This window comes from Azolla caroliniana, unplaced genomic scaffold (assembly GCF_043228905.1).
Source record: "Azolla caroliniana isolate FFs.n. ecotype wild unplaced genomic scaffold, voAzoCaro1.0.p SCAF_2, whole genome shotgun sequence".
In the NCBI taxonomy this organism is placed as follows: domain Eukaryota; kingdom Viridiplantae; phylum Streptophyta; class Polypodiopsida; order Salviniales; family Salviniaceae; genus Azolla; species Azolla caroliniana.
The window spans coordinates 16,384,866-16,456,954 of NW_028230437.1; the positions used below are offsets into that span (position 1 = coordinate 16,384,866).

Sequence of the window (72,089 nt, forward strand, 5' to 3'; positions counted from 1 at the left end):
GAATATCCACGCAAATGAATTGTGGATCCTGCTAACTCATGACACTTATGCTCAACTACACATAATACATCTCATTCTTTATTTAACAAAGTTTGCCATAATATATACTTCTTATGAGAAGAACATGCCCCTCTCACATTCCATGTTACCACTTTCATTCAATCAACAATGTTATGGGTGCACTTGCTCCTTCAGAGCAACGGATGTCATGAAACTAGTCAAAGCATGTTCCAATGTTGCATATGGATTTTCATACACCACATCCTTAAGGCCATCTACAGAAATCTTTTTTTTAGGTTCTCCCGTTTGACGAAAACCTCGAGAATTCGATGAATTTACAACCCATCCCAATGAATCAAATTGAAGGTGAAGGGGTAATCCCTTATCCCTAAATTGTCTTTGCCAATGAACTTTTCGAGGACCCTCCCTAGTTCCTGAATTACCTTTCCAAGTAGTCTCATGAGTAGTGGGAAAACTATTATGTTGCATATTCATTGGTTTCCCCTTTGACTTGCCCTTTACCTGATGCCAATCTTTTTCAACAACAACATCACTACTAGTTCTATATAATGGTTTTTTCCCCTTACATATAACCACCAAACTTTGTTTTTCCATATCCATAGATTGAGCTCCCTTATTCTTAGGGCCCAAACCTTGAAGTGAAACCTCTTTAAAACCCGTTCTAGATTATGTTCCTTCATCCATAACAACCACAAGATCTGACACACCAACATCTCTCACAACTCCTTCCTTACCATTCCCTTCATTAGGAACCTCTACAGTTGAAGGACAATGACGATGACATTCCGCCATAAAGTGACCCCATTCACCACCTCCAAAACAATGACCTGCAAATGTCTCCCACTTCAATTTAAAACAAACTCTTTTCATACCAAGTGTGTTCATACGCACCCATCCTGCCCTCTTACGACTTGTATCCCATAACACATAAAATCTAAACTTATTTGTAGCATTTGCATGTGGAGATACCAACAATTTACCCATTTGACTCATCAACTCTGGTAAAAGTGGCCATAAAAAGCATGATTACAATCCATTGTTACCCAAACAAGGCATTCTTGTTTTAACAAAGCATGATAGTCCACAATGGGGGACCATTGAATTACATGCACCAATCGTTTATCAAAAAACACAAGAACGTTAGCCAACAATGGACTTCGATGTTCTGGTGAACGAAACACTACATCATAAAACCCTCGTGGTCCTGCATATATATTTTCAACACAATTTGGTGACACGATTGTGTTCAACCATTGTTTAATCCAATTAATGTATGGGAGTTTCCCGGTAAAAAACAATATAACCGCACGATCATAGAATACATCAAAAGATTGCAACACTGCCTTAGCATCAACTTCCACATCATGCACATCCTCATCAATGCATTCTTTCGCTGCATCATTTTCTTCCACAATATCAAACAACAAGCTATTGGCAATTCCCCATAAATTATCCCAATTACAATGATCCTTGTCAACCTCATTTACATGTATTACTTCGGCATATGTCGCGTTTTTCTCATAAATTTCCTCAATACCCTTAAACCTCTTAAAGCGTCCAATGTCTTCCCTTTCACAATTACATTCAACTATCACATTACTCTGTTTTGTGTCCATATCGATGTCCCCCACAATTTGAGAGGAATTCATGTTCATATCCATTATTCTTGATGTGATAGCGATCCGGGATAAAAAAACAATTTTCCATGAATAAGAAAGATAACCGTAACTCACCCAATTGAAGAGGTCGAAGACGATGAATACAATAGAAGACCTGTACTGTGTGTTGAGTAAGAGAATGCCAACAACACAAGATTCCTTATTTCTATCACAGCTTCTCGCATAGACCACCAAATTTAACGTCCTATATCTCGCACTGCGCTAATCGAGAGCTTTCTAACGCATATCTTTATACTCAATTCCGTTATTGATAGAGAACACAACAATAAAAACAATTTCGCTTCTTCGTCCCCCCCCCCCCCCCCCCCTCTTTCTCTCTCTCTCTTTGGTAAAAGCACACAATTATATTAATTGTCTGCAAAATCCACTTAGTTACAACACTTCTTAGTTTCCTCTACCTATCATATGCATATGTAGGGAGAGGGACGTTTTGAAATGCTATTAAAAAACTTGTATATGCATTTGAGGAAATGATCCCCACATGCTCCAACATCCAAAAATTCCACATGAGAATACCTTTAAGCTTCTTTATATAGGCTTTCACCCCATGTCTATTATCAAACATGAAAGCATTATGCATATTCCAATTGTGTTGTAGACCCCAATAACGTAAAAATTGGAACAATATCTCCATCTCATCATTTGATCCATTTTGAACATATTGAGAAAAAACCCATTGTTGAGGTCTCAAACAACAACGGGTTAAAACTTGTCAAATGTCCGATAAGTAGTTCCAAATGGTACACGTTATAGGACATTTAATGAACCTATGTGTATTATCCTCCAATGGAATAGTGCAAAAGAAACAAGTGCCAAACTCTAGTCCTCGTCTCTTTAAGGCTGAACCTAATGGGAGCCCACCAATCATGACGCTCCATATGAATACCTTTGCACAAAATGGTAGATGGGAATGCCAACCACGTTGTAATATTTTCCACCAACTTGCATCTAACTTACATACATTCCACAACTTCGCTGCTTTAGGAGATAGCCAAGATAATGATGCCATCACATGATCATACAATATATTTGTAGTGACTTATAACAAGCATGTACCATCTTATAACCACCAATCCACCCAAGGTGCAAAATTTGTTTTCAATGGCAAAGATCCTTGCAACAATGGTATATATTGTAATTTCTCCCAAATAAATCCATAATTTGGGAGAATACATAACAATAGTTTGGCATCTTCAAAATCCGACAACCTTTGAGATTCATTATCAACCACATCTTCCAAATGTACAATCCCCAATCGAAATAAACGATTGAATTGAGATCTCAACTTCTCTTTCCCATGCCAAAACAACACTCAAGAAGAAACAAGCAATTCATTTTGTAATGAATTACAATATTCTCAATCACTTGATGGTCCCCATTCAAAAAGAGATAATGCATCTTGTCACGATCTTACTAAATGTTGTCCACATACAGAATGTCAAATCTTTAGAGGAATACTTCCATTTAGTAGTGACCACCATGATGCTTGAATCTTTGTTTTCCCATGCACCTATCCTTCATGCTCAAAAAAATATTGCATCATAGATATCCTTGTTGACATATATCTTGTAATAATGCAAATCTACGAGCCATCAAATGCCTTTCCAAATCCCATATTGTTGCACCACCTAACATTTTAGGAGTAGCCAAATGGTCCCATGAAATCCATGTAACTCCCATCATTTCTCCCTTCCGCCACAACATGAACCGAATAGGTTGTAACATGCTTTGTAATGCCTTCTTAGTCCAAGGAAGTAAAGGCAAAAAATATAATAACATGGGTATCAAGATACATTGCACCACTTTGAGTCGTACATGAAAGGGCCATAATTGAGACTTCCAATACATAAATTTGTCCCTCAATTTACATACAATCCAATCAATCAATTGAACATTTGTAACATCAATGCCCAATGGATAACCCAAATGTCAATAAATTGAACCTCGTGTAATCACTGACCCTCGCCATCCCAAACATTCCAAATCACTCTCCATACAAGAAATAAGGTGAGACTTCCTCCAATTTATATAGGGAAAAGTACCATGATACCCCTGGAAGTTCGTCTATTTACCAGAATACCCCTAGAAGTTCCAAATTTACCAAACAAATGCACTTTATAAAGTATTTATATACACTCAAATCTTTGGTAAATAGGGCTAGTTCGGGTCCATTTCTTTCATCTTTGGTAAATAGGGCTTGTAGATTTGAGTGTATAATTACTTTATAAAATGAAATTTTTTGGACATAGGGGTAGTTTGGTAAATTTGGAACTTCCAAGGGCATTATGGTAAATAGATGAACTTCCAAGGGTATCCGGGTACTTTTCGCATTTATATACAACCCTAAAGCCAAAGCAAATTGATCCCAAACTTCCATACTCCTTTTAAAATTTTTTTTTGAGGCTTGTAAAAACATAAAAGAATCATCTACCAATGCTTGTGCCACCAATTGTTTGTGAGAAGGAAGATGCAAACCCACAACATCACCATTGGCCACAAGATTTGACAACATTACTAACAAAGGATGTGTAATAATAGCAAATAACAATGGGCTTAGTGGACATCCTTGCCGTACGGATCTAGCAAGAAACACTTTCGGAGTGACTCCGCCATTAAACATCACATGGGAGGTTGCATTTTGCCCTAGCAAAAAGATAAGTCGACACATACGAGGATCAAACCCCATATTATACATCACACCTAATAGGAAAGACCAATTAACATGATCATATGCTTTTTCCAAATCTAATTGCACCATAACCATTTCTTGATGTGTATGTCGAGCATAATCGGTAGCCATTTGAACATTCAAAACATTATGCTATATATTTCTACCTATAATAAAACCATATTGAGATGGATGAATAAGTTGAGGTAAGAACTTCTAAAGTCTGTTGGATAATATCTTTACAAACACATTGTACAACCCTCCCATCGATGAAATAGGCCTCCATTGATGAAATGACTCCGGAGATGGTACCTTTGGTATCAATTTGATTAATTAAGCTCACCGTCCAGCTCTCAGGCATGAAACCAGAATCCCAACATTGTTGAAACATTTATATGAATGGACTCTTAAGCATGCTAACATACTTCTTAAAAAATTCATTTGTAACACCATCCCAGTTAGGGCTTTTACCATTTGGAAGGTGTAACAATACCTTTTCCACCTTAGCTTCTTCAAAATCAGCATCCAATTCTTGAAAAATATTTGTATTCATGGCACTCCCAATTACATTATAAAACTCTTGTCGTGCTTTCAAGACATCCTCATTAATCAACTCTGGCCCAATCAAATTCTTAAAAGGGAAAAGTACCAGGATACCCCTGGAAGTTCTTCTATTTACCAGAATGCCCCTGGAAGTTCCAAATTTACCAAACTACCCCTATGTCTAAAAAATTACACTTTATAAAGTAATTATACACTCAAATCTTTGGTAAATAGGGCTAGTTCGGGTCCATTTCTTCCATCTTTGGTAAATAGGGCTTGTAGATTTGAGTGTATAATTACTTTATAAAGTGTAATTTTTTGGACATAGGGGTAGTTTGGTAAATTTGGAACTTCCAGGGGCATTCTGGTAAATAGACGAACTTCCAAGGGTATCCTGGTACTTTTCCCTTCTTAAAATGAGTAATACATAACTCAATAACCTTGACTGGGTCTACAACAATGTCATCCCCTATCTTAATTTGTACCACATTTGAACGAGCATATGGTGGTCTTAATCCTTGAAAAAAACATATGAGATTGTGATTGATTATCTATAAATCACTCCTTTAATTGACGTAGTCTTGTCTGTTGATAACTTTGACAAGACATATTCTTCACAATGTCCTGTACTTGAACTTGAACATCCAAAAGCTCTTCATCATGTGGATTATTCATCAATAGTACATTGCATTCGTAAGAATATATGAAAACTTATCAATCAATTTCTTACGTCTTTTAGCATTAGTCATACCATACATACGATGAATATCATTGATGTTTTGTAGTGTTGTATCCCATGCATGCCATCCTTTTGAAATAACTTGTTCTGAAAACATGCCAAAAATGTGTTGCATATAGACATCAAATAAGGAATGTAATAATAAAGAAGCATTAAACCTCAAAGGAAATCATTGAAGCAATGTTTTGTACATATCTACCCCATGTTTGTTAAACTCAAAACATGTGGGAAAATGATCTGATGTCACAACCTCTTGCATAATTGACATATTAAGCATCTCTGGCAAAAAGGACTCATCATGCATAAACTCCATGTTTTCTTATATTGCATAGACTGAAATATAAACCCAACCTCATCTTGATGCAACCATTTCCATACATCCAACTTCAAAACCTCTGATGCCAATTTGTCCCAAACTACTTGCTCAGGAGAATCCATCAATGAGAATCATGAAGTAGATTGTGAAGCATCAACACACATATTAAAATTCTTTGTTGTCGATGATCCTCCTTCTTTCATACCGGAGTCAGATCCGCTCCGATCTGACTCATCATTACCGGTTTCATAATCCGGCATCTTCTTCTTCCCCTTTTCTTTGTGCGTGAATCGTCTCCTCGATTCCTTGCGCGGGGAGAGGACGACAGAGTCTTCACTACTCGCCAGTTCTTCTTTTGACTGGTCGGATTGACCCAGTCTCTCGTTCGGCCCACTCAACCAAAACGATTCCAGACTCTCTTCTTGAGTCCCGGATTCATCATCTTCTAATTGGACCGGTTCAGGTTCACTAGCCTCATCCTCCGGTATTGGCTCGGGGTCGGAAGTCGGAGCCGGTAAGGCATACCATGATGCCGTCTCATCAAACTCAACATCCCGGCTAACTTGAACTTGCTTTGTCCGGGGGTTGTAACATTTATACCCCTTTTGCTCATGCGAGTAACCGACTAGGATGCATTTCTCCGACTTTGCATCCAACTTCCTCCGCTTCTCATCTAGTACATGCACATATGCAATGCTACTGAATATCCGAAGGTGTCGCAAATTCGGCTTGTGCCCGAAATATAGCTCATGCGCGGACAACTTGTCACCGATCCGGTTTTGGATGTAGACGGCCGTCCGGACCACCTTCACCCAGTAGAAATGGGGCATGCTCTTCTCCTTCAGCATCGCCCTTTCCGCGTTGATAAGCGACCGGTTCTTCCTCTTGGCTACACCGTTCTGTTCCGGTGTGTATTTGCAGTTGAACTCTCGCCAAATTCCTGTTTGTTGCATATAACTGTTGAATTGGCCGGAAAAATATTCTTTTCCGCCATCCGACCGTAGGCACTTGATCTTCCTCTCCGATTCCCGCTCCACCATGCTCTGGAGGTTCCGGAAACAGTCGAAGACTTCACTCTTCCGCTCAATGAGGTAGATCCATGTGTGCCGGCTGTAGTCGTCGATGAAGGAGACGAAATATCGACTCCCGCCAAGACTCACGTTTTGTGCCGGTTCCCATACATCCGAATGAATAAGGTCGAGCTTGTTACGGCTACGATTTCGTCCGGTGGGGAATGGAAGCCGGTGTTGCTTCCCGAGTTGGCAGGCTTCACATATTTGGGTCTTCCGTCCACTGAACTTCAGCAAACCAAAAACAACTTGTTTCGTTTGCAGGTCTTCAAGCCTCCGGTAATTGACGTGACCGATCCGCTTGTGCCACAGGTCAATGTCCGATTCGACCTTCTGTCCTTTGGCGAACAAAGCGGTGCCGACGTCATTGGTGTTGAGGATGAACATCCTCCCGTCTCTGCGCCCTTGCGCAATGATTTGGCCCTTTTCCTTGATGAAGCACCCAAGGTGCGTAAACCGCACCTGCATCCCCTGGTCAACGATTTGACCGACTGACACCAGGTTCTTTGTGATATTCGGAATGTGTAATACGTTCATCAGCTTCCCCCTCTATCCGATGTGGCTCAAAGGGACTTCTCCGACATGCACGATTGGGTGCAGAGTGTCGTCTCCGGTTTCGACAACTTCCGGTTGTTCCGGTTTCTCCAGGAAGGAGAACCACTCTTTGTGGTTTGTCATGTGATTCAACGCACCGGAATCAACATACCATACTTCCTCTAATTTGGAAGTGGTCTTCTTCATTGAATTTGCCTCGTGCTTCATCACCAAGGCTAGCCCCTTACCGGTCTTCCTGGTTCCGGATCCTTTCGATCCTTGCGCGTAGTGCGAGCTTTGTCGGTTTTCCCGACCGGTTTTGCCGTATCCAGATCTGTCCGAATCGGCGCGCTTCTTCCAGCAATCGCTTTCTCAATGGCCCTTTTTACCACAGTACCAAGATTCCGTGGTGGATTTATCTTGTCGTCCTCCGGTGCCGCCTTGACTCCCCCTGCTTGTGGAAGTCCCGGAACTACTATCAGCACGTTCTCTGTGCCTTCTTTCCTGCTCTTGCCGGCTGCCTCCAGTGCGTGCCGACCCACCTCGTCCCCCACGCCCACGGGGCTTATCCGCGTCCGTGTACAACATCCGGCTGTCCGATTGAGTGGTCCTGGACCCACTCGCGTGGTTTTCTTCGACCATCAACATTGATTGCAAGTCGAAGAAGGTCGGTGGTATGGGCAAATTGTTGTTTGGATTGGCCCATACCTTTGCGCTAGACCACCAAGGAAGATTTGTACCATTTCATCTTCGTCCACCGTCACGTTGATGAACCCGAGCGCGTCGCAAATCTCCTTTATTTTGGTGGTGTAGTCCGTAACCAACATATCTCTTTGTCGAATGTTGTTCAGCTCTTGCCAGAGTTGCAACTTACGGGCTATGGTACTTGCGGCGAAAATCTTACGCAGATTTTCCCAGGCCTCCTTTGGCGTCTTTGCATCCCTGATGTAGCCAAGCATCTGGTCGTGCACACAGGACGCGAGGCAGTATAATACTCGGCTTGCTTCTTGCTCCCATACTGGGATTCCTTGTGTCCAGGCTCTAGTGCTACCTCATTCGTTCCTTCTAGGAAACTCCAATACCCATGCCCCAGTAGGTACTGGTGCATTTTGTATGACCAGGACGCGTAGTTGCTCCGGTCGAGCTTCTCTGTAGGAAGTGAACTTGCCATAACTCTTTCCATTTATTTTTTCCCGTCTATTGTTCTATTCTCACAACCTGTAGGGTTTTTCTCGTGAAAGCAAATGTCAGCTGCAGAGGTCTTCAACCCTCGTGCTCTGATACCATGAAAAAGATTATGTGCGGAAGCAATAGAAAACGAACACAGAAAACACGCAGGTTTAATGGAAAGCTTTACAGTACACGGGAGAGATAGAGAAAGAGCAGAACAACTTAATTCTATTACGAAACAATAATAGTTCTCTGTACATGAAGCGTGCTCAACAACACTATTTATACAAGTCCTGAGAGGACTGACAGAAGTATTGCGTACTTCAATGCTCACTCGAGCGTCTGGCACTGACTACGAGACTATTAACTCCCTAGTAGTCTAGCTGCTACTAGGCTTCCAGTTACTGATGGATCCAGCTAACCGGCTCCCCAGCTCACCGGCTCACTTGCTCACCGGGTCACCGATCCGGCTCATCCTTCCGGATGCCAATCCGGATCCGGTTGAGCTTGCCGCCCAACAATTTGACTATTGAAGAAGTGGTCGACGATATGAAGCTGTCTCTCTGGAGAGTAATGGAAGGCATTAAGGAGGAATAGCTTTTGGTGTCTGTTTTGTCAAGGGTCGTGGCGAAAGAATTAAGCCTTGAAGAAATGGTCACTGAGTTCAATAAATAAGTCTTCTCAAATAGCTAATTGAAACAAATATGGTTTTATATAAAGTTCTAATCTCTATTTGTGATTTCACAGTCATATGGTGTATATAAAGATCCAAGAAGTTATGATGAAACAACTTGGATGTATAACTTGGGAACAAGTGACCGAGGATTACCCTCTAACTTCTTCATATAAGGTTATCCGAGTATTTTATTGCATTCAAGGATTGGGTTAGTATTGGTCTTTTTAATAAAGTTTTCTTTCTATGTAGAGGTTGTGTAATAATATTTGATGTCTTATTGCCTCTATTAGAAACCGTGTCGTGGCAAGAAACCAGGAGAAGTCAAGGATATACACGATTTCCCAACATCCTTGCACATCTCGAGAGAGTTAGAAAAGAAAAGGATCGTCGCTTGGTCAAGGTGTACGAAATTGAAGAAGATGGCTCTTTCAAAAAAATTGGCCACAAGAAAGACATTACCAAAGATCTTTACTACAATGTGATTTGTGGCGATGTCCTTGACATGATCCAGAAAGTGCCAAAGAAAGAATATACGCTAATGATTGTAGATATTCCATACGGATTTCGAATGGCAGGGTCATCATACGACAATGAACCTTTAGGTTCAAACAATTAAAGAAAATGGTCAAGGATTTTGCCGAGCTGATGACTGCATCCTTGTGGAGGATAGTTGTGTTTCATAGTATGGACCAAGCGTACTTGGTAGCTCAAGCTTTGAGATCTCGTTGCCATGGCATCGAGAACCTTCTTTGGTAAGGATTATTTATAAGTCTCATTCACTATCCTTCCTTTCTTAATTGATTGAATCTATTCTTAACTCGATACAATATTTGTTATAGGATAAAAACCAACGTCAATAGAGGGCCAACATTTTATTTCGTAAATGCCATTGAGTACATTACGGTTGGCTACTTTGATGAAATAAAGAAACAAAGAATCAAGGAGCATTCTAATGAAGTTGGAGGTTTAAATCTGCTAGTATATCCAGCAGTGACATGGAAATTGCGACATGTCACCACGATAGAACGGGGACTTGTCAACCCATACCAAAAACCTCAACGACTTATGATGCGCCTAATCGAAATGTTCGCTATAGAAGGAGATTGGATGTTAGACCTGTTTTCTGGCATAGGTATTCCTCGAACTAGGATTATGTTGTTGAGATAATCAATACTGATTCTTTTTTGTTTGAAAACTAATTCTTCTTGTCGCGTTCTTCATAGGGACAACGTTGTCGTGCCTTTCGGCTCCGGATCGTTACGTGAGTCAGGTGGGAACCGCCGAGGTTTTTGACTAGGAGGAAGAGGAATACAAATTAAGGCTAGTTATGAATAGTGGAAAGAGAAGTAAGATAACAATCTCGTGAATCCCACGAGTTTAGTGTATTTAAAACAATATTTAGATTATAAGAGTAATTTTTATGGCAAAATTCGTGAATCCCACGAATATATTAGATTGATCAATCCTTGTATATTAATCAACAACCTTATACATATTTCTCCCCTCCTTATATAAAGATGGAAGAGGCTAAGCATGGCTTCATGCTTTTTCACAAAAAGTGTCCATGCACACTAAATGTGCATGTGATGCTTTTTCATTTCCTAAATATAGGGCTCATGCACGCTAGATGTGCATGAGTCACTTTTAATGTCACGTGTAAATAAAATATTCACACTCTAAAGAATACATGATTTTTACCTTTTAATAAAGGTATGTGTAAATAAAGGTCTTATACGTATTAAATCTATATGTATAACACTAAAGATAAGTTATTACAATGGTAAAGTTGGGGTTTATCTACGTGGAGGTGCAGGGTTTGAATCTTGCCTTATGCATGTGATAAATGTTTTGATATATTATTTATTTATGTATATGTATCTAAAATCGGATATATTATTTTATGGTTTTCACGTAGTGTGTGGAATACACTACGACAACGTTTGCATGTGCATTGAAGCTCTTTCGAAACACTGTTGCATTGGAGAAGGACGAGGAGCAGGTTATATTTATAAATATGAGGATTAAGGCCTTGTGGGAATGCCCAGACCAAGACAAGGAGGTCGGTGTAAAGCACATCGCTGATACCAAAAGGTTGCAACCTGCTTCACGAGAGCCTATTCCTCCGTCAGCCGGTGAACCGGGGGATCTAATTGAGCTTGATGATGAGCTTATGGAAGATCTTACGGTGGCTCGGCTAACAGGGGAAGACAATGCACTTATAGCTGAAGAGACTTCTATAAGGGATGAAGAAGATAATGACGTTGACGATTTGATTGCTATGTGATAGACTCTTTTGTTGATGAAGTGTAATACTTGGTTTGTTGATTTATGACATTGGTTTCATCGCATGTATTGCTGACTGTAAATATGGAGAAACATGAATTAGTTTACGTTAACGTTGATATCGGTAAACTTTAACTATACATAATATGCTCGTAAAATTGTCGCCATGACTGCCCATATCGTTAATTGGGATCAATTGTCAAGACCGTCATACCGTGTCTAATATGTATTGTTACAGTCCATATATTATGGATCTTTGTCTTCTATTGCTACCTATAATGTGTAGTGTGTTCTTAATTATCAAACTATGATGTTTGTCTTCCATTGGTGGTTACATTGTGTAGTGTGTTGATAATGGTCAATGCCACGTTGTCCCATTAGTTGCACCACCTTGGAGCACACCTCTCAGCAATATCCACATGTTTTTATACGCTTGTAGCTCCACTAGCGTTATCATTCGGAGTTTGATCCCATGTTCATCACCTATAGAATAGATTAGATCAACTTTAAATACAAGTATTAAAAGCCTTAATAGTTTAATTATTTCAATCACATTATCCTAAAGTTCACTATCTTACATTGTCCACAATTATATACATACAAGTATGGGTCAAAGTGTAAATTATAACTCATTTTATTAGTATGGTTACAAGTACGCCTCATATTTTTGCAAAACTTACCAAAAAAATATAAGTCTTTAACTGAGTGGTTGCCATGTCTTGCACTAGTGTGATATTGAGCCATTGTTGAACTTTATTATAATATAATGGCATTAACTTATCAACACATCCAAAATTAATTGAATTTCTAATGTTCTCCACTCGGAGACCTATCATGTTTTTTTAATTTTGCAAATTCTAATCAAGTTGTCGAACATGTGATACTAGTGCATCCAATTTTTGTAGAGAGGGTATATTTGGATATTTTCAAGAAGAATCTACAAGTGGAACGCATGATCCTTCCTCTTGTGAATGTGAACGTGTTTTTTGTAGTTAAGTGCAACATGTGTAGTATAATGTGTGAAGCGTCCACATTTGTACCATGTCATGATATATTGGCGTTGCAAAAAGGCCTCATTTACAGAGGAATCTAATGATGTATCATGAAGCAAGTGTCGCATCCCATTTACCAAACCATTTTTCTATATCTTCCATCCAACAGGAACACAAAATTTTGCTTTTATGCGTCTTTTGGATCTTTTTGATTGCTTCCCATACAATTCTAGGAAGTCGATGTGAGGGAATTTTTTGAACCTTACACATGTATTCAACAACCCTTTCCATGGCCGTGATCTCAATGGGAAGTGATCCCATCTCAAGGAGGAGGGTGTAGGGCGTTTGTTTCTTAACTTGTAGAAACTTTGTAAGAAAATGTTTTTGGACATTTTCAAACTCTTTCCACACATAGAGAGAGAGAGAGAGCCCAGATGGATGTAGCTCAGTTGGTAAGGTTGGCCAATAGAGACCAGGTGGTCATGGGTTCAACCCCTACATTCTATAGTGGCATCTAGTGAATTAAGAGATATATAAGAAGTATATAATAGAGAGGTGAGGAAGTTGGGTTTTGAACCCAGAACGCAGTGCTTGTAGTGCTAACAACTTACCACTAGGGTAAGGTAATTATAATAGAGAGAGAGATACGCGATGACGTTCCAAGAATAGTGTTGAAACATGTTTCTGATGTAACTTTGTCCTTAGAACTCTGTTTTTTATGATTTTTGGCTCGTCGTGAAGCTCGTTTAGAGGGCTTTCCAAGGATTTTTTGGACGTTACGTCACGTTATGGTTACAAGAAGCTACAAGTAAAATTGTCATCGTCTCAAGTTAGTTCTCTCAATCTCTATTAGGATGGCTGACACAACAACAGGAAGTGAGTTGATGATTCTTGATGGATGTGGTAGTGATGATGGTTGTGAAAATTACAAAAGGCAAAAGTGTATTGATTCTACAGAACATGACAAAACATCATATGCTGCTATTCTTGGTGGGAAAGATGTTATTGGAGATGATTATGATATTGACAATCGTTGTGATTTTGTTACGGCTTTGCTTTCTGATTTTATGGAAAAAAATGAGAAAGATGCTAAAAATTGTGTGGAGGAGGATGTTGTTGAGGTGGTAGGAATCGATGCACCCAATAATGCTAATCAACACATTGAGTTATGGTCTTCAATGTATCCACAACTATTAGTGGGCCGTGTTGGTTTGTTAATGAATCCAAACCGGCCAAGAAGGGCCTCAAACCGGGTAACGGTGGGTTACGCCGGTCAACCCGTCAGAAGGAACCTGTTAAGCGGTACGGGTACAATGAGTACATGGCGCATCACTATGCGTACATGACCAAGGTGGCGGAAGTGCGTGAGCCGGAGAGCTACGCAGAAGCGGCAAGGGACGCAAATTGGCGTGCCGCTATGGAGGAAGAGATGTGGGCACTTGATGCCAACGATACATGGGACCTGGTTGACCCTCCCCGTCACTGTAAACCGATCGGATGCAAGTGGGTGTACAAGGTAAAGTACAACGCTGATGGTTCAGTTAACCGGTACAAGGCCCGGTTAGTGGCCCACGGAATCGACTATGGCGAGACCTTCGCTCCGGTAGCGAAGATGACGACGGTTCGTGTGGTGCTAGCGGTTGTTGCGGCAAGGGGGTGGCATCTTCACCAAATGGACGTGAAGAATGCATTTCTTCACAACGATCTTGAAGAAGAGGTCTTTATGACCCAATCCCTTGGTTTCCAGTCGAGGGTATGCCGGCTGAACAAGTCACTTTATGGCCTAAAGCAAGCCCCCCGAGCTTGGAATGCGAAGATCACGCACCGGTTGCATAAGATGGGGTTTTCAGCCTCCAAGTCTAACTCTTCGTTGTTCATCCCGCAAGGTTCGGACGGTCCGGTATGCATCTTGTTGTATGTTGATGATCTAGTCATCACCGAACCCAGACTCGATGAAATCAGCCGAGTTAAGTCCCAGTTGTCAGACGCATTTGAGATGAAGGACCTGGGGGACCTTCACTACTTCCTTGGGATCGAGGTGATCCGAACCCCCGATGGCATATTGCTCACTCAGAGACACTACGTGTTGAATATGTTGTACAAGTTCGGCATGACAGAATGCCGCCCTATTTCAACACCCCTGGACCGGAACCACAAGCTCTATCCCAACTCTAGACTGGCCTACGATAAGAAACGGTTCCGACAAATTGTCGGAAGCCTTATATATTTGACCATCACCCAACCCGACATCAGCTATCCGGTCGGTGTGATTAGCCAATTCATGCAGAAGCCGACCGTAGAGCATCTTCAGTGCGCGCACCGAATACTGCGGTATGTGAGCGGCACGAAGGACCGAGGACTATTATACCAACGAGGTATGACCAAAGAGCTAGTCGGTTACACGAATGCCGATTGGGCCAGCGATGCATCAGATCGTCGTTCAACTTCCGGCTATATGTTTTCCCTTGGTAGTGCGGTTGTTGCGTGGAGCAGCAAAAAGCAGCCAACATTGGCTCTGTCGAGCACTGAGGCTGAATACCGGGCCGCTACCGTTGCCACCTGTGAAGTCATTTGGCTTAGGCGACTACTGCAAGACCTGCGAATCAAGGTGCCGACCCCGATCCTAATCTACTGCAACAACATAACCAGCATGCAGCTCGCCAAGAACCCCGTATTCCATGCTCGCACAAAGCACATCGAAGTGCACTACCACTTCGTGCGTGAGCGTGTCCTGAGCGGTGAAGTCGAACTTCGGTATGTTCATACGGATCGGCAAGTTGCCAACATCTTCACCAAACCGCTCGGATCGGACAAGTTGCAGCACTTCACCAAAATTCTTGGTGTTCAACATCTCGACGTGCCACACTTGAGGGGGAGAATGGGCAAAGACACCACCGGAACGGGCAAAGGCAAAGAGATTGTCGATTGCGCCGGTGAGGGAAGAACCGACAAGGGGAGAGACAGTAAGAAGAAAGGAATCGAGTCGACAAAGGAAGTTGACACATCCAAACAAGTCGGAACAAGTGGCAGCGGAGGCAGAGTCAAGAAGGACAGAGCCGACCAGAAGAAGAAGGCCAAGACTCGGACATGGTCTGATGTGGTGAAGAGCCTGGAACCGGAAGACGAATTGGAGACAGCCGATTCGGTTCTACAGAAGGATTCGGAAGAACCGGATCAATTCAAGGCCAAGAGGACGAGAAGGCAGCAAAAGTCGACGCCAACACGAAGGGATCGGCGAATCAGCAAAAGCCGAAGTCACAACAACGAGGGAGCTGAATTGGGCCTATTGAGCAAACAAGCTGACCAAGAAAGTCGAGGTGCGCAGGAACATAAGGGTCGCTGCAAACAGGATCGGACCGGACGAGGAGTGCGAGCAAGGCGAAGTGACGCCAGAAGGAGCCAGGTGGAAGGATCGGCCGCCATAGAGACTGACACTATGATCTGACCTCAAATTGAGCTTGAGGGGGAGTGTTGAGCGGCAAGCTCAACTGGATCTGGATCGGCTGAATAAGCATGAACCGGATTGGCATCCGGAAGGATGAGCCGGATCGGTGACCCGGTGAGCAAGTGAGTCGGTGAGCTGGGGAGCCGGTTAGCTGGATCCATCAATAACCGGAAGCCTAGTAGCAACTAGACTACTAGGGAGTTAATAGTCTCGTAGTCAGTGCCAGACGCTCGAGTGAGCATTGAAGTACGAGGTACTTCTGTCGGTCCTCTCAGGACTTGTATAAATAGTGTTGTTGAGCTCGCTTCATGTACAGAGAACTATTATTGTTTCGTAATAGAATTAAGTTGTTCTGCTCTTTCTCTGTCTCTCCCGCGTACTGTAAAGCTTTCCATTAAACCTGCGTGTTTTCTGTGTTCGTTTTCTATTGCTTCCGCACATAATCTTTTTCAAATCAATTTTCTCCACCGCGTGTGACTTTAATTCAAGTTGGGGGTCTACCTTACATTTCTTTTGTCTTTGACGCTTGACCTCCTTATTCTCCCACATCGAAAAAATGTGGTCTTGTAGGTCCCACACTTCTCCATCTCTAAAGGCAAGTTGAAACCATGACTCATATTTACAAAGAACATCTGACTTAACATTATCATCCACCACAATGCCAACCTCATGAAGGCATTGACGTCGTAAGCCAGGGTGTAGCTTTACACCGAACTTTTGTTTGACGTCCAGGTATTCATGGTGGAAGAACCTTATCCGTTCGATGGATGACATTTTCTGCCTATAGTTGTTGTCATTGTTGTGGTCCCATGCCAAGAGCTTTGCCTCTTTAATTGTGAGGCCCACGTATATTTTGCACTCGGCATATTTGAAGAAGAAAGTGGTTGGGTGCTCTCTAACAAGTTGCCAACGTGCTTCAGTCGAAAGTGATCCACCAATTACAAAGTAATTGTATTGATCAATTGTGGAACATCCTTCGGGATCCACCATTACAATAAAAGGCACAACTGTAGCATGTGGATTTATTTTCATTTTTTTCTTGAGATTTTGAACATGCATTCGGTGAGGCTCTCTGATCTCAAGTGGTCTTCGTCCTGTTTTCACATCTATTAGTGGCCTATGAATGTGTGTTATAGGCAAATTGAAGACTTGCCCTTTTCTCACTAGTTTCCGTTGCATTAACTCTCTACAAATCTTATCCTAGTCAGATGACAAGACACCGGATGCTAGCTCAGCACCTGGCGTCGCCCTAGTTTCCTCATCTTCAATTGAGCTTGATGATTCAAAGCCTGACATTTTTGTCATCTTCTTTTTTTCCGGTCTCGATTGCACCTTTGAGGCCTTTTTTGGGGCCTTTACCGGGGATTGTGAGGCATCCCTTAGAGTTATGTGGCCTTGTATATATAGTCTCAAGGTTACAATTAGATTTTGTGAACTCTCAAGATCGAGTTTAAAAGATTCAGGCCCACAACACTTCTTGACAAGCCAATCTTCCGAGAGGTACACTTTACGTACTCCCTTAGAGCAGTCTATCATGACAAGAATGTTGATGGAATCAGAATCTTCATAGTCAAATCGTAAAATACGGCCATACATAAAAGGAGTGTCTTTTTCAAGGAGATTGTCGCCCTTCTTCTTTGTAGTATACAACATGACTTTCTTCTTCGAATCGACGTACTACATACACCATTTGTTGTCAGTTAGGTCACAGTCAGGAAGGTCCTCACCACCAGGAGCTGCTAACATCTTTTTCTGGCAAACTTCATCAGATGGTTGAGATTTAGTCTCCGCATTGAAGAGACGCTTCTTTCCTCTCTTCACGTTCTAGGTAACTACTTGTTTTTGGGTCTCTACTGGAGAGCCCTGATATCGGAGCTTGATTTTCTTAACAAAATTACCAGATTTAGGCTACCTAGCAAAATTACCATAGGAAGACTAAGACTAACACTGGCAGTGACTTGTGTCAGTCCCTTTATTTCAATTAATGTTAGAGGTAAAAATCATAGTCCTTTATTGTAGATGTAAATTTGTTACAACCTGTTTAACTCGGAAAACTATAATTCTAAAGAATTTTTCTAGGACATATTTCATATCCGACCGTAGGTAAGGTCACATTGATATCATAACCCTAATTTGTGTGATATTTTCTAGTGTTTTAATCAACTTTACATCAAGTTCCCTATTTCAGCAATGGTGCTAAATGTTACAAAATCAAGCAATTTTTAAAATAAAAAACTTAATTTGCCATCTAAATTGGTGTCTGGACACACATATGCCAATAATTTTTCGAAAACACACTATTTTGATATGGCGTATCGAGTTTCTGTTTAAAGTAGGGGTTTTTTAATACTCAATACGCCGTATCGAGTTCTTGTTTAAAAGTCTCTATTATCAACATGACCTTGATACAATGTATCGAGTTCTTGATCCGAGGGAGTCTTTTAAAGTAGGGGTTTTCAACAGCGTATCGAGTTCCTTTTTAAAGAAGGGGTTTTCAACAGGAACTCGATACGTCGTATCGAGTTCCTGTTGAAAACCCCTACTTTAAACAGGAACTCGATATGTCGTATCGAGTTCTAGAGTAAAGTGTGTGTTTGCAACACGAACTCGATACGTTGTATCGAGTTCCTGTTTAAAAGACTCCCTCGGATCAAGAACTCGATATATCGTATCGAGGTCCTGTTGATAATAGAGGCTTTTAAATAGGAACTCGATACGTCGTATCGAGTTCCTGTTTGAATCAGAGTTATGATGTCTATATAGATGGCTGAAAAATTAATAAATATAAGAGGGTCCGTACAATGGTGTTGCTTACCTGGAATCTGTGTGGTCAAGCTTCTTCAAAGACATGATTTTTGGGTTGGGTGCTGACAGTGAGATCGACGATTGTTGTTGCATTTGTGTAGCTTTGCGTGCTCTGGGCTCCATGTGCTCTTAGTGCTCGTGTAACGCGTGTGAGATCTACAAATGAGGAGGTCTTCCTATTTATAGGGCTTGACTACTATGGTTAAAGAAACTATGGTAAGTCTAACCATAGTTGGTTACCTACAAGTTAGTTAGTTAGACCTAAAAGACTTTAGTACACTTTGTTAAATACTCAAACCAACATATTTATGATTCTCTTATGTTTTTGATTGAATGTGATGATCATGAATAAAAAAATGATTGAATAGTCTAATCAGCATATTTATCACTCTCTAATGTTCATTGTTAAATATGATTATCATGAATGAACCAATGATTGAATACTCAAACCAACATATTTATGACTCTCTAATGTTTCTTATTAAATATGATGGCCATGAATGAACCAATGATTTAAAATTTAAACCAACATTTATATGACTCTCTAATTATTGTAAATATATACTATATGTATATAAAAATTGAATGTATATATACTATATGTATACTATGTACTTAATGTTTTTTATTTAATACACATTATGGGAGTACCAAGTTGATTTACACGTGGGGAATAACAATTTTAAATTATTGTTACTTCATTATAGGATTAATAAGGTATAAAATATAATTTATGAACATTATACTGACTAGTGTATATATTTATTAATATAATTAATAAAATTATTACATAAATAAAAATATCTTTCTTTATTGAGGGAGCATACGTTTATAGAGGGGCTTATCATTTGTTTCAATCTCTTATATTAGCCTAAGCACATAACTTGGATAGCTCTGTGTTGACCTTAAGCCATGAGTGAAGACTCACCGTTTTCGATTGAAGAATATTGGTTGTCATCAAACTCATCGTTTTCGACGAAAGAGTATTATCTGTCGACAGACTCGTTGTTTTCTATCGAAGAATATTGTATGTCGACAGACTCACCATTTTCCATTGAAGAATATTGTTTGAGCTCATCTTCTCCTAAAACTCATGTGAATAATGACTCATATGAAGAGTTCTCTATTGAAGAATCGATATTAATTAAGATACGGACAATGAAGGTAATGCCAATGAAACATCGAAGATCATGGGCAAGCAACCTAACAACAAAGAAATTGATTGTAACGTGGTTACCCCAATTTCTAGGCAAGAAGAGAAATCGGGAAGCCCCATGCATATTAGAAGAATCCCACGTAGAATTCGTTTGGCCAGATTTAACTTGGTGACATCAAATAAGCAACTTGGATTTGATGTCAACAAAACATGTTGTGGTCGTGGTTGTATGTCAATGATTGGAAAATCAAAGTTGAGAGAATTAAGGCGTTATTATTTTTCGATGATTGGTGATGACCAAGACACTTACCTCAGCTCACATATGCAACTAGTGTTTGACAAATCTTCGGGGATCAAAGTATCATTCGAGTATTATATCTTCCATGCGCAACAGATACATAGAGTTGCATTCAAATTTGCACTATGTGTTAGTAACATGCAGCAACATAGAGTGCAACAACGTCTTCTTAGCGGGGATCAGATGCTGAATTGTAAAGAGGTTCCAAGTATGAAAGGTGCAATTGGAAGACATGTTATTGGTTGGATGAAAAGTTGCTTTCAGTTAAATTGTGAAGTAATGCCCACTACAAGTAGGATGCGCCTCTCTAGTAATTACACACGTCAGGAAGTTTATGATGTCTATCGATCAAATATGGTGGACTCAAGTAATAAATATGTCACATACAACCAATTCACAAGATTGTAGAGAGCATGGTTTTCAAATGTTATTATTCTACATAAAGTACGCATGGGGTATTGCTCAATTTGTGCAAATCTTAAAAGTTTGGCTAAAGGTGCAAAGACATCAATGGAAAAGGATATGAGTAAGAAGTTACTACAGGAGCATCGTGAGGCACAATCGTTAGAACGAAAGAAGGCGATGCATCATAGAGAGAAGTGTTTGAAGAGGCCCGAACAATACATGTGCTTAATGATCGATGACATGGACCAAAAGAAGACGTGCTTGCCGCATATGCGGAGGCTCCCCAAAGATGAGTGCCTTGTTCAAATGCACTTGGTGGGATGCTTGGCTTATTATAAGTCAGTTGGACCTCACGTCTTTATTACATACCCCAATGTTCACAATGACCCTAACCTAACAGTTACAGTGATTCACCGAGTTTTGATGTCTTGGGGCCAACCTTTCCCCCTTGTTCTATACATTCAATTGGACAATACTGCTAAAGAGAACAAAAATTCAACTGTGTTTGGCTATCTAAGTATGTTGGTCAACCAAGGATTGTTTAGAAAAGTGAAAGTTAATTTTCTTTTGGTTGGGCACACACATGATCATATAGATAAGATGTTTAGCACATTCTCTAGGCAGTTGTCTCGGCATGATGCTTTCACATTACCAAAACTATTTGATGTCATTTGTGATGCATATACACCATGCCCAAAAGTGTTACACTTGAAGGAGATATATGACTTTAAGATATATATATACCATATGGGGGTGTTGGGAATGTTAAAGTGCTCGCCCAATTAAACAATATAAGCTTCAATCACATTTTTATGATAAAGAAAAACGAAATAAGTGGTTCTACGCTTTTGTATGCCAAACAATATTCAACTTCTACAAAAAGGGAACTTGAAGGTGGTTGCCAATTCTTACTTTGTATGCCGAGTACAATAGTCCATGGAGCTAAACATGCCAATTGAGAAGAAAGGACAGTAGCATATTGACTTGGTATCGGAACAAAAACACTTATGGCTCCAAGCCTTAACAGATAAAAGAAAGCATATTGAGGCCGCAAAGAAATATGCCGCACAACAAGACACGTCATGGTCGGATGTATTTTTTAGTGATCAAAAAGGAATTATTGACAATTGTGTATCTAGTGATAATGGACCTTGGAAACGCCATTCACATGGTCGCTACAACATGATCTTGTAAATAATACTCCGGAACAACCGGCAAATGCGATTAATGACAATTTGGTCCATCCACAACAAAGAGACATTTATGTGGGACCAAGGATCACCAAAGCAGCTGAAGTTAGATGGCAAGGCAATTTGCAAGAGCTCACGGCGGGGATGTTGATTGCAACACCTGCTGATGACAACTCACATGGCCACCAATTTTGGATTGGTAAAATTTTAGAAGTGCTAATGCATGAAAAAGAAAACATGATCAAGTCTATCAAAGTGCATTGGTACAACACTAGAAGTGAAAATGCTTTTATGGGTAAGTATACATTGGAGATGATTGAATGCCCAACGACAAGGGGAGGTAGGAAGAGGAAGCGAAACATTTGTAACACCTCGACCCTTGATATCTCTGATGTGGATATCATCGTGTATGACTTCACGCTTACAAAAGTTAGATGTTTAAGGAAGTCAGCAATAGATATAATAAAAGAAAAATTACCAGGTCTACAAGGTGGCTTGAGTCGAAGGCAAACGAGATTTGCTGCATATAATCTAGAATCACACCATTTAGTTTATGATGAAGATAATGCATTGATTGGTACATCCAAGGATGACAAGGAAGAATCCTCATTGTATATTAGTTATAGTAGTGATTCTCCATAAAGGAGTGATCATGAATGTATTTTTGGCTATTAAGTGTAACTAACTTCCATTTGTAACAAATCGAGTGATATAAAAGCATGTGTTTTGAATTCATTTGATTCCTATGAATATCGCTTCTTATAAAAAACATTGGTTGTAAAGTTTGTGAAATAAATTAAACCACCCTAAACGTTTTGAAATTCCTCTTTTTTTATTTATTTTAAAATCACGAAAATGGTGGATTTTCAACCTTTTTCATAGTATATTTGAGAATGTATGATATTGGTATCAATGTGTTTTGTAATATCACTGAAAAGTACTAAAATCAAACGGAATATTCCTTATCCTTCCATTTATGCGCGATCCTTCCACTTGTGAACGCGAACGTGTTAAAACCATATTCTTTGCGGAACAGGGAAATCGTACACATCGATACATGTTAGAGCCCATACCGTCATCTATCATTCAAACCATTGCTTCCATGCGACTTAGCTCACATGCATTGCGATGTGAGACAAGGCAGTGGGGCACAAGTGATGAGAGTGGTCGGTATGCACACTTTGCCCTAAACAAGTTCGCGAGTGTTGAGAGACAAGCTCAACATTCGGTGTGTAATCGAGTGCGTAAAATAGTTACGCACAACATGGCCGTAACGGTGCAGACACCAAGAGGCCGTAAGTATGGTATTCCTCGTAAGGAATAATTTTAGGGAGTTAGTGTAGTAGGCTCATTTATGAGCAGTCAAGTATTGTCAATACTTGTGTCAGCCCGATTTAAGGGCATGTATAAGAAGTGCTCACTGAGCACGAAATATGTATAGAGTGTTATTATTTTTGAAATAGAACTGAGTTGTCTGCTCTCTCTCTCTCTCTGTCTCTCCCTCTCCATCTCTGCGTTTTCTATGTTTTACCAAACTGTGTACTCTGTGTTTCGCATACGCTTCCGCACACATATTCTTTTATATGGTATCAGAGCACAAGGGTTGAAGTCCTCTGTAGCCGACAGAAAAGCTTGCGACTGAGACATAGTTGAGTTGTTATTCTTGGTTTTCGGAAAAGATAAGACAGCAACATGGACAGAGGAATGGGAAGCTCGCTACCGACTGAGAAGCTTGAGAGGAGCAACTACGCATCTTGGTCGTACAAGATGCACCAGTACCTGCTTGTTCATGGCTACTGGAGTTATGTCGAAGGAGATAATGATACATAACCCGAATCGACACACAGGGATTTTTCGGCTTGGGAACAGGCGGCAAACAGAGTTCGGGATGCCAAGACGCCAAAGGACGCATGGGCGAATCTCAAGAAGATTTTCGCCGCCAGCACCACAGCCAAGAAGCTTCAACTCAGGCAGGAGTTGAGCAATGTTCGACAACGAGATATGTCGGTGGCTGATTACCCCTCCAAGATCAAAGAAATATGTGACTCTCTCGCCTCGGTCAACGTGAACGTCGAGGAAGATGAAATGGTGCAGTATTGGTGGGTTAGCGTCAAAGTTCGGAGCATTCCGAACTGCGGTCTATACGAGGGAGAATACGCCTTCGTTCTTCGAGCTTCAGTCAATGTTGCTTGTGGAAGAAAATCACGTGGCTGCGTCAACGAGTACGCACGTCGACGGCAAGATGTTGTACACGGAAGGAGATAGGCCCCTTGGTCATGGCGGACGAGGCGGATCGGTGCATAATGGAGGCGGCCGAAAAGAGCAAAATGGACAGAAGGCCGCGACAGAATGTTGGTACTGTGGCAAGAAAGGCCACAAGGAGAGTGAGTGCTGGAAAAAGAAAGCCAATTCGGACAAAGCCGGATCGAGCGGAAGAGACGCAGGAAGGCGTCAAAAGTCGCACTACCTTGAGGACTCCGAACGAGCTGGAAATGGATCGGGCCCTACCTTCATAATGAAGCACAAGGCCAATTCAATGGTCGTGAACACCTCGAAATCGAGTGAGGTGTGGTATGTTGATTTCGAAGCATCAAATCATATGATGAGTTGCAAGGAATGGTTCTCATACTTGGAGAAGCCGGAAAAGCAAGGGATAGTTGAAACAGGATACCATCAAACATGTCGGTGAAGTTCCCCTCAGCCATGTAGGGCAGAAAGGGAAACTCTTGAACGTGCTACACATCTCGACAATAACAAAGAACCTGGTGTCAGTCGGTCAGATCGTCAACCAAGGGATGCAGGTTCGATTCACGCATCAAGGGTGCTTCATAGAAGAGGAGGGATAAGTAATCGCGCAAGGGCACCGTGAAGGGAAGATGTTTATCCTCGAAACCAACAATGTGGGCATTGTTGGGATATGTCCCTCCAGTGGGAGGAAGATCCGATCGTCCAGAAAGCCAACAATCGAGGAGCCGAATTGATGAGGGACTCAGCCTCGGCCGAAACCAGAATCGTGTAAATAGCCAACTCGTGAAGGTCATGGCTATTATCGTGGCTACTATCCAACTGGAAGCTCCTAAACAGAAAGGTCTGACAATGCGTCAATGTAAGTGTCCTTCAACATGTGGCGAACAACACAAATGCCCACGAGATGTGGCAGAAGTTGTCGGGTCTGTACGAGAGGAAGAACGTGCTAAACAGAACCTCGCTAATGAGAAAAATCGTACGGCTGAAATACAGAGACGGTGAGAGTATCGTCGAACACATCAGCACTTTCATGGGGTATGTAAATCAACTTGATGCGACCAAGTTTCCCCTAGATGATGCAATGCAGACCATCCTGCTCATGTGCACACTACCGGAAAGCTAGGAGAACCTGGTGGTTACTCTTAGCACCTCCTCCCAAGAAGAGAACTTGTCTTTATAGACGGTGAAGACAAGCATCCTAAACGAGGAGGCAAGGAGGAAAGACAAAGGATTCCTGTCCCAAACGGAGTCGAATCTGACTCAACATATGGACAGAGGAAGGGACCGGCGAAGAAGAAGTCCGCAGCGAACAGACAAATCCCATGCCAGATCGAAGTCCAGAGGTAAGCCTGTGTGCTTCTATTGTGGAAAACCTGGACACTTCCAGAAGGACTGTCGACACATGAAGAAAGACAAGAGTGTCAGAAATAATGTCGAACCCCGGAAGATTCCGGATGAAAAGAACACTTCGGCCATTGCTACGCGCAATGAGGAACTTCTGTTCATTTGTGAGCAGACAAGTGCAAATCTTGCGAGTGAAGAATGCATTTTGGTGATCGACTCCGGCGCCTCATTTCACATAACTCCGTTGAGACAGTACTTCTCAACTTACATAGTCGGGGACCATGGCTATGTAAAGATGGGTGATAGTGGAGAGTGCAAGATAACTGGAGTCGGAAGTGTCTGCTTGACGACGTCGACAGGGTGTCGACTAATGTTGAAGGATGTTCGACATGTACCCAATATTAGATTAAATCTGATATCGACTAGAACGCTTGATGACGAAGGCTAGAGTGGTAGTTTTCAGAATGGCAAGTGGAAGTTCTGCCGAGGAAATCTCATAGTTCCCCAAGCACAGAAAGAAGGCACATTGTACATGATGCATGCCCGACTGTGCAAATCGGAAGTAAATGTGGCAGTTGACTCGGCAAGGGAGATATGGCATAAGAGGCTAGGCCACATGAGTGAGAAGGGAATGCACCTGTTAGCCGACCAGAAACTTCTACCAGAAGTCAAGGGAGTACACCTAGAGAAGTGTGTCGACTGCTTAGCTGGAAAGCAGAACAGGATGGCATTCCACACGAGACCACCGAGGAGAAGAGAAGTTGCATTGGAACTAGTGCACACGGATGTGTGCTATGTGGATGCCCCATCGCATCGAGGTGGACAGTACTTTGTGACATTCATTGACGACCATAGTCGGAAGACATGGGCCTTCGTACTGAAGTCGAAGGATCAAGTACTGTCGGTTTTCAAGGAGTTCCACGCAAGAACCGAAAGAGAGTCGGGTCGGAAACTGAAGGTTGTTCGAATCGACAACGGTGGCGAATACAAAGGGCAGTTCGAAGAATACTGCAAGTGCCAAGGTATTCGAATTGAATACACAGTGCCAAAGACCCACAGTTGAACGGGCTTGCAGAGAGGATGAATCGAACGATCATGGAGAGAGTAAGGAGCATGCTCTCTCATGCGAAACTATCGAAATCCTATTGGGATGAGGCGATGTACACAGTTGTCTATCTGATCAACAGGTCTCCCTCGGTACCATTAAAGGGTAATGTCCCATAGAGGGTGTGCACAGGTAAGGATGTCCCTTATCAACATCTGAAGGTGTTTGGATGTTTGGCATATATGGATGTACCAAAGGATCAGAGGTCAAAGCTCGACAACAAGTCGAAAGCATGCATATTCATGGGATACTCGGAAGATGAGTTCGGCTACAGGTTGTGGGACTTATTCAACAAGAAGGTAGTGAGAAGTCGAGATGTAGTCTTTCTAGAAGACAAGACAATTGAAGACTAGAAGCAACAGAAGTCGGAGCCGACTCCCTAGTCAACCTCGACTACCATCAACTTAAGGCCAAGTGAGTCGTCACCGACAACTGTAAGGAGACAGTTGGCCGACAGAGCCTAATCCGAGTCGGTCGACTCAGAAAGACCGATAGACTATGAGTCGGAGTCTGCAGATCTGCTAAAATCAATTGAGGAATATGAGTTGGAGTTGTCCAACCTAGAAATGTTGATTGATGAGCAGAATCCCGAGCAAAGAGAAGAGTTGGCAGAGACGTTCGGAAAAGAGCCAACAGCGAGTGGACGAAGGTACCCACTTAGAGAAAGGAAGGCACCAATTACATATGCCAGTCAATACATCCTCTTGACTGATGAGAATGAACCAGAGTGCTATGAAGAAGTCATTGCCAACGAGAGCAGAGGAAAATGGCTGAACGCGATGCAAGAGTAGATGGAATCCTTGCATGCGAATTACACCTACGACCTAGTAGAGCTGCCAAAAGGTAAGAGAGCACTCAGGAATAAATGGGTCTACAAGGTGAAGACTGGAGAAGTCGACAGCAAGCCCAGGTATAAAGCCCGCGTAGTTGTGAAGGGTTTCCAATAGAGGAAGGGCGTCGACTTTGATGAAATATTCGCACCAATCGTGAAGATGACATCGATTCGAACTGTTCTGAGCATAGCGGCCAGCATGGATCTGGAGATCGAACAGTTGGATGTCAAAACCGCATTTTTGCACGGGGAGCTGGAAGAAGAAATCTACATGCAGCAACCCGAAGGCTTTGAGGAAAAAGGGAAAGAGAACCTGATGTGTCGATTGAGGAAAAGCTTGTACGGATTAAAACAAGTTCCACGCCAATGGTACAAGAAATTCGAGTCCTTCATGATGGAACATCGGTTCCAAAAAACACAGGCCGATCACTGTGTGTTCGTAAAAAGGTACGAGGAAGGAGATTTCTTGATTCTCTTGCTATATGTTGATGATATGTTGATTGTCGACCAAGATGCAAGGAAGATTGGAAGCTTGAAGAAAGCTCTCGAAAAATCATTTGCCATGAAAGACCTTGGACCGTCAAAGCAAATCCTAGGAATGCACATAACCCGAGACAGAGCTCAAAGGTGCTATGGTTGTCACAACAGAAGTATGTGACGAAGATCCTAGAGAGGTTCAACGTGTCGAATGCAAAGCCGGTCGACTCAATGTTGCCGACAAATTGCAGACTAAATGTGAAGCAGTGTCCGAAAGGGCAGAAGGAAAAGGCTAAGATGAAGAAGGTACCATATGCCTCGGTTGTCGGCAGTCTAATGTATGCTATGGTCTGTACGAGACCGGACATAGCATTTGTTGTGGGAGCAGTAAGCCGATATATGAGTAATCCATGGAGAGAACATTAGGCAGCAGTGAAGTGGATACTCAGGGACTTAAAGGGCACCTCAGGTGTGTGCCTAAGGTATGCTGTCAGAAAACCTGTGCTGGAAGGTTTTACCGATTCGGACATGTCTGGAGATAGAGACTCAAGGCGATCCACGTCAGGGTACGTGATGACCTATGCAGGGGGAGCAGTAGCGTGGCAGTCACGACTGCAGAAGTCTATAGCCTTGTCGACTACAGAGGCAGAGTATATGGCAGCGATAGAAGCCGGAAAAGAGCTGATCTGGATGAGAAATTTCTCACTGAACTAGACATGAAGCAAAAGGAGTTATTACTTCATTGTGACAGCCAAAGCGCCATACATTTAGCCAAGAATGCGGCATACCACTCCCGGACCAAGCACATACAGAGAAGGTATCACTGGTTACGGGAGAGAATCGAAGAAGGAGAATTTGCTCTTGAGAAGATCCATACTGACGACAATGGATCTGACATGCTAACGAAGAACCTACCTATGGACAGACTCAGAGTCTGTCGAGAGAATACAGGACTGACAGATTTCCTCCCACAGGAGTGAAGGGGGAGTTTGTTGGGATATGTCCCTCCAGTGGGAGGAAGATCCAACTGTCCGAAAAGCTAACAATCGAGGAGCCGACCGGAATTGTGTAAATAGCCAACTTGGGAGACTTTACTTGTAGATAGTCTAAGTGTGCGTTCCATGAGGGCTACGTATGTAAATAACCAGAAAGTTACGTTGTCGTAGTGTATTCCGCACACTACGTGAAAACCATAAAATAATATATCCGATTTTAGATACATATAAATAAATAAATAATATATCAAAACATTTATCACGTGCATAAGGCAAGATTCGAACCTTGCACCTCCACATAGATAAACCCCAACTTTACCATCGTAATAACTTATCTTTAGTGTTATATATATAGATTTAATACGTATAAGACCTTTATTTACACATACCTTTATTAAAAGGTAAAAATCATGTATTCTTTAGGGTGTGAATATTTTATTTACACGTGACATTAAAAGTGACTCATGCACATCTAGCGTGCATGAGCCCTATACTTAGGAAATGACAAAGCATCACATGCACATTTAGTGTGCATGGACACTTTTGGTAAAAAAAAGCATGAAGTCATGCTTAGCCTCTTCCATCTTTATATGAGGAGAGAAATATGTATAAGGTTGTTGATCAATATACAAGGATTGATCAATCTAATATATTCGTGGGATTCACGAATTTTGCCATCTAAATTACTCTTATAATCTAAATATTGTTTTAAATACACTAAACTCGTGGGATTCACGAGATTGCTATCTTACTTCTCTTTCTACTATTCATAACTAGCCTTAAGTTGTATTCCTCTTCCTCCTAGTCCAAAACCTCGGCGGTTCCCACCCGACTCACGCAACGATCCGGAGCCGAAAGGCACGACAGCGTAAGTACATATGCAACTAGGGCAAACTTTTAGTGTGGGTAAGAACTGATGATGTAGAAACAAAACGATAGGGAGTGAGATAGAGAGACGTGAGAGTCGCGCCATAGCTGTGTGTGTAACAACAGACGTGAAGAGCCCTGTGCGGCTGATACACTCGATAGAGTGTTGTAATCATCTTTGTGTTGTATATCCACTATACTATAGTGAAGAATCTGTTCATCCGTGGTTTTTTTTTCTGTTTTAGGGTTTCCACGTAAATCTCTGTGTGCATCTGTTTATCTTGTCTTTCTGGTTTTGCTTGTGATTCGTATTTTCAGCGCGTAGTTTGTTTATTGTGATCTATTCCATAATGATTTCTCAACAGGCACCGCTATGTTTGCGAAAGGGCAGAAGGTCGAGTCGGACATCGACCTGTGGCATAAGCGGTTCGGCCATATTAACTTCCCACAACTTCGTGAAATGTAGACGAAGAACATTGTGTTTGGCTTGCCGAAATTTCGAGGCCGGAATGGCCAAGTCTGCGAAGCTTGTCATATGGGAAAACAACACCAACTTCCATTCCCCAACGAGCGTAATCGTAGTCGAAATCCACTGTATTTGATCCATTCGGATGTGTGGGGTCCGGCACAAAACGTGAGTCTCGATGGAAGCCGTTACTTTGTAACCTTCATCAACAACTTCACTCGGCACACGTGGGTATGCACGATCGTGAAGAAGAGTGAAGTCTTCACATGTTTCCTGAAGGTGAAGAGCCTTGCGGAAACGGAAACAAGGCGTAAGATCAAATGCCTACGGTCCAATGGCAGCAAGGAGTACTTCTCCGACCAGTTCACAAGTTATCTACAGAAGGAGGGAATTCGACGCGAATTCTCATGTAGATACACGCCACAGCAGAACGGCGTGGCCGAGCGGAAGAATCGGACAATCAAAGAAGCGACCAGGGCAATCCTTGAAGAGAAGCATATGCCGAAATTCTATTGGGTTGAAGCCGTGAGGACGGTTGTCTACCTGCAAAATTGGACTTCTGCTAATGGAGGAGTGTCACCATATGAATTGTATTTCGGGAAGAAGCCGAACTTGGCCCACTTGAGGATTTTCGATAGCATTGCATATGTGCATGTGCCGAAGGAAAAGAGGAGGAAGTTGGACACCAAAGCCAAAAAGTGCATCTTAGTCGGCTATTCAAACGAGTAGAAGGGGTATAAGTGTTATCACCCCCGAACAAAGGAAGTACACCTAAGTCGAGATGTCGTGTTCGACGAGTCTGCTTCGTGGTACTTGCCTTCCCCTCCAATACCTCATGACTCCATTCTGAATTCTGAAGAAGAAGTCAGCGAGGCTGAGATGCCTCCACATGATGAGGACATTGGAGCTCTGAGAGAGAGTCCGATCTCATTTTGGCTGAGTGGGCCGAATGAGGGGTTGGACCGAAATGGCCAACCAAATGAAGAGACGGCGAGTAGTGAAGACTCATCCGTGATGTCCCCGTGTAAAGAACCGAGGAGATGGTTTACGCGTAAGGAGAAAGGGAAGAAAAAGATGTCGGAGTACGATTTTGACAATGATGAGTCAGATCGGAGCGAGTCTGACTACGGGCAAACTGAAACAGAACCTCCACGGAAGAGGTCGACATTAGCCGAAAAGGTTCTGAAATCGGGTAACCACGAATTACGCCGATCTATCCACCTGAAGAACCTCGTAAAGAGATACGGGTATAATGAGTACATGGCACACCATTACGCTTACATGCCACGAGTGGCGGAAGTGTGTGAGCCGGAGAGCTACACAGAAGTAGCGAAAGACGCAAACTGGCATACCGCGATGGAGGAAGAGATGTGCCCTTTCACTGATAATGAGACTTGGGACCTGGTTGACGCACCGAAGGGTGTAAAGCCAATCGGATGTAGGTGGGTGTATAAAGTGAAATACAACACTGACGGCTCAGTCATCGATACAAGGCCCATTTAGTTGCGAAAGGCTACGCGCAGAAGCACGGCGTGGACTACAACGAGATCTTCGCGCCTGTCGCGAAGATGACTACCGTGCGGGTTCTACTAGCCGTAACTATGGCAAAGGGGTGGCACTTACATCATATGGATGTAAAGAACGTGTTCCTACAAGGTGATCTTGAGGAACGTGTGCACATGGTACAACCCCCCAAATTTCTATCCGAACAAAACACCTCGGCAATTTGCCGACTGAAGAAGTCACTCTACGGACTTAAGCAAGCCCCACGAGCCTGGAACACAAAGATTACACAATAGTTGCGTAGGATGGGGTTTACGACGTCGAAATCGAACTCTTCACTATTTGTTCGGCAAGGTCAATATGGATTGGTAAGTCTTCTACTTTATGTTGATGATTTAGTCATCGCCGGTGCCAACCTGGACGAAATCCGTTGCATAAAGTCTCAGCTTGTGGCATCATTCGAAATGAAGGATCTTGGAGACCTTCATTACTTCCTCAGGATCGAAGTGATCTGCACCCCCGAAGGCATATTGATCAGCCAGTGTCATTACGTGTTGAATATGCTCTTCAAGTTCGGGATGGCAGGCTGTAAGCCCATCTTGACCCCTCTTGATCGAAACGCAAAGCTTCGCAGAGGGAGTCCACGAGCGGGTCATTTCAGGTGAAGTCTAACCGGTGTATGTTCCGACGGATCGGCAGGTTCCCGACATCTTCACCAAACCCCTTGGTCTCGCCAAGTTGCGGCATTTCTCGGGTGAGCTTGGGTTGTGTCACCTCGTCACGCCGAACTTGAGGGGGAGAAAGGAAGAACAGGAACAAGAGCGTGGAAGGAGTGGAATTGACCGCGACGTGGAGTCGGATGAAGAATTTGATTTCGGGCCGGCTGAAGAAGGAAGCAAGGGTCGTAATCTAAGGGAAGAGCCGAAGACAGCCGAACAAGGAGTAACTAAGGCCAAGATCAAAACGTGATCCGACATTGTCAAAGGCCTAAAGACAGAAGAAGAATTGGAGACAGCCAATTCAGATGAGAGCGGAATTAAATCGGAAGAGTTTGGTTCAATCGGAATGTTTGATTCGGACATCATGAATCGATTGAGGGCCAAGCGGAGAAAAGGACAACGGAAGAGGCGCCAACACCGCGACTGCGATGGAGCTGAGAAGGGCCAAACAAGCAGACAAGCCGACCAAAAGGGTCGAGGCACGCAGAATTGAACAGGTCGAGGAGCGCGAGTAAGGCGTGAAGCTAGAAGAGGCCGGAGTGAAGATCCGGAAGAGTAGGTGGAACCTCAAGTTGAGCTTGAGGAGGAGTGTTGAGAGACAAGCTCAACATTCGGTGTGTAATCGGGTGCGTAAAACAGTTACGCACAACATGGTCATAACGGTGCGGACACCGAGAGGCCGTAAGTATGGTATTCCTCGTAAGGAATAATTTTTGGGAGTTAGTGTAGTAGGCTCATTTATGAGCAGTCAAGTACTGTTAGTACTTGTGTCAGCCTAATTTAAGGGCGTGTATAAGAAGTGCTCACTAGGCACGAAATATGTACAGATCGTTATTATTTTCGAAATAGAACTAAGTTGTATGCTCTCTCTCTTTGTCTCTCCCTCTCCATCTTTGCGTTTTCTGTGTTTTACCGAACTGTCGTTTTCTGAACTATATACTCTGTGTTTTGCATACACATCCGCACACATATTCTTTTACAACAAGTTTGAGTATCACACTTTGATACAATGCTCTGCCTTTGATCATATTCGACCATGCTTTCCACATCTCTTCGACCGGGCCCAATCCTTGCATGAATTCCTCTCACAACCACAATGTGCACTCTTGATTGCAACATTCATTGGTAAAGTTCTTGAACATCGAGAGTCACTACTCACTTTCACACGTATCACCTGAAATGTAATATTTTTGGTCTCATAGGTCATATTTGACCTCCGAAGACGATAATATAATCTATCTATCTATCTATCTCTCAAAAACGTGGAGGGTAGGTCGTGACCACTAGGAAAAGAGCTTTGGTCATTCAGTTTAAGGACCCAGAATCTAGAATCACATTTTTTTAAAAGAGACCAATTCTTCGAGGATTAGGCGGGGACCCTATCTACCTCAATGAAGATCTGACCAAGATGCAAATTGAGCATCGTAAAACTTGTATGCCGCGAGTCATACAAGCTCGTGAAGAGGGGCATCCTGCTTTTTACCGAGACGGACGTGTGATAATAAATTATCGCGTCGCCAATTGATAGTGTGTGGCCCATGTGACAAACAATAAACTTAGGATGACTTTATGGAACTATAACGGTGCACTTTGGACACAGCCTAGCCGTCTAGAGGAGATTTTGAAGGTATTTGACATACTTTTTTTAGTAGAAACACATCAAAGCCCAAATCGAGGACTGCCACGAGTTGACGGTTTTCGTTGGGAATTTGTCTTTAGACAAACCTCACGTCGACATACTACTAGAGGGTCTGGAGGGGTTGCGATACTATTTCGGAGAGAGATACATAATAGGATAGAAATTCTAAAGAAAGACCCAGAAGCCCGTTTTATGTGGGTGAAAGTTCTCACTAACAAGGATCAGGCGATATTTATCGTCGTGTGTTACTTCCCCCCAAAAGGATCCCGGTATAATATGGCTGGAGAGGCGAGTATAGTTGATGAAGGAACGCCGCATTTGCCTTCTCCATACGAACCTTTATCGGATGACATAATCTGATATTCTTCTCAAGGGGAAGTCTTCCTTGTAGGAGATTTCAATGCGAGAACCGAATCCCAACAATGCACAATATTTCAGATGGATAGAAACCTCGAAATGGTGAGTGTCGACCCTTTAGACTTAGACATAACGCATAAATCAAAGGATCAAGGTGCGGATGCCACAAGCTTTGGCCATCATCTACTTGAACTTGGAAGCCGACACCAGATGATCATATATAATGGCTTAGCCAAGTGGCCGGGCTTGGAAGCGCTCACATGTTTCCCACATTGAGGAGGGGAAAGCATAGTTGATTACCTAATAGGATGCCTTGAAGCTACCCACATGGTTAACTCCTTCCGGGTGGCCCCATGCCCCATTGGTGCAAAACATAGCTTCCTATACTTTGAGCTAAAATGTGACCCCTCCCACGCCACCAACTCTAGTCAACCAAACCATCACACCATAATACATTTCACACATGAGCTCGTTGACATCTACTCTCGACATGTTCAAGCCCATCTCTCCTCTTTTGATTCTTCCTTGCCTTTAGAGAACCTCACTACAGAACTCGCACACACCCTTCACGCAGCAGCAATTAGTAGTTTCCCATACACGAAACACTCCAATCATAATAGAATAGGGTCTATGCCATAGAACAAGTGGTATGACGAGGATTGTAGAGAGTTGTATAGACAACTTAAAGTGTCGCAACTTAGTGGTACTATTTCCTCAATACAGGCTCGAAAAGAGATGTGCAAGATGATACGTCGTAAAAAACGAGCTTGGGAAGCATCCCAATATTGGGAACTCTACCATATGCTCATGAGTAGGGATTGTGCCCTTGCATGGAAGAGACTGCGAGAACCGCGACCACAAACACCCATCAAGGATCCCAATACTTGGCACACATATATCGAGAGACTCTACCATGTCCCGAACCAACCACCCATCCCAATGCCTTCCACACCCTGACCTAACATGGGGACACTTTTCACGACCTCTAGGGTCATGAAGGTCATAAAAATATTACAACATAGGAAATCCATGGACCACACAGGATTGAGAGCCGAGCACATCATATATGCTCGAGAGTGCCTAGCCCCCTTTCTCACTCTAATCTTCAATCCCGCCCTCGCCGAGGGTTTCCCACCACAATGGACCATGAACACAGTGGCCCATATACATAAAGGAGGGGACTCAATAGACCCAAATACATATAGGACCATTATGATAGGCCATACGCTCGCTAAACTATATGGTGCGGTAATGGAAGTGGAGCTTAGCGATTATATGGAAACATTAAGTCTTCGAGCACCTGAGTAGGTTGGCTTTAGACGAGCCTTCTCCACCAGGCATACTTTCAAGAGCCACATTCTAAGGGATGGCTCTTCGACTCATTAGTGACCCCTTCCCTCATGTATGCATCAGTAGTATGGGCTCTAGGTCTACCATCTTTCATGTGGATGCAATTAGAGAGACCTTTGGTGATGATGTTATCACGTCAACTCCGAAGCAAATCGACAGTACCAAATGACATTATTAGAGCATAGTTCAATCTGCCCCCGATGTTAGTAGAAGCATTATTTCAAGTGGTAGTTTTTATTCATCGGATACATAGCCAACCACAAGATAGGATATCCCGTCGAGCCTTTGAGGCATCTCGATCCCTACATGCGTCTGGAGACACTAGCTCTTGGTATAGCATTGTGGTGAGTTGGTTACTTGCTGTTGAGAATCAAGCTCAACTTGGTCTAGTGTGTGAACTCACCTTGAGAGTAAAGAGACACCTCAACGGTCAAGAGTCACCATTATGTCACCACTTTGTATTCTAGCATTTAGTATGAGTCATAGAATCATATTCTATGACACATAACTTATGAGCTTTCACATTCCCCATGCTCCATGAGCCTTGTAGTTAATGAAGAGAGAGGGTGACTACATAAAGCACCCTCCTCCCACCTTGTATAATGTTGAGTCTTTCTCCTTTGTTAATATACCTTTAACCTTGCGTATGCTCTGTGTCTATCTCTCTCTCTATCTATCTCACACACACACACAGTTCACACCTATTCCGCTTCACAAGAATCCATCTCTTGATTCTTTACACTTGCAAATGGCATAGACATTAATAACCTACCCCGCCTTAAGTACAACCATGGGACTGACCAAACCCTAATATCTCATGAAGACCGTAATAAAGTGATACGCCAAGAAATATGGCAAATTTACACTCGATATAAATGGATCACCCCACGAGAGCCACTCCCATCTAAAATGTTGTACTATAAGGAACACTTCTTGCACTTTTCTCGGTTAGGTTTTATTACACGACCAAGATATCTAGATACATTCTTATCAAATGCACTAAGGGTTGCCATTGGACAACTTAGGATATCATCTCACCAACTTGAGATTGAGAATGGTCGGGCTAATAGAATCCCTAGGGAGGAAAGGCTATGTAGGTTGTGCCACATAGAGATAGAGGATGAGTATCACTTCACATGCAAGTGCCCAACTTATGCCGAGATACAAGTGGAGACATATTAGGACCCTCTCCAAACTATTAGATACCCCGGATGTAAAGAGACTAGGTAGGTATATCTTAGAGCAAAAACAACATAGGGAGAATAAATTACAAAGTGTTAACCATCACCCTTTTACTATTCATCAACTTGTAACTAGTGTAATTTTTCAGGAGCAAGGGGAGACGGTCGTTGCCTCTGTTGTAACCGCCGCCTGTGGCGAAGATAGAAAGCTCGAGGTTGTTGCCTCGGTGCTTTACTGTTGTACACTGTAACATAGTGATAGTTTGCAGCCTGTGGGCTGTCGTGGTTTTTTCCCTAGTTTAGGTTTTCCACGTAAACATCCTGTGTACTCTTCTCTTCACTGTGTCGTGCATTCATTCTTGTTTTTTATGTATGATTCTAAGCTCGGTTGTGGCCGAGCGTTGCGCATAGGGGACGTATAGTTCCCTTCAAGTGGTATCAGAGCGTAACGACACAGAAAATGGACGATTCGTTGGGAGGTATGTTCAAGCTCACCGGCTCCAACTATTCAGTGTTGAAGTCGAAGATGAGGGACATGCTCGTGGTTAAAGATCTTTGGTTGCCGGTTCAGTTCGGGGACAAGAGACCAGACAAGATCGACGCCGCGATATGGGAGGTGATGCACATGAAGACAACGGCGTACATACGGTGCTTCATCGACATGAGCCTGTACAACAACTTCAATGAAGAGAGCAAGGCTCATGAGCTCTGGGAGAAGATCGGCATTATGTTTCAAAACAAAAATGTTGTTAATCAGGTTTCGGTATTCCAGAAGCTAGTAAGACTCTGGTACCAAGATGGCTCCAGCATGGCAGAGCACATGAATGCCTTCTAGGGGTTGATCCACCAGGCAACATCATTGAAGGTACCTCTTTCCGATGAGGTACTAGCACTACTCCTGCTCGGTTCCCTCCTAGATAGCTGGGAGACGTTGGTTGTCACCTTGGGCAACGCCGGGCCAGAAGGGAAACGGTTATCCCTAGCAAGAGTGAAGTCGAGCTTGCTAGATGAGGAGGCGCGTCGAAAAGATAAGGATACGAGCTCTGACTCCAACGCGCTCCTCACCGAATCGGAACGCGGAAGACATAGAAACCGTAGTCCTCAAAACCGGGAAAAGTCGGGGACACGGTCAAAGTCAAGGGGGAGGCCTACTTGCTTCTATTGCGGCAAGCCGGGACACTTCCAGAAGAACTGTCGGCATTTCCGTAAAGACAAGGAAACCGACGGTACCGATTCGAAGCAAACACCGGACCGAAACGGTAAAGATTGGAGGGGGACGGACCGGAAGGGAACAACGGCAATCGCGGCAAGTGAAGAAGAGTTGATGCTCATCACCGAGGAAAGTGAGCTAAACCTTGCCAGCGACAAGATGACCTGGGTGGTAGACTCCGAAGCGTCGTTCCACCTTACCCCGGACCGGAAATGCTTCTCATCCTACTCAGCCGTTGATCACGGCTGTGTCCGGATGGGGAATGAAGGTACATGCCGAATTGTCGGCATAGGAGACGTATGGCTGTCAACACCAACCGGATGCAAGATGTTGCTGAAGGATGTTCGACACGTTACGGAGGTTCGTCTGAACCTGATTTCAGCCGGTCGGCTAGATGATGAAGGCTACACGGGTAGCATCCGGAACGGTGTCATGAAGTTCAGCAAAGGGAGCCTGATTGTGGCTCAGGCCCGGAAGGTAAACACATTGTACCTGATGAATGCTCGGTTATATCCGAAGGAAGTGAACGTGGAATCCGACACTGCCGGTGAGCTGTGGCACAAGAGACTGTGCCACATGAGCGAGAAGGGGATGAAGAGGCTTGCAGGCGACAACCTCATTCTAGTGAAGAACGTGCACTTGGTGAAGTGCACTGATTGTCTGGCTGGTAAACAAAACCGGACCTCCTTCCGATCGAGGCCACCGATGAGACGTAATGCACCACTGGAGTTGGTGCATACTGATGTGTGTCAAGTGGACACGAAGTCACATGCAGGATCGCAGTACTTCGTGACGTTCATAGATGACCACAGCCGGAAGCTATGGGCCACACCGTTGAAGACGAAGGATCAGGTGCTATCCGTCTTCAAGGAGCTCCACGCGAGAGTGGAAAGAGAAACCGGTCGGAAGCTGAAGGCGGTTCGAGCAGATAACGGAGGTGAATACTGGGGGCAGTTCGAGGAGTACTGTCGCTCGAAGGGAATCCGGCTCGAATTTACCGTGCCGAAGACGCCGGAACTAAACAGGTTGGCTGAGAGGATGAACCAGACCATAATGGAGAGGGTCCGGAGTATGCTGGCGCATGCAAAACTACCCAAGAAGTTTTGGGCTGAGGCACTGTCGACGGCGACATATGTGATAAACAAATCACCCTCAGTACCCTTGGACGGAGACACGCCACAGAGAGTCTGGACCGGTAAGGAAGTGTCCTACCGGCATCTGAAGGTATTCGGGTGTCTCGCGTACGTGCATGTAGCTAAGGACCGAAGAGGAAAATTAGATCCAAAGACCCGGCCATGCATATTCCTCGGTTACGGCGACGATGAGTTCGGCTACCGAGTGTGGGACCTGGTCGACAATAAGGTATTCCGGAGTCGACATATTATCTTCATGGAGGACAAGACGCTCGCCGACTGGGAGTCGGAGAAGAAGATAATGAACTCCGAGTCGACCAGTAAGGATCGAATCTACGATGAGCAGACCCAACCGGCAAGAAACCGGTTAGCACTCGAGGAACCAGCCGATCACGGTGAGGATACCGAACCGGCAAAAGAAGAAGTAGAGGAAGCTGAAACCGGAACCGGCCAAGACCCCGAATCGGATTCGGATGAAGAGCAAATGGAGGAGCCGGTTACCGAAGCCCAGAGACAAAGATATCCTCTCAGAGAGAGAAGGGCCCCCCGGAGATTTCCGGATGTAGAGCATGTTTTGCTGACCGATGAGGGGGAGTCGGAAAGCTTCGAAGAAGCGAAGGACGACACCCGCAGCCGCAAATGGTTAAGTGCCATGCAGGATGAGATGGATTCCCTGCATGAGAACCATACGTATGAATTGGTGGAGTTGCCGAAAGGAAAGCGGGCACTCCGAAATAAGTGGGTGTACAAGTTGAAACCGGGAGATGTTGGCAACCCCCCGAGATACAAAGCGAGGATCATGGTGAAGGGGTTCCAGCAGAAGAAGGGCGTGGACTTTGACGAGATATTTTCCCCGGTAGTAAAGATGACCTCCATCCGGACGGTGCTGAGTATAGCGGCAAGCATGGACCTCGAGGTAGAGTAGCTGGACGTGAAGACGGCATTTCTTCACGGTGACCTCGAAGAGGAGATCTACATGCAGCAATCGGAAGGATTCGTGGAGAAAGGGAAGGAGCACCTGGTTTGCCGGTTGAAGCAGGCCCCCCGGCAATGGTACCAGAAGTTCGACTCCTTCATGACCGATCAAGGGTACCACAAGACGCAGGCCGATCACTACGTGTTTGTGAAGAAGTTCGAAGGAGGCGACTTCATGATACTCCTTCTGTACGTGGATGACATGTTGATCGTCGGATGGGACTAAGTCAAAATACGAATGCTGAAGAAGGCTCTCAACTGGACCTTCTCAATGAAAGACTTGGGTTCGGCAAGATAGATGTTGGGGATACATATTATCCGGAACCGGTCAGTGAAGCAATTATGGTTGTCACAAGAGAAGTACGTGACAAAGGTGCTTCACCGGTTCAACATGTCAGATGCGAAACCGGTCGGATCGACACTTCCGGCAAATTGCAGGTTATCCGGTAAGCAAAGCCCGAAGACGAAAGCAGAGAAGGCTGATATGATGAAGGTTCCATATGCCTCTGCCATCGGGAGCTTAATGTATCCAATGGTGTGTACCCAACCAGATATAGGCTACACAGTCGGAGTGGTGAGCCGGTTTATGAGCAATCCCGGCAAGGAGCACTAGAACGCGGTCAAATGGATACTCCGGTACTTGAAGGGCACTTCAAACATGTGTCTCCGATTCGGCTCCGGAAAACCTCAACTTGACGGTTTCACCGATTCAGACATGTCGGCTGATGTGGATACCAGCCGGTCTACATCCGAGTATGTAATGACATATGCAGGGGGAGCTGTATCGTGGCAATCGAGGCTGCAGAAGACGGTTGCATTGTCAACCACGGAGGCGGAGTACATGGCGGCTGTGGAAGCCGGCAAGGAAATATTATGGATAAAGTATTTCATCGGAGAGCTCGGTATCCGACAAGATGAATACCGGCTCTATTGCGACAGTTAAAGTGCCATCCACCTTGCTAAGAATGCGGCCTACCATTCCCGGACGAAGCATATCCAGCGAAGGTATCATTGGATCCGGGAAAGAGTAGATGACCAGGAGTTCGCGCTGACGAAGATCCACACAGCCGAGAACAGGTCAGATATGTTGACCAAAGTGTTGATACCCAACAAGCTGGATGCATGCCGGAAGCGGATCGGACTAGTAAGACACCCCATGCCGGAGTGAAGGGGGAGTTTGTTGGGAGACAGATCCCTCCGAATGGGAAGGGAGAAGAACAGTGTTGATGAGCAAACTCGGTCGAGGCCGAAACCGGATGACGAGTACCTGGCTACAGAGAGTCGGATGGTGTAGACCCGGTGAGAACCGGATGAGGAGTACCCGGCTACGGAGAGCCGGATGGTGCAGACCCGGTGAGAACCGGATGAGGAGTACCCGGCTATGGAGAGCCGGATGGTGCAGACCCGGTGAGAACCGGATGAGGAGTACTCGGCTACGGAGAGCCGGATGTTGCAGACCCGGTGCTCACCGGATGAAGAGACATATTCGTAAATATGTTTCTGAGAGTCTATCGTGGCTATATTTGTAAATAGCCGAAAAGTGATATTAGTATAAATATGACTTAGGGCAAACTTTTATAGAGAGTTGTTGTTATTCTTGTTTGCGCGAGATCAGAGCGCGTAACTATGTACAGAGAGAGAGAGAGAGGAAGAGATCGTTGCCTCTGTTGTAACCGCCGCATGTGGCGAAGATAGAAAGCTCAAGGTTGTTGCCTCGGTGCTTTACTGTTATACATTGTAACATAGTGATAGTTTGCAGCCTGTGGGCTGCCGTGGTTTTTTCCCTAGTTTGGGTTTTCCACGTAAACATCCTGTGTACTCTTCTCTTCACTGTGTCGTGCATTCATTCCTGTTTTTTGTGTATGATTCTAAGCTCGGTTGTGGCCAAGCGTTGCGCATAGGGGACGTATAGTTCCCGTCATGGGCCACATCCACATCGAAACCCTTTGACCTCCTGCTTCTCTTCGACAGACTTGGATGGAAATGAAATTAGGCCTAGTATAACATCATTTTCATTGTAGAACATGTTTGTTATTTTATTTTACTAGAACTATTTAGCTTAAAACTCTATTTTTATTTTTATTTTTTACTTTCAATGAATGGGTAAATATCCCATTTTTTGTTGTAAACCATTTGTCTCATGGGCCAATTTTGGTCTTAGAAGACGTTAATATTTCTCTCTCTCTCTCTCTCTCTCTCTCTCTCTCTCTCTCTCTCTCTCTCTCTCTCGCAGACTAAATAGGGATGATGTAATTTTGTAGAGGTGACTTTTGTGGCATACCTTTAAGGCTAATCCAATATTGAACGTAGTTGTCATGAATCATTAGAAATTTAGATTGTTTGTGCATTCATGCATTGATATTGGTGGTTTCCAAAGATAATTGGCTATATATTAAATTGATTTTCTATTTCCTTATGCTACATATGACTTTCATTTCATAACTAAGCAAACAAAATGCACTAGAAGTTCGAACTTCTTTCAACATTAGACTCCCTATGTCATAGTTCCGCATTTGCGTGCACTGAATGAACAAGGAAAACATAAAACACAATGTCCTCATAAAGAGAAAATTTAACACGTTGGTAGATTGAGGGAAGCGTAAGTACTAGTTAGGGAAGGTTACTTGTGTGTCAATATTAAATGAGCGCCAACATTGGAACACAGTATTGAAGCTATCTAGCATCATCGCCAATGAAAATCTCACTAGCATACGTGTGCAATTTGAGAAACAACAATAAGAGTAAGAGTTATCATCGATAAGTTTTTCATATTTTCTGCCTTTAAAATCATGAAAATCAAACTAAACGTGAAAAAAAATGTATTGATACAATTATTTCATCCTATTGTGTGGCTCATGAAAGTAGATTCATGCACTTTTAACAAGTGATTGGAGAGCTCTATATGTATTAATAAAAACCAAGATTATGTGTCTTTAATATGTTTGCTATGTAAATACGAATTTACCCTAAATCTATGTCTAGGCCACATACATATAGATTGGCCAATCATATGGTTGGAAAACAAGCTAATGAGCCTCTTTGGCTCAATTCACTCCAAAACGTTACATGCATGCTCATAAGGAGTAATTTTTCCAACATATATGTGTTCCATTTACGAAGCACCCCTTAAAATAAAAGCATTTGGTTCATTTCAAGTAGCAAGGTAGCTCAACATTGACCTCAAAGGACTTAATGTATGTATGGAATAAATAGTACAAAAAATGCATTTGATTCATGCTTGCCCTACAACGATTGTATGAACATCATAAAGCAATAACAGTTTACACCTTCGCAAAACCCCACCAAGAGACAAAGCGACAATTTTTCTTAAACAAATGATAAAAAGTTGCAAAAAAGAGAAAGGGAAGGAAGTTTGTGATGACAAGTTAGCTACAATTGTCGCCCTTTCACTTGAAGTCGTACAAGTTCCATAATGCATATGAGAATTGTGACTCATACATAAGCTAACAAAATCAATATCAATTGCAAAAGAACGTGTACAGTGTGAAAAGTTACTTTCCAACTGGGTTCTAAGTGGAAAGTTATATTTCGCCACCATTGCATTTCCCACAAACCGACAAAAAATAGTGTGTTGCTTCTTGTCTCTCATTAAAATTTACACTAGTTTCCTCCATTCTCATTGCAAACGATTAGTCAAAACCAACCAAAAAAAGCATGTCTCTTCGGCATGTAAGGTTTTGCTCCCTACATAATTGAAAAAAAACAAAGTATGCTTCTTTGCTCCACCTAACATGACACACCTTTTGACATTCAGCGTGTTTTTCTTTTATGTAGTGTAAATCAAGTTAAAACCACATAATGATTCTAAATCTGAAACTTAAGGAGTATATGATGTACTAAGGTAAGATGGTCTTGTTTGCACAAAGAAGTTTTAATGTGTTTTAACGTGTCATTTTAATTCTTTCTTATGATGTTTTTTTTTAATTATGTGCTTAACTTTAATTTCATGTAGTTAGGAGCCCAAGTTGGATCAATCAGAAATATATAGGTCATTTTGAAAATAAGTGCATGAACATTTTTTACTTTGTAATGCATTAAGCATATTTTGACATGTTTCTCTAATATGTGATACCGGAGTATGTTTGCATGTATAGATCCTAGTTGTGTGTGTGTGTGTGTGTGTGTGTGTGTGTGTGTGTACATATAAGCATATTTTGGCAAGTTTCTCTATTATTATATACCAAGTATGTTTGCATGTATAGATCCTAGTTGTGTATATGCCTATACAACATAAACCTTGCAATGTGCTTACACACATGGACATACACTTCCGATAATATGGTTACATTATATAAATAGTAGACATATGATAAAATATTGAGTATACACGGAATGAAAATCAACATGTTCAAAAAGTTTGAGAGTGCACAATTGTTTCATGAAGAAACCTTCTATGAACCTTATATTTTGAATTAATGTTTGAAGAATTTGTCATTTTCATTATGGGTGTTAGTGATTATAGTAACAACTAACAATAATGGGGCATATAAATCCACCTAGTTGTGCTTTTATCAATTATGTGAGGAAAACATGGGTTCATGTTGTTATAAGGAGATCCAAATAAGAGTATAACCAAGAGTCAATCTCACAAATTACTTTTGACAATAGAGGGAAAATGTGCACAATGTTGATGCTTCATTATAACAATGCATAATCATAATCGACCATGACAATAAATACAATGATAGTCAAGGTTGTCGAGATTGATGTTTCTTAAAGAAAGGAAATACTCAAATTGTTGTCATGATGCATGCATAACTCATTAAATGGAATCTAGAGACAAACCGTGTTTAACGCGTTGTTGGTTTTGTGTGATGTTGATATGTTGAGCCTCACATTTTATTTTATTCATGATAAGATTAAGACTCGGCTTTTGTCATGGTTGCATAATTGAGGTTGTTGCTCTTCTTGGTTCCTTTCTAAGGAACATTTATATGGAAGTCTTAAATAGTTGTTACCTTCTAGATTTGACTCTCAACTTTTTGAACGCAAGATCATACAAATGTTTTGTGCACAAAAAAGAGTGCATTTTTCTATCGTTGTCATGTGGAAAAAACTCTATCGTCCCCCTACATTCCAAATTAAGCAGAAAAAATGATGGAAAATGCAAGATGCACTTACGTTATCATTGGTCATCTTTCATGCTACAATAAAGATAGTACCTCAAATTGCAAAGTGATGAAATGGAATAATACCACCATGGGATCAAAGGCAATTGTATTTTTCAGCACACAATATCTAGGGATCCATGCAATGCAATTATAGCTAAATGATCTACTAATTCTACTAGAAGGCTCGAAATAGAAAATGAAAGTCGTAACTATTGTGTTCGATAGAAATGCCAAAACACAATAATGAACACCTTAATAAAACGTGTATGCTTTATGGAGCGATTGCACAAGTCATTAAAATGTCAACACACTAGCATGCTTGCAAAATATTGAATGTTTCTTTTAGATAACACCAAACTCTCAACTATGATATAGAGCACAAGCTTTACCAACACAATATCATGCTTATATATTACTTGAGTGCTGCTTTTAGATAACGTCAAATTCTCGAGTGCGATGTATGAAAGCAATGCTTCCACATTGTGCTCAGGCATGTAAGGTTGTGTTTTCTTTAACATATGCCTTTGAATAAGCAAAAAGACCAAGTTTGAATTCTAGTGCTTTCTTTACATGCAATTAAATCAATAGATCGAATACACTTGGTATTTCAAGACAAAATGTTTCTTACAACGATCATTCCATACGTACTAAGAAATTGCTACAATAAATAATGAAGTTTCCTCTTCCAAACTAGGTGTGCATTAACACGTGATATTCTTCAACCAATTATCAAGTTGTTATTAGGGTTTAGGAAAAAAAAAACTTATTAATTGGCATAGCATGCAATAAGACTTAGAAAACACTCGAATATACACTAAATATATACTAATTTCACATATCAACAATATATTTTTGTCAAATTTTGCCCCCTTCATAAATATTTCCAACTCAAATGTTCAATACTTGGATTGACTTGAAATTTTATTGAGTAGAGTCTCTTTTCTCACGAACACTACATTAGATTCTTGCCTTTGTAAAGAAAAGAAAATAACTATTCTGGTTTTGTAAAGAAACTCATCGAGTAGTCATTAAAGTGAAACTATCAAACAATTTGAGGAACATATTGATCGAGGAAAAGAGATTCATAATCTATTATGGCCAACCATTAATATTGTTCATGTCATTAAGGGATAAGAAGGGTACACCATTATATTGGAGTCAAAATTCAAACTGTTTATTAAGAACAAGAGCTTGAGTAAATTTTTAGAGGTACAATCGACCAAGGTAAAAAGAGACAAAGTCTGCCCTTACTTTGTTTGTACTGGGGAATGTTTCTTAAAAAGTGGTCCCTTTATTGAAGTGATTTGAAAAGGGTAAGAAAATAATGCATTTCCATTTGCCTCGGCACAATAAATAGTTAAAGGATGATCTTTCAATCACGTGGTTAACTTATGAGAAGTTATACAAACTCTAGTTCATCAAGGTTTCTTGATCGAATCTTGCTAGAATATAAATTTTATTGATTTCAACCATGAACCAAGCAAGCATATAAAGTTGTATGTTGGCTCAAAGGTGGTTTTCAATATATTAGAAAACAAAATGAATACCACTTTGCAATATACGCAAATTACAATCCTCCACTTTGCAATATACGCAATTTACAATCCTTATGTCACCTCTAAAACCACAAAATGCCTTGATGCTTACAAAAGCATCAAATCGAATAACTCTCTTTGAGAGTCCCAAAGAGTCAAAGTAATTTAGAGCACAAACACTCAGATCGGAGTTTAGAAAAGTCCAAATCTTTATGGATCCAAATAGGAGGCATGGAGAATTGGACTTGGAGAAAAACAAAGCTCTTAACTCACCTTTTCTATTTAGTTTGTGTAAATGAGGGTGATATATATGTCTACAACATAGGTAGTTAAGGCTAATAATCAAGATATCGAAGGTGCAGGAATAAAAGTATAAATATAGACCAAACTAAGAATGTTTGTGATTTATTGGACATGTAATTCTTATTGTAGGAGTGTAGAAATAATGAGAAATATGATTCGACACATACGTAGGAGGCAAAAAACCCATGAAAACAACATGTAATGGTATTTGTGCTAAGCAAAGCAAATAGGAGAAACTAGTAGGTCCAACATCTTTGCTCTTATTGAAATGGGTAAATATATTTTTCCTTTCTAAAACTTGATTTTTCGACAAATGTATCAACATAAAGGTTGGTTGTGTTTCATGTTAAGCAGACCAAGGTCTCAAGGAGAACCTACTCCGGTGATCGTGCATTGATGGAGAGGATTCAGAACGTTAATTTACTTTGTCAGAAAATGTTGGGAAAATAAATAAAGGGCATTTTTTGCAATTTCTCAAGACTTGTGTTTTTTCTAAGTTTCTATTTTGTTTCTTTAATGAATTAAGTTATTTCGAGGACGTTTATTTTATTTAAAAAAAGGAAGAGAGGAACTCAGACAGAGAGGAACGTTCTTGTTTCCTTCCTTTTCTATCAAACAACGAAACAAACTATGTTTTCTTTCCTTCTTTTAGTGACCAAACTCAAAACTCCTCCATTGTCTTATATATGTGTGTTTGTATGTATCTTTGCATTATTGACTCTTGAAGGGGGCCTTCCACATTAAACACAACATGACACATGTATGTGTGCTGATGTTTCCAATATACTGCAAAAGTAAGCCTCCTCCTTTTTTACTTCACTTTAAGACCTTTTTCTCTTTTTGGAAGGTTAATGTATTGATTCACTAGCTATCCTATACAAGACATACATGAGCCAAAAAACATCCCCCACCACCTCCCTTACAAACTCTTTCACACATCTCTTATATATATATTTGTGTCATAATGGTATCTTTGGACATCTATGTGTGTGTGTTGTCATAATGATATCATGATCAAGACTTTGAGTGTCTATATAACTTTGAGAGAGATCTAGTGTTCTTCCTTTTCCTTGTTTGTGAGATTCACATGCATATTTTGTACCTTTCTCACCTTGAGAAAATCTTGACCTTTTTCATTGTAAGTAGCTTCTTCGTAACATAGTGCCTTCTTGTAGCCGAGATGCATACGGTGACTCTCTTTTTCCCGTAAATCAATGTTTGTTATTCAAACAAGATGATAATACAACCCTTTCTATCTTCACTACTTCATAAATAGTGATAGTGCCAGGGAAACCCTTTCAAGTGTTGTAAAACTATATGACATAAGTCTATCTCCTCTTGGGACAATGTCCCCATATAACATAGTTGTGAGAATTGCCAAACCAACTTCCCTTTCGTCCTACAGAGTTGTTGTGTTACCCCATGAATTCTATCAAACAAGAACCCATTTCTCATGGTCCAATTAAACCACATCCCCCAATACTAAGGTAGTCAAACACAACCTTATATGATGGTGCGGACATAACTTGATCCTCATCAATAAAAACCCACTTATAAGGTGACAAAATATTTCATGTTATCGATGCATCCTTCTTTATCTTTGCAATTGCAATGTATGCAAAGGTTAAGTTTCCCTCTTACAAAAATGCCTTGCTACTTTAGTATTTTGACCAACAAATATTGACCTTGTGCCTAGTTCAACATGCTTGTGGCAAATAAAATTTCTAAGACATGTAGGAATTGAGTTGTCACGTGTCTCTACATAGGCAACGAATGATGTAATAGAATAGTATTAATTTTGAATTGAAAAAAAACAACTACATATAAGTCAAAGACAACATACATTGGTATCTCAATTATCCTATAGAGTTTCGAGAAGCCATGTGATGAAGAGGCAACACATAAAAGGTGAAATTGACACCTTACCATCTCACATACTTGGAATTCCCTATGCAAATAACATCCTTAAGGTCTTCGAGTTGTGCATCAAATATGAAGGCCTTACATGCAATAACCCCCAATGCCTTAAGAACTCAAAAAAATGATGTGCGTTGTGAGAATGCTTACACTCCCATCTTTATTTTGTCTTTTTCAAAATAAAGAAGGATCAACCAACTCAAAGTTCTAATCAAACCAAATGTCAATGAAGACTTCAGAACTAATTCATGACCATTTGGCAAGGACAAGCATAAGTGCATGGGTTGCAGCTAGTGTCATCCTTTAGATTAAAAACCTTGTACTACTCCGCTTGCCACCAAACAAGGTATGTTATGCTTTCGTGGCATAAGCATGTGATGTTGAATCCATCATACACTTATGTTGAGAGATTGTTGAATATTGAACAAATGAAATAAACTTTATTTTTTTATCATTTGTCATTGAAGTACTTGGTGTTATCAATGGAGTGTTGATTCAATTTATTTGCACCAAACACAACCCAAGAGAAAATTATATATAGTCTCACACACAATTTAGTGGCGATAAGCAATAATTGTTTGTATATGCATTAGGCTTCTTCAACTCATGAAATAAACTTGAACATCATTTATAGGAAACCCAATTGGGTCAAGAATATAAAAATGAATAAGGGGGCATTATGTCCTCCACTAAGTCAATGGAGCTTATGAAGTACATGCCAACATTTTTTTTCCCAAAAAAATGTTACCCATTAGATAGGAAGAAATATATGAGGTATCGTATGTACAATGGCCATGCCTCATACATAGCTCCGTGGCTTCGATTAACTATATGGACGGTGGGGGGATGTTGCATGGGGGTAGTGCTCAGTGGGAAGAGCCATTTCGGTGGGAGATAGCACCATTGTATATTGTCGCCTTGCAATCGCGGCATGAGAGTTCCACTTCATTTCAAAATGAAGGTTGCTCGTGCCTTGTATGTTGAGTCTGTTTCACCTTGAATATCTTCATATGACCCACAAAGGAAGGCAATGAGGTGATCCCAAAGTTCCACGATTACCTCCACCGGCGGGATGTGCTTCCCTTGGAAGATCTTGTGGCACTAGTGCTTCCATATCTGCCGTGTTGTTAGACCTGCAAGTATGGTCCACAATGACTTCAACTCTGTTGACTTTGTTTGTGACTAGGATGGATAATCGGTCGTCCTAATAGTTCCTCGCTCTAGTTGCATGAGGGGCTTGATTCGTTGAATTAGGGAAACCATGATTCCTGGTCCGTCGTGAGCCATTGGGTCGTCTTCCATATTTCATGTGTGTGTACGCTAGACCACAAGCAATCCTAAGATGATTCAGTCGCTTCCCCACACAAGCGGCAAGTTGGGTCCACAATAAAAAATAAAGTGATTATGATAAACATGCATTTGCTATATTGGAGGGGGTAGATCTTTCTCTCCACTCCATTTATTTGGAAGTTGGAAGCTATATAGATTAATTTCTTTAAGTTTTTCCCTATTCAAATTCTCATGATCCCCTCGACCCCTTTCTAAATGGCTACGTTTCACCGTTACAACCCTTGCTCTTTGTTTTCTTCTCACTTAAGTAAAATGTGCTTACTATGTAGGTGCTTCCAACAAGTGAACAAGATTTAGTTTGATTTACTTGGCATTTATTCAAATCCTTTGAGCTCCTCATTTTCATTGATAAAAACTTTGTATCTTCCAATATAATAGGTAAAACAAAATGTATAAATAGAACATCCAAGCCATAACCCATGTGGACAACTTGTATGTATTTGCTATATCATGTCATCGTGTACATAGCAAAAAGTGCAATGATTAATTGTACAATTGTGTGATTCACCATCAACCCAAGGTTTGTGATGCTCATCTTTAATTTATTTTTTAAAATGAATGTAACGTTGCCATGTCTACCAATAATAACCTCAAAGTAACAAAATGAACTTGAGTTGCTTGGATGTTTGTTTCCTAAGACATTTAAAGTTTTACAACATTTAGTTGATGGATGGTGCCATAGAATTACGATGGAAGTAACTTACAATTGTACTCAAATCTACAAGTCATTCTCCTATAGATTACATCTACCGAGCATTTATAAACTCTGTCTCAGACATGTATCCATCCATTTCAATGCAGGGACGACCAAGTATAGAAAGGTGCAACAATCTTGTTGTCGATAACAAACCGTTGGTGGAAGAAAGGGGGGAGGGAGGGAGGGGGATAACCTATATGGATAAGACAATAAGGACACCAACGACTAGTCGCCCTTTTACTATGGAGCTTTAAATGACAAAAGCTGTGAAAAATATGTATGTCTCATATTTTCTTTCTATTAGATCGAATCACTTTCAAGATAAACAACAAGCTTACCATATATTTATGGGTGATGTTATGGAGCATTGCATCAAAAGTTGCAGTAGAAATATCAAAAATATATTCTGGAAATTCGTTCTAGACTTAACAATGCATTACTTGCTCAAGCACATTGTAAAAGCATGTCTTTATACAATACATAATATAAAAGAAACATGTGTTTATACAAATGATTGTTGAATATATTCATGATGTTAGCCTTATTGAAATCATAAAAGTTCAAATATACAAACATGCTCAATAATGGTAACATTAAAGCGTGCATTCAACAAGAGGGGTTTGATGTCACCATTATAAAAGCTCTTCATACATTTAGTTCGAAACCATGCACATTGCACAACATCCACTTTCTTCTAAAGTATAGATTTGCAACATTCAGAATTTCCACAACACAACGAGTGAAAAGGATACCATCATCCTTTCAAGTGTTAACAAACAAGTACTTGTTGATCGAGTGTACATACGAAAACATTTCATTTCATTTTGCAACATTTTCCCAAAGTTAACCACATTCTAAATATGTATTATGTCATACATACATACATATTATCTAGCTTGCAGTTGCAAGTTAAGACAATCACATATATCCTTTGCAACAATACATGTGATATAAAGTTTTACGCAAATTGGTGATCCGGACTCTATGATTCACAATGTGTTGTGAATATAACTCTTCTAGGATTTCATAATATAGAATTATTTTGTAAAGAAACATTAAGGTTCTTATCGTTTAAATTTTCTTTTGCTTTCCTCTTATGTATCACTAGGCTCTTCCACAAAAAGAAAAAATCCACTCACATTATTATAGAATCAACTCTAAAGATCATGGCTATACATTTGGTGACATGTGTTTAAAGAGCAATAATGTTATCTATCATCATAAAAACCAACACAAAGGCTTAGATACTCAAGGTATGGCATTTGAAAGTCACACTATATTGCGACAATATATCTAGTCTAAGCAAATGGACAAATTCCATATGATTCCATGTCCTCATGTATGAATGTCTTTAGGCCACTTTATAGTTTGCGGGATGTTTGTGAGTTCCCACCTTTCAAATTTTTTGGTACACCAACTTTTTATTCGTATTCGCGTGGACCACATTTTGGTGACATATGGCAATGATGGTAAAGTTGGGATGTGTGGTGACCATTATGCATCCACCCTTTGTGTTAGCTAAAGAGAAGCATAACACATGAACCTTGAAACTTGTGATTTCCAAGATTAGCATGAGGCTAAAAGAGGTTATCTCTAAAAGGAATTGTTAATGGTTCGTTGAGTCTTGTCTTGTCTCGACTCTTGATTGTTTTTAGATGTTTTTTTCCACTTATATATTTATGTAACAATGATAATGTTTGCCTTCTGATCTTCAAATTGCACCCATCTTTGTTCACATACCCACATTGACAATAATTTCTAAACTTGTGCTCGAGTTGCTTACGTGTGTACTTCCCATCCTCACAATCGAAAATGGGCTTCTGAAATGTTCCTCCTACTAGAAAGTGCAAGATGACAATCATATTGTCTCCCTTCTGTGGGTGTGAGAAAGACACTATACAATAAGATTACACTGTCGGAATTATGGAAATTATTTGTGCACTGAAAGGTACTCGAAATACATTTAAGGTGTTTATGAGGATGATGAGCCATTAAATCTTATTGTGCATCATTAACTTGTTATGTAAAGTGAAGACTCGTAGAACCTTTCCTACCCTTATATAAGTTTAGCATGCTAAATCAAGGCCTTTATCTACTTTTATTCTCCCTTCTATTGATAAAATACAACACAAATATTCCTATCATGGATTGCGCAGTGGTGGGCCCAATCTAATGTTGTATAATAGTGTTTCACATTGTCTTCCTATTTTATCTTGCCTTTATTGCAATCAATAATTGATAACCTTCTTCTACAAATATTATCACCACCCCGTTTGATGTGTGTTATCTAGCGACATCCACCTCACCCCATACATGGAAGGATGTTTGTGTGTGTTTTCGGGGGAGGTTGCTCCATGCTCGTTGAAGCTAACAATCTCACTTGCTTTCGTTAGGCATGCCTCATAACTATGAGAGGTTGCACCTAACCTACAGAAGCTCCATGATGCGACCATTAAGTGCTAGAATAAGCTACAAAATATAGCTAATTAAATTTGAAAACATGTTCTAAAATGCTAGTGTTGTACTCTTCAACTAACCCTCTCTTCCTTCAAGTTGAGGCCCATTGGGTAGCTAGAGGCATGGACGACACATTCAATATGCTCAACTCTTCGTTCGTGTGCTAGGTTTAAGATGCATGCAATACAACAAGGCTAACTATAGACTATCAACCATATGGTTGTGAACTAGAGTTTAGAGAGGGTAACTATATATATTTGAAATTATAAGATGAAATCAAATGCGGGGAACAATCCATTAAGTTGCTTCACGTATGCAAATATGATGAGTGTGTGTTCTCAAGTATCTGATGCATTTGGTATAGGGCATGTTGAGTATGAGATAATAACCTCATCATCTAAACTTACTCTTGGTGTGTGCATGTGCATGTGTTTATGTTTGATGTGACATACCAATTAGAGTTGATTATGCTATCTAAAAAGAGTAGAATAGAAGAGGTTGCGAGCACGGATCTAGATCGAGATTGAATAGCATTCAAAGTGCTGATATGTCAACTAGAGGAGGTACGTATGTGATGAGGAGTTAGTTGAGGAGCGAGGAAGAGAGGCACCGGCGTAAAGAAAACAGCATATATAGTGATGGCTTTTCTTCATTCCGAAGGTGTGACTAAATATAGTGGCATGGCAGTCCATGCATGCATGCCGGTGGGCAGAAAAGAAAAAGAGACAGATCTACATACATACAATACATACGATGTTGTTGTTATACATATATGTACATACATATATTGACATGCATATTTCTTTTGGAGGTGTAGGTGGGTGTGTGAGTAACGAAGTAAAGTAAGTAAGTAAGTAGTAGTGTTGTTGTCGGAGAAGGCAAATTGGTGCGTGAAGAAAGGCTGCGCTTACGTGGCAGGAAGTGGGATATACGTGGCGAGATGGGCATGACGTGGCCGAAGGAGATTCGGTCGCGGGTGCCATCGTGGACCCTTTTAGGAAGGAAGGATGGGCCAAATCAAAACGAGGGGAGGGGGGGCCCTCCTCTCAATCAACCAATCAAAAATAAACACGCAGGAGAGCGCGAAAACATACACACACACACTCTCTCCCTCTCTCTACAGTCACACACACACACACACACTCAGAGAGAGAGAGAGAGAGAGAGAGACTCTGAGGCTGTCTCTACAAAGAAAAAAAGGAAGGAAAAAATTCCTTTCTCTCTCTCTCTCTCTCTCTCTCTCTCTCTCTCAGAGCAGCAGCAGCTGAGAGAGAGAGAGAGAGGGCCCAAGTGAGAGAGAGTGTTAGCCATGGAAGCTTCGCCGCCTGAGTTCGATGAGTATCAGAAACTAGTATGGAGGATGAATCCTCCCAGGTCTCTCTCTCTCTCTCTCTCTCTCTCTCTCTCTCTCTCTCTTTTGCTTTCTGTACATCTCCCTGCCATTCCATTGTAACTTCTTTCTGTGTTTCTTTGTCGATTCAAAAGAAACAAGTTGACTCTCTCTCTCTCTTTCTCTATGTAATCTATATATACATATGTAATAATGTATGTATATATCTCCTTCTGTTTAAACTAGAATCATCGTGTTTTGAGAGCGTAATGTTTCTCTATCTACACACACCTCTTTCTCTCTGTGCAAATCATTAGTCCTTGTGCTATTTTAAAAGTTTCGCCTGTTCCTCTATTGCCTCACTAAGTTTTTTCTGTAAATTTTTTGGCCTTCCTCAGAGTTGTGGTCGACAATAACACCTGCGAGAACGCTACTCTCTTCAAGGTAAATAAATATATACACATATACTACTGATGCATTTCTTTGCTTTTTTCCCTCTCATTATACACCTCATAAATCTGCATTTCTTTGATTTCTTCTTCTTCTTCCATCTTCTTCTTGCACATCTCAAGCTATCTGGATTTATTTGCGTTCTTTCTTCTTCGTCGAATTTGTATATATCTCAAAGATAAAGCACTTCTTTGAGGTATTCTTCTTCCTGTTTCTTCATCTTAGATACCTCAAAGATATGCATTTCTTTCCTTTCTTTACCTTTACCTTCACCTTCTTTCTGAATGTATACCTCAAAGATTAACACTAAGTTATGTCTGTACTTAAAATTTCTTCTTCGTCCTATATACCTCAAAGATCTTTATTTATTTTGCTTTCTTCTTTCCTCCTTTCTTTTCATATGTCTCAAAGATAAGCCCTTATTTTCGTTCTTTCTTCTTCCTGTTCTTATCTACCTCTAAGATAAGCAGTTTGCTGTTTTCTTCCCTTTCTTTTTATATATCTCAAAGATAAACATTTCTTTGCTTTCTTGTTCTTCTTGACCTTACAAATCTCTTAGATCTGGATTTCTTTGATTTTCTCCTCCTCCTCTTCCTCAGAATATATATAAGACCTCTACTTTTTTGCTTTCTTCTTTATTTTCCTTGTGCCTTGTGTCTGCTCCTCGTTCTCTCTCTCTCTCTCTCTCTCTCTTAGGTGGTTTTGCATTCTTTGTTGTTTAGCTTTTGTTTTTGAGCAGATTGACAGTGCAAACAGACACGGAATCCTTCTAGAAGTTGTGCAACTTCTTACTGATCTCGATCTCAACATCCACAAAGCTTACATATCGTCTGACGGGGGATGGTTTATGGATGGTAATTCTTTCGAAATGTTAGAGGTTTTTTACTTTTTTTTTGTTTTGTTTCTGCATTCTTTTATTTACCATAGCTTCTGCATGCTATAACTTTATCTTTCATATTCTATACATACTTCTCTGGTTTTCATTTGTGAGCTTTCACATTTATTTCATTATTTTCTGCTAGAAATGCAAAGAATATCTAAATAGTTGTTTCTCCTTTTGCAGTTTTCCATGTGACTGACGCAGCTGGAAATAAAGTCACAAATCAAGAATCAATTGACTTTATTGAGAAGGTATCACATTTTCACTCTCCAGGTTCCTGAATGGTCTGCATCTTATGTATAATAAATTAATTTTGATAAATCTTTACTGATATATGATAATGAAGAGCATCGTCTGTCTGTATGTATACGTTTCTGCTTATCTTTATTACTGTTATGTATTTACTTATACACAGATAAGGGGAAAACACGAAAATTCTACCAACTTTCCAATTATTTATTACGAAAAAAATAAAAAAATTCCCAAGATGCCCTCATGCTAATATGCATTCCTAATTAATTAATTAATTAATTAAGACAAGAGACATTTTAGTGTTTTTCTTTATTATATATCAATGCGGTATCACACAGCTACTCATCATTTTTGTTGTTTTTCCCTATATAGCCATTATGGTATTATATGAGCAAGGCTATTAGTCATCATTTTGTAGTTTTTCCTATATGTAACATCATTGTGATATTGTGCATGTTATTTGCATTAGTCACCATTTTAGTGTTTTTACCCTATATATAACATCATTGTGGTATTGCGTCGCATTGGTGTTAGTCACCAATTCAGCATGTTTTATTATATATATTATTGTTGTGGTATTGTGCATAGTATTGAAATTTGTGTTGTTTTTATGCTATATATAATATCATTTGGATATTATGCTGATAATTGGCATTAGTGTTGGTTTCTGCTCACACACACACACACACACACACATATAACATCGTTATGGTATTGTACAGAGCATTGGCATTAGTCATGAGTATCCTCGAAGAGTTGGTGTCCAATCTGCTGCAGAACATACTGTGATAGAACTAACAGGAACTGATAGACCGGGGCTCATGTCTGAGATTTCTGCCCTCTTAACCGAAATGAGATGTAATGTTGTTGCTGCTGAGCTTTGGACTCATAACATGAGAGTTGCATGTCTCCTCTATATCACTGATGAGGTTAGCAATGGACCCATAGAAGAGAGTGAACGATTAAACAGAATCAAGGAATCCTTGTGCAACGTATTGAGAGGAGATCAAAGCTCTAGAGGTGCAAAGACTGATTTTGCCACAACTCTCACTCACACTGAGCGACGACTCCATCAGATGATGTTTGCCGATCGCGATTATGAAAGAGAGATTGATGACGAAATGTGGGATCTTGATGGGAAGATTTCGGTTGAGGATTGTAACGATAAAGGCTATTCAGTTGTAAATGTGGAATGCAGAAACCGCCCGAAGCTTCTTTTCGATGCACTTTGCACTCTCACGGATATGGAATATGTGATATTCCACGCAACCATCGATACTGATGGTCATAGAGCTTTTCAAGTATGTGGATGGATTATGTAGAAAAAATAGTGCATATTATCTTATGCTAATAACAGTAAAAAAAAAGAATCATCTAGTTTCTTATGTGTGCATTTTTTCCTGGTCAGGAATATTACATTCGCCATGTCGATGGAAGGACACTTGATTCGGAGGCAGAGAGGCAGAGAGTTATTCAATGTCTGAGAGCTGCGATAAAGAGACGCGTGACAGAAGTAAGTGCCAATGTAATAGCAATAATCGAGTTTGAAGGGAATATCGAAGGGAATTCTAGTAACCTTTGAAAGATGGAGGTGTGTCTCGGTAAATATGCAAAACTTTAGGGTCATATCAGTGTTTTCCTCTTCATTTTATTGCTCATTATCTTGTAGGCCCATAGATGGGCCAAAACTCTGATTTACCACTGGGTTTTTCATTGTTTCCCAAATATCCCTAAGTTTTTACAAATACCTGGAATGCCCGTTGTCCACCCACAAAGCACAATTATTTGTGCTATTTGAGCAGTCTTTGTATCCCCATTTTCTCTCTCTGGGGATTGATCAAGGTCGTTAGTTGGAGAAACAAGGAGAGCTTGGGCATTGTGGAAGTAAACAAAAGCTCAGTCTTTAAATTAGGAATTTCCCATAAATATCATCTGGATTGTCATCTAAATACTGACCACTATATCTTTTGCAGGGATTGAGACTTGAGTTGTGCACTAATGATAGAGTTGGACTTCTATCGGATGTAACTCGGATTTTCCGAGAACATGGTTTATCTGTGTCCAGAGCTGACGTGAATACAAGAGCTAACAAAGCAAGTAACGTCTTCTATGTAACCGATGCAGCGGGGAATGATGTAGACCTTAAGGTTATCGAAGCTGTACGGAGAGAAATCGGCCAAACTGTATTACAAGTGAAAGAACCCATAGATTGTAAATCTCCACCCAGAGAGGCATCTGTAAGGTCTAGATTCTCTATTGGCAATTTGTTCGGAAGGCCTTCCCAAGTTCTATACAATCTAGGTCTGATTAGATCCTTTTCATAGCATTTAGCATTTGTTGGTGCTTTTGGCACTGCATATCTATCTATAAACCATATATATATATATATAACAATGAATTATCATTCTAGGTGCTTTTTTATTTAGTGGAAAGTTAGATGGGCTTACCAAAATCAAATGTATTTTTTGGATTGCCCCTCTTTACTTTCATATTGAAATTCTCTCACCCTCTCTCTCCCTCTCTCTGGCACAGTGAAGATGATGAATGGCCAACGCCTACTGAGCAAAGATGGATAGCCTTGTACATTTGGCTTGTATTATATACTTTTATTTTAATGAACTTCCAAGTTTTAAACAAGCGTTGTTGTTTTGAGGTTTTATATGAGCATTAGAAATGTCCTGAGTGTTGCTCCATTCATGCTATTCATTCAGTTTTCCCTTGATTGCTTTGATGGTTCCAGTATAATACTCTATGAAGACCTACTACTCCAACCTACTACAATCACCAATTCACGAAGTGTATTAAAGATTGCTGTGATCCGTCTCTTGGTTGCATTTAAAGCACCAAGCTAAGAAAGAAGAGAGCAAACTAAATTAATCAAATGTGGGTCTATCAATCTCATAGTAGTCAATGGATATTAATTGATGGTGTTCATTGACAAAGTTGTTTCTTGTACAATGGAGAGATAATGAATCAGTTTGTCTTGTTAAACTATGTCGTGCAATAGGGTGGTATAATGAGTGAAGCTCATCAAATAATTTTTTTGCGCATTCATGATGATGATGTAGCAGTTAATCAATAAAAGTTTCAATTGGCATTTTGTGAATAGATTTGTTGAAAATAGGTGCAATCTCTTATCTAAATCTAAGCTACATATCAATCAAAGTTCACTTTCTTGAAGTAGCAGTTCATTGGTATTGATATCCTTATCGACATCACGAAAACCACATAAAAGCGGCATAAGGATGCCATTCACTAAGAATCTTTCCATCTAATCAAGGAGGTTTCCTTTATTCCATATTTTAATTTGTAACATCACAGTGTTGATCATACAATATAATAAGAACCACAAAAGATTGTCAACATGCAAGTAAGGGAGTAAGAAGTAAGCAGGCCCTTCTTTAGTTAGCTACCCACCATGTATAATCGAAAGAAGACTTGGGAAAATGTTGTTCACTTGAGATATTGATGATAGTAAATATTCTAGAAGAATTCTATGTTACTGTGATGTCATCAATGCAGCTACCTCATTGATGTCATGTGATCTACCTCAACAAATAACATGAGGGTACACAAATATGAAAATGAGTGAAATCCAATACATGCATGTGTCTGTCTTTCTTTCACACCCTCTTTATCTTGATTCCAATGATTTTAGAATGCAAGTGTGTTAAAACCATTAAGTTGATGATGTTCATGGTGTTTCTTCATCACTATCCTTACATAAACCTTCTATTGCCTTTAGAGTATTTCAATTCCACCATTCTCATAATCATGAAGAGGTCTCCAATAGCTATTGACTACAAGTATGCAAGGCCATTAAATTGATACTATTCATGGGTGCTAATGTGAAAAACACTAAGGATCCATTTATATTATTGTCACACCCATCAAGTATTGGAAGTTTGGGGCATAACAGTAAGGGTGTGAAATTGTAAGGTTGTAAAGTCTTCAAAAGTCGTGAGGTTGTAAGCGACTACATGCATTGTACGTATGTAAATCAAAGCATATAAAATGGAACTCCCCCAAGTTAATCTAAAGCATATCGACACTACTCTCGGAATATATAATCATTTGCTTGCCCCTTTTTTCATTCTCTTATCTAGTTCTTGTGGTCATCTAGTGGTGCAACTATAGTGATTGTTGATAACAATAATGTAATGAATGATTTATGAAGTAGAGGTGTGGTTAAATATGATGATGGTGTATTAAATATATTTGAGGAGTTTGGTTTTGAAAATAATCTTAAAGATCAGGATGATGACCAAGATCAGTGAACTTTCATCACAAGTGTGCAATTTTAGAGGTGTGGTTAAATATGATGATGGTGTATTAAATATATTTGAGGAGTTTGGTTTTGAAAATAATCTTAAAGATCAGGATGATGACCAAGATCAGTGAACTTTCATCACAAGTGTGCAATTTTAGAGGGGCTGGGTGTTGTGAAGCAATTGCTTCAAGATATGACAACAAATTTAAATAGTATGTCAAGTGTCATTTCTAAGGCTCAAACGCATGGAATTATGTCTTATACAGTATTGTACACATGGTGACTCAGATGAGCCAACAATATGGTTGTCATGCATCACATGTAGCACATGTGTGCCAAGTGGCAATTACACATTACATGCAATACATGCGTCACATGCACTCACAGATTACATTCATCCTTACTCAAATACCTATTTAAGGAGAATGAATGGAAGCATGTAGACATCAAGAAAAATACATTTATTAATAATTAAGAGATCAAGCTAGCTTCTTGGGAAGGTTTCTAATCTTTCAAGATAGAAGTCAATGGTTAGAGCCGAAGTATGGTGAAAATAATGTGTCATCATTACAATGGAATGTTGTAATTTTGGTAATTAAAATCTTGTATTCCTAATTTAATATAGCATATCTTCATATATATTGTTTGCTTCTTGAATCCTACACTATCTCCTTCTCTTTTTGTGTTCCAATGCAATAGTCGCAAGCAACGATAATTGCAGTTGAGTAGCTAGTGCGCCAAGATGAGCGTGTTGTTGCTGCTCAATGCGTTGGTGCAAGGCAACAAGTTTTTCATGATCACTGTTGATGCTAGCATAAAAAGATAAAAAATAAATAAATTAGAAACAGAAAAACAAAAACGAAAACAAAAAATTGACCACCACATCAACATCCGACATGGCTCTATATTTAGCTGTGGGGTTGTTTTGCATTTTTTTCTACCCGAGTTGGCGTGCTTTTTCCCCTAATATGGGATGTTTTTTCCCCCACTCAATTATTGAATGTGCATTTATTTATTGATATATATGTACTTTTCTCGAATGTTTTATTGTTGACTTATATGATGTGTGTGTGTGTGTGTATGTATGTACCAATGTATGGATATACATCTATATTCTCAACAATAAAATAAAATAAAATATCAACACACAAAACTACACCGTTTTGGGGGTGGTTATTTTTATGATCAGATTGGATATAAATAATTATATCTACATTGCGATAATGCTTTTCGCACTATGTTTATTCATCTTCGAATTCGATTGTTCGGATGATGAGTTTCATGTGCAGTCAATCTACTCAGTAAAAGAAAAGAAAAATATAATTTACATCGAGATTTCCTAAACGTAAACACTTTTCTTGCATTTTTTTGGTGCAATTTGGGCTCTTGGAGTTGGATGGAAAGAGCTAAAACCACCCACGTGGGCATTGTTTCCATTTCATAGAGAGAGAGAGAGAGAGAGAGAGAGAGAGAGAGAGAGAGAGAGAGAGAGCTCCAAGAACAATCGACTGTATACAAAAAGGGTTGACAATTACAACTTACTCTAAGAGCACTTTTATACAAAGCCCGTTATTTCTCTCATAAAAAGAGAGGGCTAACAAGAGTACAATTAGCTCATGAATGAACACTGAATTCTAGTCTAACTAGAATCTACCTAGGTCAACAGTAAAGATAGTCGAGCTTGATATATCAACACACCCCCTCAAGCTCAAGTTGATGTTAGCTTTTGGCCCTTCCGACCTTCATCAGGTTACAACCTTTCGTCCCTATTCGGCTCTTAGCCGTTTTGGCCTTCTTCCGCTTCGAAAAGGCACCATATATGTATAGGAGTCCATGATCAAGAGTGCTGGTGACATATCACAAGATCCGATGTACGCACTACACGTGTTCGGTTGTTGGCTTCTACATGAACTGACTGATCAAGTCGACAGGATATCTGAGATACGGTCGAGTGATCATTAGAAAAATCAGCCTTTCGACAATTTGCGAGAAGTGCATTTCATCACATGCCGTTCTCGAATCATGGTGAATCTTCTGATTACGGTTGATGGGAGTTGAAATGGGTTGGCATTCCGTCATGCCGAACTTGAACAACATATCAACACATAGTGATGTTGAGTCAGTGAAAAGAGTTATGTATGCAGAAACTAACAACAGAAGACACAACCGGCTCAACTGGACACATGTAGACAGTTAGGTATTCACAGAAGATGGAGGATACACAGTATGTGTGTGTCCGTGAGAAAGAGAGAGAGAGAGTACTAATGTGGCAATTTTCTTTATTGGATCAAGTGAAAATTCTTTCCTCGGTGGAGTGTTCGTCTTGCCTATTGGCAATTCAACATGTTCCACTACCTGTGTAGTGTAGTTGATAGGTGACCATACTCCATTGTCACACCTATTGTAAGTAGTGTTTTTTACACACATTTATTAATATAATTGACATGTGTTTTCACCAATTGTCTATAGTATGCTATTTACTAAAATAGGAATGTAGAACTCTAATGGCATGTCGACTTCCAGCCAATCTGGTCATCGGCTTCTTCCTCCGATCCTCCTCAACTAACTCGGCTATCGGCTTCTTCCACCGATCCAGCCTACCGGCCTTTAGCTGATCCGGCTCATGTTGAGCTTGTCTCTCAACACTCCCCCTCAAGCTCAACTTGAGGTCCCTTGTCATCTCCAATTGGTCCACCGCTCCAACTTCTCCTGGCTTCACACCTCCTTGCTTGCGCTTCACGATCTGTCCGATCGGCTTGTCTGCTCCTATGGGATCTCGATGAACTTCTCCTTGCCCTTACGGAATTGGAGCCCCGTGACCCGTCGGTTCCTCCATATCAGCGTTGGCTTCAACTACATCCTTATCCGTTTGGCCTTCATATGATTCGGGTCGTTCAAATCATGCCTCTCGTTCGGATCGACCGTCTCCGATCTGTCTTCAATTAGACCTTTGACTATATAACCCCAAATCTTCTCAGCTTTCTCCGTCTTTTCGGTTCTGCTCCTATGTTCGGCTTGCTCTGACTTCGGCTCGTTTTCTTCGCCACTCCCCTTGTCGGCTGGTCTTCCCTTAGCAGCTCTTTCAGTTGTCTCCTCCTCGACTCTCCCCCTCAAGTTTGGCATATCGAGGTGTTGTAAGCAAAGAATGCCCCAGAATTGTCACAACTTCTCGAGTCCAAGGGGCTTGGTGAAGATGTCGGCCACTTGTCGATTAGTTAGAACATATAGCAGTTCCACTTCACCAGAGAGAACAACTCGCGCACAAAGTGGTAATGCACTTTGATGTGCTTCGTCCGAGTGTGGAAGATGGGATTCTTAGTGGGATGGATGCTGCTAAGGTTGTCGCAATAGATCACTATCGGATCAAACACCTCCACCTACAGATTCTTCAGTAGCCGATTGAGCCAAATGGCTTCGCACGTTACGCAACCGCTCCTTTGTATTCAACCTCAGTGCTCGACAATGCCACTGTCGGCTGCTTCTTGCTGCACCAGGCGATCACCGAACACATGTCATGATGTTGGTCAACGATCACCTGACATGCTTTCAACCCAATCTGCGTATGTGTAGCCGACTAGTTGTTGTTGAAGATAATAAGCGGAAGAATATGTGAGGACCTGCAAAGTGATGCCAAGCAAACAACATGTACAAGACAGAGAACTAGAATGTGCACAATATGCAAGAAAGTAAGAAGCAAGAGAACTCAGTTGAAGCTCTAATGGAAACTTGTTGTTATTCTCTTCTGTAACTCTCTCTGTATAATTTTAGAACCTTCGAGTTGGGCTTTTATACTCAAGCCCTAACTAGGAACGAGTTCACACTAAGGATATAAAAGATGGGTGCAGTAGGCCTTTTATGCCAACAAACTCTCTTGTAAAAGGGCTACTCTATGTATGTATACATTCTATTTGGGTTATCTCCCCTGTGACCCTAGATTACAAGTCTAATCTATAGTTACAAATGTATACATACAAGTCTATTGGCATTCAACCGAATTAGCAGAGGTATAGTCTGAATCTAGCCTAATTCGGCTAGTCATTCGGATCGTATGTTATCCGGGTTGGTCGGATTGGTTGGTTCTTTCGGATTGGCTCATGTTCAATTCTGAATCTCGGCTTCTAGTTGATCGTTTGCCCCTCATATGCGTTTGCTCTTGTGCTCCTTGTTGGATCCTGTATCTGTCTTCGGGTTCGTTCGCCCCTCAATTGTCTCCTCTCCAGACAATATTCTCTCTTAGTGCTACATCTTCAGCCTCTTGGCATTCTGATTGGTTCATTTGTTCGGGCCAATCTTCGATTTTCCTTTTGCTATTGTTCGTTGGGCTTCTTTTTGCTCGGTTGCTTGTCGTAGTCCCATCATGTTCCTCAGTGTTGTGAATCGTTGATCTGAGAGTGGCTTCGTTAGGCAATCAGAGATGTTCACCTCGGTGTCACTCTTCCGGACTTCGAGCTTCTTCTCCATTACGAGCTCCATGATATGATGAAACCGTACCTCAATATGTTTCATCTTCACATGATAGACTGGGTTTCGAATGAGGTGTATTGTGCTCCGTCGCAATAGATGGTCGTGTTGGCATAAAAGACCGACTCCTTCCACCTTGTATCTTAGTGTGAACACATCTAAATAGTTAGGGCTTAGTATATAAGCTCTAACCTAACACTAACAATAATCATCCAATCTTGTATCTAGAGTATCTGAGAGTGTAAGACTAATAGAATAATGAGAGCTTCCATTAGAGCTTGAACTGTGTCTACATTTCCATCATTATCTTCTATCATACTCTTTGTGTTGTTTGCTGTGCACATAACCTACAGGTCCCCACATACTTCCGTGTACATATCGGACTCCGTATCCTTCAACTGGTATCAGCGCGGCTTACTGTTCAGCGGCAACAAAACAATAGAGAAAGCTGAAAGAAAAGACAAGGTTAGTAAAAATCTCATTCTCAAAGAGAACATGGCTTCAACATTTGGTACAGGAGTTGAAATCCGCAAGTTTGATGGAAAAACTTTGCCTTGTGGAAGGAGATGATGCAGGATGTGTTGATCATTAGAAGACAGGTTGAAGCCATTTGACACAGTGAAAAACCTGCTTCAATGACAACCGAAGAGTGGAGATCCATAGACAAAATCATGCTCCACCATCCGAATGCATCTGGAACACGTTCGCCTTCAGAAGTGGAAGGATCGCGCATTCCACTTTTAGATTCCCTTTGTAGTCACACAATTTTAGCCTGTTGTGAAATCGAACGTGCACCAGTATCACATGATCAACCAAAGATGGTGAATTTATTGATTTATTAATCCGATGCATCTCTATACCTAGAGAACATGCTATTTATTGGAGAAAATATAAATGTATGAGATTTATTTTTGCAATGTTTACAAATTTAGGGTTGGGGTTTACCGCGCATTCATTTGATACAAATTAATTATTTGAGGAAAGCATTAACAAACAAGGATTCCATTTTCGTGAGATGTAAAGTGCAGAGGTTTACAATGGTTAAACTTTCCAAGAGAGGTGTATATGCTATTTGAGAAATTGATATTTACATATTATTGAATACAATACATCGTAATTAATCCTTAGTAAAGATAATTAGGATATAATACCAAATGTATATGTTCATGGCAACACATGAAAACTAGAAGTCGAAAGCGTACTCGTAACTATTAGTTTACATGACATTAGACATAAAAGAATATACCCAAATCATATATGGCAATTATTAAGGCATAGGCAGTGCTAAATTTTTGGGTGCCAAAATAGAGACAACACTCCCGTAGTAACGTTGAAGCATGTATTAAAATTTTCATTTGATTGTCTACACATAAACACTAAATCAAGAAGTTAAACACATATATACAAATGGAGTACTAATAATCTATATAGAACACACATTGATAGCCCTCCATACATCTAGTCCAAACAACCATCAACCATAGAAACATGATTGTTGTTGTATAATCCCCTCCAATAAAGCAAATACTCCCCAATATCTATAAACGCCTCCTTCAGTCCCACTATAAGTTTTGGATGTGCAACTTATGTGGTTCTTTAATCTCCAAAGGATGACGTCCTGTATTCTCGTCCAGAGGGGGGCGATGAATATGGGTTATCGGAAGGTTAATAACTTGCCCCTTCCGCACAAGCTTTCTATGGATGATGTCCCTTCTTATTTTATTTTGTTCCGATGACAACACACCAGACGCAAGCTCTGCTCCTGGTGTAGATCGAGCCTCATCATCTTCTATTGAACTCGATGACTCAGAATTTGACATTCTTGTCACCTTCTTTTTTTGAGGCCCGGATTGCACAATAGATTTATTTATTGGTGCTTTAACAGGCGATAAAGAGGCTGCCTTCAGGCCTTGAATATATGGCCTCAATGTTGTTATCAGGTTGGTACTTGTCTCAATAGCATTCCGGAAGGATTCTGGCCCGCATGAATCCTTCAACAAGTAGTCTTCGGAGACGATCATCTTACGGACTCCTTTTGTACAGTTGACTAACACAATCAAATTAGTTGAGTCCGCATCTTCATAGTCAAGCCGCAAAATTTTGCCATAGCTAAATGGCTGATCTTGGGCAAGCATCCCACGTCTAGCCAGTCTGGAAACTAAGAGTACTACCTTCTTTTTTGAGTCGACATATTGCAATGCCCACTCGTGTCCAGTTAAGTCTTTGTCCAGTTGGTCTTCACCTCCTCTAGCCGTGACAAATGTCTTCTGACTAACTTCGTCAGACGGCTGCCTCATGACTTCATCCTCAAACACGAGTTTCTTTCCCTTTTGCGGATACATGACAACAAGGATCTTTGTTGTCTCTGGAGGAGAGCTTTGATACTTAATCCAAATTCTTTTGGGTGGCATCTCCTCCATAGGATCAGTCGATCTACATGAAATAATAGAACAGTGAACCTAAACCTACATTCTCTCAAATGATAATGTATTCTAAGATGGTAAGGTTTGGAAAATGAGAATTCAAAAAATAGTTTGGCCTCATTAAGCTCTTGCCTAACAACTTGTGTAAGGGACCTACTTAAAGGGTGTAGTAATAAGGTCAATAACCTAGTAAGAGGCACTGGAAAGGGAGTTCAGATAACAGAATAGTGAAACCTAAACCTATATCCTCGTAACTGGCAATGGTAGTAAGGTAGTAAGGTGGTATGGTAATGTTTTGGCCTCACTTCAGTCTTACAGTATGCACATTCCTAGTAAATGAAGGTGGTATGGTGTGCCAAATTAGCAATCCAGTAATGTTTTGGCCTCATTTCAGTGTTACAATAAGCACATTCCTAGTAAGTGGTGTAAAGGACTTGTAGGATGGGTGAAAAAGGGTTGGAAACCAAGGAACTTGATTACAGGGCAAGATAAATATATATCTAACGTCTCCGAGTTCTCTAAACCCTCAAATTACTAGAATTTTGACATCCCTATCAGTGTCCAGATCTTAGATTGTAGGTCAAATTCTACTGTATTTTGACCTTAATTTAGAATTTCTAAACATGTTTTTACTTCTTATTTTTAGCCTAATGTTTTCTTTTGTGTTTCTAATGGTGTAATGTACATTAATAGTGTGGTCTAACTACCCAGTGGCTCTTTGACCCTCAACTTGATACAACATATCGAGTTGAGGTTGCGTATAGAGATAACGATAGAGAAGGAGCTAAATAAGAAATTAGATGCCCAAGCATTAGAGCAAAAAAGAGCTAGCACCTGCTGATGATAGCAGAAACGAGGTGGCAAGGAAACTTGCAAGAATTGAAGGTGGGTATGTTAATTGGTACACCTGCTGATGATAATGAGCTGGGACATCAATTTTAGATTGGTAAGGTTTTAAATGTGGTGATGCATGAGAACCAAAGCCAAATCCAGTCTATAAAGGTGCATTGGTACAACACTAGATGCAAAAATGCCTTATTGGCAAGTATGCATTAGAGATGATGGAATGTCCACGGTCAAGGGGGAATAGAAAGAGGAAAAGAAATATTCGTAGCACTTCATGCCTAGACATTGGTGACGTAGATATTATTGTTTACGATTTCACACTAACAAAAGCTGGACGTCTCAGGAAGTCTACAATAGATATCATCAAGGAGAAATTACCTATTCTACAAGGGGTCTCAAGTTGAAGGCAAACAAGATCGTCAACACATAACATGGAATGTCAACATCTAGTTTTAGATGAAGACAATGTCTTAATAGGTACATTTGAAGATGACGAGGAACAATCCGCATTGTATATTAGTTATAGTAGTGACTCTGGATCATGATACGGGTGATTTTTGTAAATGTTACACTCGTCAATGTAATTTTGGTATCTATTGTAAGAGAGTGCTGTTTGTAATACTCGAAAGATGTAAAAGTTATGTTTAGAAATATTATTGCTTTGTATAAACATTGTTTGTTATAAAATACATTACTTCTTGACTTCTCAGTGATAGTGAACATTGTACCATTTGGATTATAGCTTAATTTTAGCGTTTTTTCAAGTTTAGGAAATGATGAAAATTTGAGGTTTTCCAACGGTATTTTGAGAACATGTGATACTGGTATCATTATGTTTTGTGAATAGAGTACCTAAACCAACACGTTCGCGTTCACAAGTGGAAGGATTGCGCATTCCACTTGTAGAATCTTCTTGAAAATATCCAAATATACCCTCCTGACAAAAATTGGATGCACTAATATCATATGTTCCACAACTTGGTTAGAATTTGCAAATATAAAAATACATGATAGGTCTACGAGTGGAGATCATTAGAAATTCAAATAAGTTTGGATGTGTTGATAAGTTAATGTAGGCATAATAAAGTTCAACAATGGCTCAATATGTCACTAATGTGCGACATGGGAAACACTAAGTTAAAGACTTATATTAATTTGGTAAGTTTTACAAAAATATGAGGTGTACTTGTAACCATACTAATAAAATGAGTTATAATTTATACTTTGACCCATACTCGCATGTATATAATTGTGGACAATGTAGGATAGTGCACTTTAGGATAATGTGATTGGAATAACTAACTTATTAAGATATTTAATACTTGTATTTAAAGTTGATCTAATCTATTCCTCAGTTTGTTCATATGGGATCAAACCATATGTATATAATTGTGGACAATGTAAGACAGTGAACTTTAGGATAATGTGGTGGAAATAACAAACCTATTAAGGCTTTCATACTTGTATTTAAAATTTATCTAATCTATTCCTTAGGTGATTCACAAGGGATCAAACACCGAACGATAACGCTAGTGGAACTACAAGCGTATAAAAACATGCGGATAATGCTGGTGGAACCATTATCAACACACCATAAGCATCGATTGCAGGTCGAAAAACGATCGTGGCTTCTCCCTTGTGCAAATAACCATCTGGATTGGTCCGTACCTCTGAGGTAGACCACTAAGTCACATCTGTACTATCTCGTCCTCATCCACCATCATGTTGATGGATCCTAGGGCATCATAGATCTCCTTGATCTTGGCGATGTAGTCAGTCACCGTCATATCCCTTTTTCAGATATTGTTGAGCTCTTAACGGAGTTGCAACTTCCGGGCTGTGGTACTCGTGGCAAAAATCTTCTTCAGATTTTCCCAGAGCTCCTTGGCGTCTTTGCATCTTGTATGTAGCCCAACATCTAATTGTTCACATAGGACGCAAGACAATAGAAAACTCTACTTGCCGCTTACTCCCACACTGGAAAGTCCTTGTGTGTCGATTCTGGTATTACTTCATTCGCACCTTCCACATAAATCCAATATCCATGGCCGAGTAGATACTGGTGCATCTTGCTTTTTCGTTGGAAGCAAGCTACCCATTCCTTCATCCATTTTTCGTTGCAGGATCGGGAGAAGGTGGGTCCCCTTTTGGAGACGGGCGATGGGCTCACGGCTGACTAGGCCGTGGTAAAAAGGGTTTGCAGCCGTTTTGACAAACGGTGTGAGTGGAGAGAAGAGGGCCTATCAGCAGCAAGACCAGAGGCGGGAAGGAAGTTTGAGGAGCTGTTGCCAGCACGAAAGGAAGAGACTCGAAGTTGGCTTGAGTTGGGCACTGCCCCGATCGGCGTGGTTAAAGGCCCGTCCAGGGGAGCGGCTCTAGAAGAGCTAACGCAGATGGTACGCGATCTCCAAATCGCATAGGCCAAGAGAGACAGTGGAGAACAGACACACGACCGGAGGCCTCCGGTCGAACAACGATGCATGTGGTGTGGCGCGGTGTCGTGCCCTTCAGCTCCGGATCGTTGCGTGAGTCGGGTGGGAACCGCCGAGGTTTTGGACTAGGAGGAAGAGGAATACAACTTAAGGCTAGTTATGAATAATAGGAAGAGAAGTAAGATAGTAATCTCGTGAATCCCACGAGTTTAGTGTAATTAAAACAATATTTAGATTATAAGAGTAATTTAGATGGCAAAATTCATGAATCCCACGAATATATTAGATTGATCAATCCTTGTATATTAATCAACAACCATATACATATTTCTCTCCTCCTTATATAAAGATGGAAGAGGCTAAGCATGGCTTCATGCTTTTTCACCTAAAGTGTCCATGCACACTAAATGTGCATGTGATGCTTTGTTATTTCCTAAATATAGGGCCCATGCACGCTAGATGTGCATGAGTCACTTTTAATGTCACGTGTAAATAAAATATTCATACTCTAAAGAATACATGATTTTTACCTTTTAATAAAGGTATGTGTAAATAAAGGTCTTATACGTATTAAATCTACATTTATAACACTAAAGATAAGTTATTACAATGGTAAAGTTAGGGTTTATTTACGTGGAGGTGCATGGTTCGAATCCTGCCCTATGCACGTGATGAATTCTTTTGATATATTATTTATTTATTTATATGTATCTAAAATCGGATATATTATTTTATGGTTTTCACGTAGTGTGTGGAATACACTACGACATTCGCCCCCTCCGAACCTGCACATCCTCCGGTATGTGCCGAAGTTCTCGATCCCCCATATCCGTCTTCACCCAAAGCTTCCTCCGATTCTCCCCTTATGTCGACTATGAGTTGTAATTCACTTTCTTCGCTTCCCGCATCACCGTGGTCTTCGTCCGATTGCTCCTCGTTGTCGGCCTTGGCTTGGATCACATAG

General features: G+C 40.8%; 1 protein-coding gene and 1 pseudogene across 3 annotated transcripts; both read left to right on the forward strand.

Annotated features, from left to right (window-relative positions):
• The first annotated feature begins 13,545 nt into the window (after window positions 1–13,545).
• On the forward strand, window positions 13,546–35,849 carry LOC147867434 (uncharacterized; annotated as a pseudogene).
• Window positions 35,850–55,020: 19,171 nt separating this feature from the next.
• LOC147867435 (ACT domain-containing protein ACR4-like) lies at window positions 55,021–59,330 on the forward strand. 3 transcript variants are annotated; one of them, XM_087315216.1, is made up of 7 exons: window positions 55,021–55,155; window positions 55,510–55,555; window positions 56,301–56,415; window positions 56,625–56,692; window positions 57,416–57,994; window positions 58,102–58,206; window positions 58,667–59,330. In XM_087315216.1, the coding sequence occupies exons 1-7, from the start codon at window positions 55,091–55,093 to the stop codon at window positions 59,015–59,017; spliced, it is 1,329 nt and encodes a 442-aa protein (XP_087171342.1). In that variant the 5' UTR covers window positions 55,021–55,090; the 3' UTR covers window positions 59,018–59,330. The 3 variants fall into 3 exon arrangements, with proteins under 3 accessions (XP_087171342.1, XP_087171343.1, XP_087171344.1); XM_087315218.1 differs by having other exon boundaries at window positions 55,089–55,155; window positions 56,284–56,415; XM_087315217.1 differs by lacking the exon at window positions 55,510–55,555 and having other exon boundaries at window positions 55,043–55,155.
• Window positions 59,331–72,089: the final 12,759 nt, after the last annotated feature.

What these genes read in the sequence shown, in the direction of transcription:
- LOC147867435 (XM_087315216.1), top strand. Translation starts at nt 55,091, where the DNA reads ATGGAAGCTTCGCCGCCTGAGTTCGATGAGTATCAGAAACTAGTATGG. An exon ending in AGAACGCTACTCTCTTCAAG is followed by an intron (nt 55,556 to 56,300) that starts GTAAATAAATAT and finishes GTTTTTGAGCAG; the next exon opens with ATTGACAGTGCAAACAGACA. An exon ending in TAAAGAGACGCGTGACAGAA is followed by an intron (nt 58,207 to 58,666) that starts GTAAGTGCCAAT and finishes TATCTTTTGCAG; the next exon opens with GGATTGAGACTTGAGTTGTG.